The sequence below is a fragment of the Plectropomus leopardus genome, chromosome 20, assembly GCF_008729295.1.
Source record: "Plectropomus leopardus isolate mb chromosome 20, YSFRI_Pleo_2.0, whole genome shotgun sequence".
Classification (NCBI taxonomy): Eukaryota; Metazoa; Chordata; class Actinopteri; order Perciformes; family Serranidae; genus Plectropomus; species Plectropomus leopardus.
In genome coordinates, this window is record NC_056482.1 from 4,191,473 (window position 1) to 4,262,770 (window position 71,298).

General features: G+C 39.2%; 5 protein-coding genes across 6 annotated transcripts in view; all 5 read left to right on the forward strand.

Moving 5' to 3' along the window:
* The window catches only part of LOC121960229 (homer protein homolog 1-like), a 32,934-nt gene extending 27,710 nt beyond the window's left edge, over nucleotides 1-5,224 (forward strand). The window contains exons 6-9 of the mRNA XM_042509861.1: nucleotides 383-542; nucleotides 623-733; nucleotides 822-902; nucleotides 3,557-5,224. Coding sequence (XP_042365795.1) covers nucleotides 383-542; nucleotides 623-733; nucleotides 822-902; nucleotides 3,557-3,745 — 541 coding nt within the window. The 3' untranslated portion in view covers nucleotides 3,746-5,224. The remainder of the gene's footprint in view (nucleotides 1-382; nucleotides 543-622; nucleotides 734-821; nucleotides 903-3,556) is intronic.
* Nucleotides 5,225-7,019: 1,795 nt separating this feature from the next.
* Nucleotides 7,020-11,432, forward strand: si:ch1073-398f15.1 (cardiomyopathy-associated protein 5). The gene is made up of 2 exons (XM_042509796.1): nucleotides 7,020-7,324; nucleotides 8,618-11,432. Exons 1-2 carry the CDS (start codon nucleotides 7,200-7,202, stop codon nucleotides 10,821-10,823), a joined length of 2,331 nt encoding a protein of 776 aa, XP_042365730.1. The 5' UTR covers nucleotides 7,020-7,199; the 3' UTR covers nucleotides 10,824-11,432.
* A 2,675-nt stretch (nucleotides 11,433-14,107) lies between these two features.
* Nucleotides 14,108-21,369, forward strand: dtwd2 (DTW domain containing 2). Its single transcript, XM_042509409.1, has 6 exons — nucleotides 14,108-14,725; nucleotides 14,959-15,049; nucleotides 16,013-16,107; nucleotides 16,214-16,412; nucleotides 18,445-18,573; nucleotides 20,633-21,369. Exons 1-6 carry the CDS (start codon nucleotides 14,562-14,564, stop codon nucleotides 20,810-20,812), a joined length of 858 nt encoding a protein of 285 aa, XP_042365343.1. The 5' UTR covers nucleotides 14,108-14,561; the 3' UTR covers nucleotides 20,813-21,369.
* A 1,536-nt stretch (nucleotides 21,370-22,905) lies between these two features.
* On the forward strand, nucleotides 22,906-37,094 carry LOC121959546 (nucleolysin TIA-1-like). Of its 2 annotated transcripts, none has more exons than XM_042508912.1 (12): nucleotides 22,906-23,097; nucleotides 24,527-24,623; nucleotides 26,213-26,311; nucleotides 29,172-29,226; nucleotides 29,774-29,861; nucleotides 30,953-31,028; nucleotides 31,185-31,290; nucleotides 32,707-32,805; nucleotides 32,906-32,990; nucleotides 33,071-33,209; nucleotides 33,349-33,503; nucleotides 35,119-37,094. In XM_042508912.1, exons 1-12 carry the CDS (start codon nucleotides 23,072-23,074, stop codon nucleotides 35,255-35,257), a joined length of 1,164 nt encoding a protein of 387 aa, XP_042364846.1. In that variant the 5' UTR covers nucleotides 22,906-23,071; the 3' UTR covers nucleotides 35,258-37,094. The 2 variants fall into 2 exon arrangements, with proteins under 2 accessions (XP_042364846.1, XP_042364847.1); XM_042508913.1 differs by having other exon boundaries at nucleotides 33,352-33,503.
* Nucleotides 37,095-39,558: 2,464 nt separating this feature from the next.
* On the forward strand, nucleotides 39,559-50,551 carry c20h2orf42 (chromosome 20 C2orf42 homolog). Its single transcript, XM_042509550.1, has 8 exons — nucleotides 39,559-39,627; nucleotides 41,779-42,975; nucleotides 44,082-44,201; nucleotides 45,240-45,344; nucleotides 46,250-46,357; nucleotides 49,177-49,277; nucleotides 49,861-50,023; nucleotides 50,096-50,551. Exons 2-8 carry the CDS (start codon nucleotides 41,826-41,828, stop codon nucleotides 50,326-50,328), a joined length of 1,980 nt encoding a protein of 659 aa, XP_042365484.1. The 5' UTR covers nucleotides 39,559-39,627; nucleotides 41,779-41,825; the 3' UTR covers nucleotides 50,329-50,551.
* Nucleotides 50,552-71,298: the final 20,747 nt, after the last annotated feature.

Here is a 71,298-nt window from a genome sequence, read left to right on the forward strand (position 1 = left end):
TGTAAATTAAAGAGCTACTCGTCCGTTGGCGACTCTCTGGAGTGCTGATTTAAAATGAAATTGGCACAGTGCAGCAGAGAGCGCTGCAGCTCCTGTCGATTCATTCATTCATTATTAATCTGCTCCCCGGGCCTCTGGACAGCATTAAAGCATTACATTAAAACACTACGCATGCTTCCTATTAATTATAAACCACTAAATGAGTGGAGATAGTTTTGTCAGCGGTGCTTTAGGGGATATTAATGCAGCAGAAAAACTTTTAAAAAGTTACAACCATGTAGAAATGAAAGTTTTCTAAAATGCTTTTCACATTGTTCTGTGAGATGTTCTTAGACTACGGTTGGTTGCAGTCCTTCTAACAGTCTCCCCCCTCACATCCCAGTTCATCCAGCATCAATAAGCACTGGGAGGCAGAGCTGGCAGCGCTGAAGGGGAACAACGCCAAGCTGACGGCGGCTCTGCTGGAGTCCACGGCAAACGTCAAACAGTGGAAGCAACAGCTGGCAGCCTATCAGGAAGAAGCGGAGAGGCTACACAAACGGGTATCACTGCTCAAATAAAATGATTCGCCGAAAGGTTATTTTGACCACGCTGTGATTACATTTTTTTTGTCTAAATCCAGGTGACGGAGCTGGAGTGTGTGAGTGGCCAAACAACAGTGATCAAATCCCAAAAGACAGAACTCAACCAAACGATAGAAGAGCTGGAGGCTGCTCTGAAGGCCAAGGAGGAGGTACGAGAAGGAGCGCCTTCCATAGACGTGTTTGTGTACTTGTACATAAGTATTACGCATCTTCAAAATATACTCTCTTTACTTCCAGGAGTTGGAGAGACTTAAAGCAGAGGTGGAGAGTGCCAACGAGTTTCAGTCTCAGAAAGACTCCCTAACACAGAAACTGCAGGTGAGTGAAACGAGTGTATGTATGCTTTACTTGCAGCTGATTCAAGTCATATTCCACAGACTGCAAATATGAGCAGCTGACACTCAGACGCCATATATGGTGGATTTCTGACAGCTGCAGCATCTCCCACTTTATGAAAAACTCCCAGAAGTGTAAATAAAATCCTATGTTAACATTTCAGCAGTTATACAGCCTTTTAAAAGTATAGCATTCACAGGGGGGCATTTTACTGCAAAACGAGTTCATTTACTTTTGACACTTTACCTACGACATACTGTCAATACGTCTTACTTTAACTGAAGTAGGGTTTGGAATGCACATATTGTTTAACCCTTTAAAACCTGGAGAAACTTAATTTTTCTTTTGATGCTCTCAGATTGATTCCATAAGTATTTAAACCTTTGAATTCAAAAACATTGGAAAAGGCACACTGCAATTTTTTTAAAAAGTCAGGGAAAAACTATATTTCTAAATATCATAATTACATATTTAAAATTATGTTACAGAATTTTTGTAATTTTTCACACTATTTTGACTTTACTTAACTTTTCTTTTTTTAAGATGTCTTTTTTTGGCTAATTTCTTGCTAATTTTTGGGGTCATTTTTTCTTTTGTTGCTCATTGCCATCTTCTCAATTTTTTTAAAAGACATCAAGCCAATTTGCTCAGATTTTTATATGGTTAAAAAAGAAGCTGTGTATCCCAAGCAGTGCATTATATTTGGTTCGTCATGTTATAATGACTGTTTTAGGCTACATATCCCTTCATGTTGTGTACAGAGCTATGTCATGTCCTAAGTGGTAACAACAAAATGATTTCACCAAACCAACACTGATATGTTGAAGGTATTAGCTAATCGCAGATATATCAGGATGTGCATATGTGTGGCCCGAGTAACAAGACATGTCTGTACAGAAACGCTTCTTCTTTTCTTCGCAATCTTTTTTACAATTCTTTAAAGGAATACTTTACCATCCCATATTACCATTTGTGTTTAAATTTCTCATCCAGTGTTTCGTTGAGCTCTTGAAGAAAGCTTTGCATTTCTAGCATTCCTCCACGGTGAACGGAGAATTAAAAAACAGAGAAAATTCTTGATGAATTGAAGTCATAGGGCTCTGCGTTTAACAACAGCAAAACTGGATCAAAACATATTTTTACAAACTTGCTCTTTACAAACTCTCATACAACTTGTGCAGTGTAATCCAAGTCTCATTTATCAAGTCATATGTGAGTACTCCCCAGACAGACAGCCCTTTGTGACAGGGAGCTGAAGTGTGAGTAAGTGTGCACGGGAGCACACGAGGTGCCCGTGTGTTAATGTCTCTGACGTACTGCTATTACTGCTGAGTGCTGCTTGTTCCTGTCTGTCAGTTTGTGTTTGGTCTGGCTAGTTTCTAAAAATGAATTGTCTTCTGGGATTAATAAAGTTGTCTGAATCTGAATCTAAAAGTGAAACTTATCGATGCTCTCAGCAAAGACCGACTCCCATGATAAATATAGTAATTTCCCCTCTCTGAACACAGGAGCTGCTGATCTACAGCTGCTCTGAATATTCAAATAAAGTGTACACTTAAACTGATATTGAGTTTTTTAGGTGGCTAAAGTATGTTTTGCTGCGGCCCCATCCACAGCAGGACATCTCTTAGCTTCCGTGCCGGGGTTGTGGGACTGTACTTAATTTATCAGAGGAGGGGGGTGGCTGGGGTGTTACTTTTTTATAAATTAATTAAATTTTTCAAGTTGTGTGTTCCTCACCTAAGCCAAAATTAAAAACACAAGTCCCTTCTCAGTGCTAACATTTTTTTTTATAATGCCTCAACCATATTGTAGCACCTCTTCCCCCTCACAAGTAACGAACAGTCCCTATCCCCAAACACCAAGGTAGGCCGGCATGGCGTCTAGGAGCAAGCGCAGAACATCGAGTCCAGTTGATGTCTGACTGAGGTGTTTACCTGATGGAATTATTCGCTTTATCTGGGTGTGTTTGTCTGATTTCAAGAAATTCCATTTTGTCTGATTTCAGTCGCACTAACACATTACATGTGTTTTTAGATTAATATTTTATTTATTTATTTATTTTTTTCAAGATTATTTTTTGGGGCTTTTTTGCCTTTTACTGACAGAACAGCTTAAGTGTGAAAGGGGGAGAGAGAGAGCGGGCGACATGCAGCAAAGGGCGGAGGCTGGAATCGAAAACGTGATGAATCAATACAACCTCTGTACATGGGACGCCTGTTCTATCCGCTGAGCCATCAGGCACCCCGTTTACATTTGTTTAAAAAGTCCAGTTTTAGTCGCACTGACACAATAATTGAACTTTTTCCAACATCATGTAACATACTGAGTGTGACCCCATTCTTTAGGGGGAACCCACAGATATACGCCACTGCATATGTGAAAAGAGGGTGTACAAAGCTTAGGGCACTTTAAAGGGACAGTTCGGCCCAAAATTTAAAATCACATATTCTTCTTCTTATCTGTAGTGCCTTTTATCAGTGGAGATGTTTTGTGTGAGTTTCAGAGTGTTTGAGATATCACTGTAGAGTTGTCTTGTAAGAGTTAGAGAAGCACTATTTAAACTAGCCTGATACATAAAATTCTGATTCTTTAAAAAAATAAAATAAAATTCTATAAAATGTGTTTGTTTTCAGGACACGGAGTCCAAGAACCAGACTTTAGAGGCCCAGCTGAGCGATCTGGAGCAGCGTCTGGAGAGCAACCAGCAGGAGAGGGAAGCCTTCCGCAAGAGCCTGCGCTCGCTACTGGAGCTGCTGGACGGCAAGATCTTCGAGCTGACGGAGCTGCGGGACACGCTGGGTAAGCTGATCGAGGGCAGCTAGAGAGACAAACACACCGTCACCAATACCTACACCGCAGCCAGCGCTCAGAAAGGAAAGCACCTGCATGTTGGCACTCACATCCTCACTGACATGTAACTTGAATTTCTTTCTCCCACACGTGTAGAAGTTTACACACGACTTTATGCATTAGCGGTACACACATTTTTTTGCTACACGTTTACAAACAAGCCAAGTGAAAAGAGGCTTAGCTTGGACCATGCCTTCCCTCCGCTCCACTCTGGAATATTCTCTTAACAACACAAAAAACTCTGAAATGTTTTTGTTTTTGGAAAATCATTCCGTTTGCGGGGATTTTTATTTATTTATTTTTTTGCTCCTGCGATCGTGCAGACTTTAATTCATTAAAGACCAGCTTTCTCTTTTCGAGCTTTTTTGCTTTGGTGCATTCTGCAGTCACCTGGAGTCGGTGATTATTTCTCCCCTCTTCTTCTTTGATTCATCGTCAGCCAAATGAACACTTTGGAGTCACATGAGAAGGACTCGAGCTTTTCCTACACTCTGATTCATTTTTATTTGAACTCTTGGAGGGCGACGGGGCGCTTTCGAATGTCATGAAGAGACAAACGTTCCTCCTGTGACTGAAATCCACCGAGGGACTGCCAAAAGAATACAAAAAAAAAGGCCAGAGAGGACTTTGTCTTATATTCTTATACAATATATGAGCAATACAAAAAAAGGGAGCATCAGAGGGTAAATAAACACTTTCCACTCTCACTTTCAGGTAATTTTACTCCTCTCTCGAATACGTTTTAACCACAAGCGAGATTTTATTCACTTTCTTTCTATACACTTTTTTTAAAAGAATCTAACAAATTCATAGTGCACTTGTAAAAATGGAGTTTGTGTGTATGAGTGACTCTTTCTTTCTCCTCTTGTTTCTGTTGCGACTTGAAGTGCAATGACTGAATCCTTTCCGTTTGTTAATTTATTACGAAACCGTTCACTGAAGACGACGATGAACGTTGTACAAAAGCAAAGATCTTTATTTACATCTTGTTTTCACTTAATCTTTTTTTTATTGTCTGGTACGTGGCTGTCGAGTTAGTTTCCTCTCTTTTATTTTGAAAAACTGGCAATATTTTTGAACTATTTATGAAATGAGACTATAAAGAAGGCGATCGTGGGTTGGATTTGCAGAGAATCTTTTTCTTTTGCCAAATAACGTTTTCCTGTACAGATTTGAATTCTTGCTGATGTTGCCTTTGGTACAGAGATGCATCAATGGTAGCTGACTAGCGGTACTTTATTTTTTGTGGGATTTACTATTGCCAAAAATCCAGCGACATTAAGAGGAATAGTATATACACCTGAAGAACACTATTTAAGGGCTTGTTGTAGGTTCGGGTACATTCGGGAGACTTGAATTATTTTAGCGGTGACTTTATCACGTTGAGAATTACGAGTATTACAGCTTGAAAGGGAAAAAAAAACATTTGAATAAGACTTTTAAATGTTGATTATACCACATGCTTAAAAACACAAATTGTAATTTTGAGTTTATAGTAAAACAAAACCAAATGAAAATGATGCTGTTGTGTCGTTCTTTCAATATCTGGTTTTATCACTTCCATCATGTTAAACATTGGCTTCCTGTAGTGGAAGAAATATTCACATATTTTGAAGTAAAGTTGAGTAAAAGTTGCAATACCACAGTCCTGCATTTACAGTCTTAAGTAAAAGTACAAAAATATGTATGTATATATGTGTGTGTGTGTGTGTGTGTGTGTCTGTGTGTGTATATGTATGTATATATATATATATATACATGTATGTGTGTGCATATATATCTATATTCTACTGATGATTGCCATCTTGTGGACAGTTATTGTTATAGTACTGCAATGCACAGATCTTTTACTTTCATCACTGTGGCAAAAACTAACATTTTGGGATGGTCATTTTCTAATATTATTGTAAAAAAACCATGTATTAAACACCAAACAATCAATCAATTAGGAACTGTACTTAAGTACATTTTTTTTTTTGTACTTGAGTATTTCCATTTCATGGTACTTTCTACTAAACTACACAATTACATTTTGTAAGCAAACATTTTAATTTTCACTCCACTACATTTGTTTACTGACATAAGCTACTGTACAGACCCACATTAACTTTATTAATACATAATATAAAATATAAATCAACCAATGAATCACAGCATATTATTTATTTTAAGCTATCCAACGTAATGTATTTTGTTCTTTTACTTAAGTTAGATTTTGAATGCAGGACTTTTACTTGTAACTGTATTTTCACACTTTTGCAGCACTACTTTTACCAAAGTAAAACATAAAAATAATTATTTGCATTAATGAGTTATTATTTTGACTGATAGTTTAATTTAATGTGATGTGTGTGAAATAAAAATGTTATTGCCAAATACATTTACATGTACAAGGAATATGACTGGATGTTTTGCTGCCAAACAATTTTAGAGAGAAAAAAAAGTAATTTTAAATAGAGTAATATATAAGATAAAATATAGAAGCAATATAAAAATAATAAATGAAAAATAGAATATACAGAACACAAACTGTATAAGGTGCAATGGAGAACCAAGTCCAGTGTGTGTTAATGTAGTTCAGTTCACATTTGTCAGATCCATCAGGCAGGTTTATAATTTACAGAGGGAAGACTAGTTTACACAAGAGGACAGCGTTTGCCCAGATACAACCTGTTGACTAGAACTAAAACCCTCCCCAACTCCTCCAGTCTTTGATTTCTCATGTAGTATCTCTGTCAGGCCGCGAGACAGAAATAAACAGGTGTGAGGTTGACATTTTCAAAAAGGTGTGGATCAAGAGTAAAAAAAAAAAAGATGATTTTTAAATACAAAATGCAGAAGTTTTAGGATTGAAGCAGCACATAAACCCATTAATGTGTGTCATTAGGGGGAAGAATAATAATGCTACTTAAGAATAATCGTGCTACTTATGCAGTTTGTTTTCCACACTAGTTAATTGTCAACTGTTAAAGCTTAATATGGGATTTGTTCGATCCCGTATTGGTTATGCACAACTAAAAACCAAACTGAACGCTTAAGACACGCTTGACAGACGTGCAGACAGACTCATGACATTCGATATTGTCTAAAAATACATATGTTAAGAGCCTGGCAAGAACATAAAACAAGGGCATTTCCTTTTTTTTACAGTTCAAATTGGTCACAGGCTGCAACAAATTAACCCAGATGGTCCTTTTTGTTGTATATGCCAAATGCAAAGGTTCAGCCGGTGTGAACAGATGACAGATTAACCTCCCTGCGTGTTGCAAATACTTCAGATGAAACACTGGAAGACCCGTTTTCTATTTCAAGATTACTGCTGAGCATGAAGACTCGAGCAGAGGACGCCTGGCTTAAAGAGTGATAAACAGAGCAGTGCTGAGTTGTGGCGAGAGGCGAAAGCAAAGTCATCAGGATATTACAACAATGGATGCTTTGACAGAAGATGTGTTGCGGCCGGATGTGGATGCCGAGATGACGGCACTGACATCTGAAGATGTCACCGGACAAAACCCAGTGGTCAGCGATGAGGTGGAGGACCTTAGAAACAGGTAGAAATCAGTTATTCCTAATATTGTGTTCTGATTATAGCCTACTGTTGTAGCTCAAAGTTTTCTATTAGTTCCACTAACTGCGTGTTTGGCTTCGAGTTTGAGTACATTTACATACACTCAGTTGCCAGTTTATTAGGTACACCTTGTTATGACAAATGCACTTTTATACAACAATAACTCAGTTAGTGTAACTCATTCAAATCAGAGGTGAATTTTTACATATAGGTTTTATTTTGTACAGAAAACAAACATAATTATACAAAAGTTGTAACATAGTAAATAATAATAATAAAGAGTTTCGAATATAGCCTATTCTAGTATTTTCCAATCCATTTAATTTAAGTGCTATTACAAGCGTTTATTCAATGTTACTCTACCATAAGATTTGACTGGCTATAATGCCAAAGAATGTGTTACACAAGTATCCACTTTACCTGAAAAACATATTAACAGCATTAACAAAATTGGCTAAGGATGGCAAAAAAAAAGTTATACAGGTTGCGTCCAGGGTGTCGTGGAAGTAAGAGTGCAAAAATAAAATATTCTTGCATGAAGTCAAATGAAAAAAAAATGGCTTAACCCTCCTATTGTGCCACAAAGGGTCAGTTACCTTTTGTGTTTCAGGTCTTGGTTATGATTTGCTAAGCCAAGTTCTAAGCCGTTGTAAAATATTATATAAAACAACAGCTGTGACCGAATTACCTCCGTCTCACTCTCATAAAGATGATACCTCAGGAACAACTTTATGGGATTTCCTCAAATTTGGCACAAACGTCTTCTTGAACTCAAGGATGAACTGATTAGATTTTGCTTGTCAAAGGTTGAGCTCAAGTTGACCTCATGTCTGTCCATTTCTCATGAATATGATATCTCTGGAACGCTTAGAGGGAATTTCTTTAACTTTGGCCACAACATCTGTTTGGACTTAACAATAAACTGATTAGATTTTGGAAGTCAAAGGTCATCTTGACCTCGCAAAACAAATTTTTGGCCATAACTCAAGATTTCATATGCTAATTATGACAAAATTTGACACACGTTTAATAGGAAAAAACGTGGTGTGATGTGATTATGTTGTATATATTTCCAAAAACTATTTTCTGAACATTATTCAATGTCATAATTTAGGAACAGAAGGTGAGACATTTGATCAGAAGGTGAATTGGTGACACTAATTTTGAAACTGTGCCGACTGTATCGATTTTCTGTGCTACTGGGTTGAGAACGGGAAAAACAGCAGCATAGACTTTCTTTATTTATTTCACTGCTGTGTTGTTTTTCTGCCTTCAGTTTACGTGAGGCCGTCCATGATGACAACATCCGGCCTAAGATGCAGTGCCTGATGATGGACTCCTCCTTTTCCATGGTAACTATGCAAGGCGAAGACAGCGGGATTGCATGGGAGACGACCCCCAGTCGCTGCGCCACACCGTGGGCATCTGAGGCTGGAAACGCAGCTGTGGATCTCGGCTCTCCAGTTGCAACGCGACCCGCCACACCTGGGTCTGTTCCAGCGGGAAAGATTATCTTTGTCATGGATGAAGAGCTGATGTCGAGACGGAAGAAAACTAAAGAGAGGTTAACTCAGAAGAGCAGACAACCAGAAGTCCTCTCTGAAAGTTCTGAGAATGTCTCAGGAAGGCCGGAGCTGGTAGAAGTTTCACAACCAAACGTGAAACCCGAAGAAGGAGACGAAGAAGAAGCGAATAATCCTCTGGTGGATAAAAAGCTGTTCCGCTTAGTGTCTGAAGGCTCTGAAATCCTTAACATTGTTGTTCCTCCAGAGCTGGCAACTGTGGATGAGGAGGAGAGCAAAGAGATGGTGGACAACCTTTCTTATTTGGAGGAGAGCCTTGTTCCTAAAGCCAGTGGAGACACTCATGACATCGAGCTGGAGATCGCAGGATCAGATGCAGCAAGTGGTGATCAGATTCAGCCCTCACCTTCCGTAGCTATACATGTAATGGATCCGCCAGGGGCTCCAGTGGCCAGACCTCCAGTCCGAGGACCCGCTGGCAATGTAGACTACTTTGAGGCATTCAACTTGATTGATGCCCAAGCTCCAGGAAGTCCTGCTGTGGTTGCACAAGGACAGGTGGAGCAAGACCAGGTTGTGCCGGAGATCCAGGGCACCGAGAAATTTGTGCAGTCTAAAGACATCCCCACAACAACTGACAAGTCAGACACAATCAGCCTTGCAGAAATGACCAGTGAGCTTCTAGACGAGGTCTTCTATGGCGGAACAGACAACTACGCCATGGAAAGTCGAGACAAAGAGGCTGGACGTGGTGCACCCTTGAGGCTACCTTCAAAACAGAGTGGTTCAACTTTGTTTGGAAGCCAAGAGGACATCCTGACTCCAATCTTTCTACCTGCAGGACCTCCCAAAATTATCGACCAAATTTTGCTGGAGGAGCCAAAAGCCATGGCATTCCTTTACACAGACCTTTACGAGGAAGCACTCGGAAGTCGGAAAAAAGAAGAGGACACAGAAAGTCTGACGTCTGAGAAGTCCTTCCACAGCAGGCATTCAGACCGGGAGGCCAGGGGATATTTAGAGAAGTATGTCCTCATAGACGAGACTCCTGCACTGGAAGGGGAGCCATCTGATAAAGGGAAATGCCCAGAGGAAGGCCCTCGGGTATTGACCCAGGACTTGTTCGAACTGGGTGATATGCTGTCCAGCAATGAGAAAGGTGAGATGCCGAATTCAGAAGAAGAAATCACGGACTTCTTCAGGTCCAGTGCAAATTCTTCTCCGTGTGATGTAGAGCCGTTTCCCAAATCATTGGAAGAAGATGAAACCCAATCAAGTACAAAGAGGAGCGCAAAGGCAGACAAAAGCGTCAAGATTAAGGTAGAAAAAGTGGCTAAAATCCCAGCAGATCCTCTGAGCGTCTTAAGCTTTGAGACTCTCTCAGAGGAACCAGATTGGGGAGGTACAGATGATTATCCTGCAGCTCTGGACGATAAAGATGTCAGTGGAGATCAGGAATTGTTAAGAAAAGATTTGGAAATGGAAAAACCAGTTGTACCTCCAAGGAGAAAGGCAACCGCTCCTAAAACATGTCTGGAACTAACACCTCTGACTCCAGTTGAAGTTATTGTGGAGGAAAAAGAAGAAGCTGGTGGAAAGGAGCAGAGGGAGGAGGAGAAAGAGACGGCATCACCCGCAGAGACTGCCGATGAGGGAGATGGAGAGGAAATGATGCAACTCTCCAATGTCGCTTTATTGGAAAATGCCTTGGCTGCGGTTGAGTACCCACAAACTGAAAGTGTAGAAGATGCAATAGCTGTTGGAAACACAACACCAGCTGAAGCGAAAGACTTTAAAACAGAAGAAGAAACAAGTGAGACTGAAGCAGCTACAAAACAAACTGAGTCAGAAGAAGTAGACATTAAGTCGTCAGAACTGGCTGAAACAGAGGTTCATCCAGAGAAACAAGTTGATAGTTCCACCGAACCATCTAAACTCAGACAGTGTGTAATACTTTAACTGAGCTGCTGTGTTTTCAACAAGTTTATTGCCAAGTGGCTTGCTGATGTGTCCTTGTTCAAGGTCTTAAAATAACAGTAGAAATAGCCAAAAATCAACTGAGGTAAACTCGTAAAACATTGTACATAAAAAAAGCTAAATATACCAAACCAAAAAATGCAACACTTTTATTTGCTCCATTTTTCACAGGATCCATGACTTTTTAAAGTCCTTACTAGACATATTTCTCTCAAAGGGAATATTCATTTCGCAACCAGGAGCTGTCTCAAATTCCATGAATCTGGCATTACATCCAACCGGCCTCACAACAGCAGACCAATGCAAGATCACCACCTGAACGGCTGACACAACAAATGGTTTGCACAACCAAAGAATTTCTGCACAAACTGTCAGAAACCATCTCAGCATTCTCACCATGGTCTTGAGCTGACAGAAGTTTGTCATCATAACCAAGTTGTGTGGATGTTAGGCCATTTGGCTGTAATGCCAAATTCAGGAAAGCAACATTGGAGACGTTGTGAAGTTAATATATGTTCTTTGAAACCTGAGCAAACTGGTTTATTTCTTCCAAAATATGGAAATAAGGCTATTAGCAACTTAACAAGAAATGCCCCAAAAATAGCAAGAAATACAAAAAAAAAAAAAAAAAATTACAAGAAAAATTCCCTGAAAATTAGTACACACAAAAAAGAAAAAGAAAAAGTGTTATAACAAACAAAGAAATGGGCTGGGGGAAAATTGCTTAAAATTTGAACCAGATAAATAGTATAATAAAATAATATGTATATTCCCCCTGAAACATAATATAGTATTTATAGTTGTACAATTCTGAATATAGTTTTCTGGATATTTCCTTTGTTTTTTTTATTATTCTCTTTCTGTCTTTTTAAAGCTCCTTATCTTGTCATCTTATGGTATTTTTTTTATCCTTTTGTTTCATCCAGGGTTTTGATATAAATCAAACCACTTTGCTCTGGTTTCAAAAATTTGAATTACTTATAAGGGTATTTTAATCCAGCACAAGAAGACTGATGTCTGTGTTTCAAAGGGTGAAGTTCATGGGCAACATCTCTGGTGGACATTTCTGCAGTCAGCATGCCAATAGCACGCGCCCTCAAAACTTGCACCATCTATGGCATTGATCATGTGTTCAAACTGCATATTTTAGAGTGTCCTTTTATTGTGACCACCACAAAGCTGATCTCTGTAGTAATGATGGTATGTAATCAGCATATTTTATGCGTGGATGGATTATGTTGGAAAAGGAGAAGTACCCACCAACACAGATTTTAACAAAGTTGCAACCAAAATTTAAGAAAAAAAAAAAAATATATTGTGTGCATAAAAAAGCATTAGATCTTTAACTTAAACCTGTGAAAAATAAGAGCAAAAGGTGTTGTGTATAAAGTTTAGTTCAGTAATAGTTTTTAGAATTTGTGTCCAATTGTATCTGGCTGTCCTCTCATATGAAGTCTAAAATCTTTCCTTAAACAGTCTCACATTGATGAAATATCCAGAGGAGGATATTTTGCTGTCTTTCCCAGCAGTAACCCAGTCTCTGCAGTGTGGACGAGTGGCAGTAGTGCATGAATCACAGTGTGTTTGAAAGAGCGAGGTTTGGGTCACGAGTGTGAATAAAGCAGGGTGAGAGTGCATGTGTCGGTGTTGGTGTGACGTTAGTATGAATGTTCAGCTATAAATAAGCCTCTCTGGCTGTTAGCTGACACCTCGTCTTGGCTGGGAGTCCATGTGCCCTCTTGTAAACAGTCATGCAATATGTGCAAACATGCATGTTCTTTGTTTAGCTGTGTTTTCCAAAACTGAGAATTTATGCAAAATTAAAACACTCTGTGTGTATGTGCTTCTACATTATCTAAACCAAATATCATGCAAAGTGCTAGTTTTTGACAGTGCATGGATGCTTTTTAGTCAGTCAAAATGAGCTGTTTTTGGACAGGACGGAGCAGTATTTACCAGATAGTGTTGCCTCTAGGCCTGAATCCAATGAATTCCATCTGCAGCTCAGCAGTGATCCCTGTTGTGTCTGCTGACCTTGAAGAGGAAACTCCCAGATATACAAATGCACAAACAAATGTGTAACAGGTAAAAAATGGTATGAGAGGGGAAGGGGTGATGCAAAATGGGGGAAGGGAATTCAAATAGTTTTTTAAGTACTATGGAGGAAGTTTTTGATACTGATCTTTTTTTTTTTATTTGTCTTAGAGGAGGGACGCTGAATTTTAAATGGTCATATTTTGTATATATCTTAACTACTCGCAGACCCCCAAAAGCTGCAGGTGGGTCAGAAAGGCATGTTTTCTTTAAGAATATGCAAAATCACACTATTGTCCTAGCCATAAACTGTGCAATAAGTTTAATCATGGTGTGGAAAGGGTCATGCATTTTGCACGTTACTCAGGGAGGCTTAAGAAAAATATTTGTAGCTCTAGGGAGGGTCATTATATAAACAAACAAACAAAAACAAAGGCACACCACAGCCACCCCTCTACTCAGATAAATATACTACAGTCCTTAATTTGCTCTAATGGCAGGAGAGAATTTAAATGGAAGATTACAGTGAAATAATTTGAGACACTCCACATAACAAGGAAGAGTGTGTCATCATCTTTCGGCAAATGCTGGAGAAATTGCAGGGAAACAGATTCTAATTTTCTCCATACTTTCTGGTCATGTAACAAACTGACGTGATACTGGATCTCACTCCTTGGATTCTACCAGTGGCAGCCATTAAAAAAATCACTGTGAACTGGGTAAAACCCACTGTACCAACATTTCAGCCATGCTTAGAGCACTACATTAAATGTAACACATAATAACTTGAGGTTCCAGAGAAAAAACATAATTGAGAAGGTTCAGCCCTGCTATATCAGTCATTACCACCCTCCTGCACCTTTTTAGTTTTTTGTATCCTCCACTTTTCCCTTTTTTTGTTTGACCTTTGTGGCTGTGTATATTGAGATAATTTGACTATTTTTAGGTTGGTTATAATGTCTCAAGTGTTTTTAAACCAAAAAATAATTACTTTTAAAAAACAATTGAAAGGTGAAATATATGATTTGTGTTAATATCATATGGTTGATTTTAAGGTTTTTTTTCTTGACCTTGTATTTTTTTCAGTTTAAATGGCGACATCCAGCGTTAAAAATGAGCATTTTCATATTTTCTACCATTTTCAGTCTCGCTTTTCCCTCCACGTCGACAGGGGGCAGCTGTGAGTCAGCAGCTTGCCATTAAGGCCACAGAAGCAAAGTAGATAGAGTAGGTATGTAATTCACGTTGCTCATAAACATTACTTTTTGTCTGATTTCTCCCACTAAATGAAGCCAGCAATTACACGAATTAGAATGCCAACAAAATGTGCTGAACTTGGGAAACTAGGTTACTCCAGATTTTCTTTGTTTTTTATAAATGTGCCTGATTATAAAGCTAAAGCCAGTTAGCATTGCTATAACATCTTGTAGCTGTGAGGGTCTCGTTAGCTGCTACTTTAGCTTAGCAAACAATATTCAGCTGGGTATCATTAAAGCTAATGTCATATGACATAAAGAGCCTGCCAAAATAACTCAGTCAAGCCTCGAGTGATTAATAACTTTTTATCCAAAAAAATAGATGAGTAGACCAGTTCTCAGTTTTTCTAGTCGGTGTGTTTCTATGCTGGAAGTCCCTCCTCGGCGCTGTGTTTGATTACATGGGATAAGTTAGCCTTTTGCTAACGCAATGGACAATGTCCCCAGCGTTTGTTCATCAGTCTCTTCTGAAGGAAACGGACCAGAAACCGGCGACATCTCGTCGACGGAAGAAGGATTAATCGACGGTTTTGGAGACTTGGCTGCTCTTCCGGTCGAGGTTGGCGAGAGAAGACCGACGTGTTTACGGTGCCGGTGAGCTGAATTAAAGTGAAGCTAAAGCTAGATAGCTAACAAGTTAGACTTGTAGGACCAGACAGAGAAGATATCCTTCTCTTCCTGTCCTACTTCTTCTCAAGTATCTGGCATGTTGTAATGAGGGGACAGATTCATGTCTTTAAAGAAACAGCTGAAACAGACAGATGGTTTCTTTGGGGGTTTGAAGGTAACAACAAGGCAATCACAGTCTTCAACTTTCTCCCATGTAGTCGTCCTCAGAAGGTGTGTCTGTGTCCTTTTCTTCCACCACAACCCCTGGAGGTGTCCACGTGTCTCTACGTAGTGCAGCATCCTGCAGAGGTGAGACATGACATGTTCAACACTAGACAACAACATATCAGGCTGTCAGCCTGCCTTTAACTCTTTGAAGCCCGGAGCGACATCACTGTCAGTGTGCAGCTCTCAGACGCCTTTAACAAATATTTTAACGTGCTTTCAAAGGTGCCATTTATTTTAGAAACATGGGGTAAGAGGCAATGAGCGACTCGGTAAGAAATGTTACACAAACTGCAAGAAATATGTAGATTTAGAAAATGATTTTTAAAAAGTTCAGGTACAATGTTGAAGGTGAAAAGAAAAAAGCAAGGTTATTTTTTTCTGATTACATATTTCAGTTTGGGTTAGAGAATTATTGTAATTTCTTAAGCCCTCTTAAGTGCCCCCCCCCCCTTTTTAAATCATAATTTATAATTTATTAAGTTATTTATATCAACTTTCTAGAACAGTTTACTATTTTCTTTCTAATTTTTTGGTCATTTCTTCTTTTGGTGCTCATTTTACAATATGCACATAAATGTATATTTTTATATATGAACTGACATACTAGTTTTATACATTGCATTGTAGCATAAGGCACCGTTTTATATTTTACACACTCAGCAGCACATTATCCATACTATAATTTAAACATTCCCTTATCAGTGCTAATCATCTATTGCTGTGTTTCTTTACATTTATATTTTCACTCACTTGCACACTCAACATATCATACATAATTTATTTTTTAAAATTTAAATATTTACATACTAGTGCTAATTGTTAACTATTAATGTATTTCTATTTTTGTATTTATATATTTTTATATACCTGTGCCAGTACTTATTTCCACTTGCAATGATTCTCTGTGCTGGCACCAGAGCAACTATAATGAACCGTAATTTCCCCCCGGGGATCGATAAAGTATTAATGATTCTGATGCCAGCTAATGAAAATGATTTGGCTTATGGTGATGGTCAATTATTCTGACCTGTGGTGTGTTTTAAGGAGAGCAGAGTACTTCGCACAGTACCTCTACTTGCTGCTTGTTTGCCACAAGGAAAATGCAACGTCATAGTCGGAAGAAGATTCAATGAGGAAAAGTAAGCAGTATTAAATATTAACACTCTGATTTACAACAGTGCGACACCAACTGAACCGCATTCTCATATATATGTGGCCTTTGTCTCCCATCTTCTGTCCCCTCAGGCACCCGGAGCTGGCTGCGGTGTGTCGAGACAGCAGGACGCTGATCCTCTACCCAGGTCCCAAATCCCAGAACCTGGAGGAGCTGGTGCAGTACCAGGAGGTCGGCACCGTCAAACATAACGTGATCATCATAGACGGCACCTGGAGCCAGGCGAAAAACATGTTCCTCAAAAACAGCCTGTTCCACCTGCCTAAACAGGTTTGTTTAATCGTGCTGTCACATTACAGAGGTGGAGGTTACATTTAGAGAGAGATGGAAGTTGATTTTTTTCACAGTTTACAAACCTTCCAGTGTGTCTCTAAAGGCTCCTGCAGACTGTGAGATATTTGCAGTCTTATAAGTTTAGTGCGGGCTACGCTGTGCGACATGGATCTTGGGTACAACAGCAAGTTTGATGTATGCAGACTGTGGGATTCACCTACTGAATCACAGGCTACGACTTATGTCCATCGACGTCAATACGCAAGAACAAAAAGTCATCAGTGTGCGTCATCCATCTATGCCGCTGTAGTGGTGAGAGAGAGCCCTTGAGTCCTCCCTGTAGCAGCATTTATGTGTGTCAAAAAAAGTCTGAGGAAGAAGAGAATGTGGACGCGGTCATGACTGGGGAAAAGAGGCTGACTTGGCACGCCAATTTTCCATCAAGAGCTCAAAGTATTAGCATCTATTGGCATTTAGCAGTGTCACGCTGATCAGTGAGTAATTTCATGCTGCGTTTCTGTTGGTTGTTAATAGAAGTAGGTCGTAACAGCAGTCACACAGTGAGATGCTCATCCCAAATTTCTGACAGTGTCAGAATTTTATCCCAGACTGTCTTTGACAACCGTGACAGCAGCCATCCTTGAACCTCTCTCACTGCCACGTAGGACCACCGTTTTAGAGCCATGACGAAAGATATCGACATGTTTTCTTTCACGATCGTCGTCTTTTGTCTGAGACAGCCCAAAATGGCACAGTGTATACCCGGCTTCAGGCCGATTACAGCTTTACTGTCTAAGATTTATATGTTAAAATGATCTTTGTTTATCAGCTTTAGTCACAGAATCTTGGAGAAATAGAGACAAGTGCCCTGTCCACCTGAGACGGTATAAATTCTCCCATTACACCCACTGATGGGAGAGCTGCTGCACCCACATGAAATGACTAATTTGAACTCAAAGTTAAAAAAAACAAACTATTTTAAATGTAGGCAAGTGAACACTGTGAACTTTCTCAGCATTTCTTCTCTTTCCCCTTGTTTTCTCACTGCTGTTTTGTGTTCTGGCCAAATGCAGTCAAAAACCAACTGGGTGGTTTTACACTGAGTACGTTTACATGCACAAAATAATCCGTTTTCTGCTGCTGTTCCGAAAAAGACTATATTCCTACCAAGCTACTTACCTGGCTAATGAAAAATAAATATGAATTAAAAAGCTTTTATTTCCAGTGGGATTTTACTTTGCACAAATGAGCATAAAGACAAACAGCAATAAAATGCAACATAAAAACATACAAAAAATGATGAAAAAGTTTCCTACTGGACTTGTCGGATCATGCGAGCTCAGCCTTTCTCTTTCATTCCTTCAGCCACCTTCTTTAAAAGAGGTCGGTGCAGCGATATTTTCACATATCCAAAAACCCTTTGATGTCCAAGTCCTTCATAATCTTATCTCGTCTCACAACACGATATCGATATAATATCGATATTTTGCCCAGCCCTAGTTGGTAGTTTTCCGCAGGGCACAGTCACAGAAGTTGGTAACCAATCTGAGACGTCGGAGGTGTGCAGTGTTTAGCCTGCAGCTCTTACTCAAACCGTAGCTGCCTCTTTTTCCGTCACTCTTTGCAATATTTAATATTTCACAGCCGTCCTGTGTTTCGCCGCTTTAAGGCTTTCAGTGTGAAGCAGCAGTAAGACATGTTTAGTTTGCATTAGCAGTAATTTATTATGGCTCTGATTCGGTTGAACAGTTTGGCTGATGTCAGTTAGATCAAATGAAAAAACAGTTAAGCTGGATAAATTTGTATGTGATGAGGATTTGTATCCAGCACAATAATAGCCACTAACATTGAAAACTACTGTAAAGACGGGAAATGCTGACCCAAAATTGGATCAAAAACGGGTTTTAATTCGATGGAAATTGTAACAATTATTCCTTTTATTTCATAAAATCCTAATGTCAGTTTCATATGTCAGCAGAGAGAGGATACCAGATTTGCACTGCTGATCACCTGCGCTTTGGTTCTTCAGGTGCAGCTCAACAGGACCCTGTCCAGTCAGTATGTGATCCGGACACAACCCTCCAACATCTGTCTGTCCACGCTGGAGTGTGCTGCCGTCGCCCTGTCTATTCTGGAGCACAACGACGACATTCAAGAGGTGACGTAATGACATAGTTACTATTATTTCATGATTTGTGTCTGTTCTGTGCTTTTGTTCCACAAAAATGAACATTAACTTGCATTAACTGATTTTTTTGCCCACTTGGGGGCTTGGAGGGTTATGGTATTATGACCTTTTTAATAGGGATGTAAGATAATATCGACATGTCATCAGTATCTGCGGGTGTTGGCTTTAAAATGAAATATCAGAATTGGCCAATGCGCTGTTTTCTGCTGATGTCACAAACCATCGACGAAGTGAACATGCACAAAACATCAAAGTAGTTTCTTATTTTGCACAATGAATTAATTTTACATACACTTAGAAGCATTGTATATCATGTCTCTATTACAGTAACAGGATGCAAAATATGATGTCAGTTCCACTACAGAGGAGACTTGATGATCTCTAAAATTAGGTCGGCCTAAAAGTGGATATATTGATATCAGTAACGGCCAAATGAGACTTGTTACATATCAGCATATCAGATATCGCCAGAAAATCCAATATTGTGCATCCCTATTTTTCATTTGATGGTTAGTTGTTTCCACCTGATCTAATATAACTCCAATATTCACCCTCATTTCAGCTCTATTTTTGGTCCCTAAAAAATCTTGAGAAAAATATTTGACTAGCTGCTAAATGCTTCAATATATTCATCAGCTAGTCTCTAACTATGTGTGTCTGCGGTGCTAAATGGGTGTTGTACGTTGGCCTGTGACCTGTGTCTGGATGGGTAAGGAGAGCAGCTCTTTGCCTTCTCAAGTGAATCAATATTAGGTGTGCAAAGTCATCCAGTGGGTCACTTCTGTGCCCTGGGCCGTATGTTTGACACCCCTGAGTAAGACTGAAACAAAACAGGAAAGTCGCAGGCTGCAAAAACAAAACTATGAGCTGAAAGACATTAAAATGCTCAGTAGAGCTGAGAGGAACTGCAGTACACCTCTGTAGGTTCATTACTATTAGTAAATAATTTTGGTCACTAATATTACCATAATACAGTGGTGGAAAGTAACCAAGAGCTTTTCCTGAGGTACAATTTTGGGGCACAGTTTCTACTACTTAATCTTAATACTTGTTCCTCTCTACATTTCAGAGGGAAATATTGTACTTTTTACTTCACTACATTCCTTTTATTCCTTAGTCACTACTTACTAGATTAATAATACAAATATTCTTAATAAATTTGTATGTATTGTCATGGATTAAGATAAGACTTTATTGATTCGTTTGTGAAATTTACAAGCTACCCCCAGGCATTATAAATAGATAAATATAAATATAAATATAAATATAAATATAAATATAAATATATACAGGGAACCCTCGTTTATCGCGGGAGTTGCGTTCCAAAATAACCCGCGATAGGTGAAATCCGTGAAGTAGTCAGCTTTATTTTTTACTATTATTTTACAATGCAATACTGTACTGTAGAATGAAACCAAAAATCAAAACCTGTTTTCAGGCCCAAAATTTGTTTAAGAAATTAAAATATTAACGTTTTCTTACAAATAACTATGATAGTTTAAAGAACGGTATTGTAAAACAATAATTTGAATACAGTACAGTATAGTAATGAATACAAGGTTGGAAACATTATCACTCACGCGTATTTCACAGTCCCTCCAGCTGTGCCTCTCCGTCCTCACTCCGCTGCGCTGTAGCGTCTGTTTCAACTGCAGGCTGTGCAGGAGTCTATAGCGAGGGTTCACTATATATATATATATATGCCACTTCTTAACCAGCTGTAACATTAAAGTGGTGAACACATAAATGCATCAGTAATTATAATTCAAAAATATAATATATGTTATTCTGAAATGGGCCATTTTGCATAATGAGTACTTAATTTTGAAAGCAGGACTTTTGCTGTGTATTTCTACCTTGTGGTGTTACTATTTTTATCAAAATAAAAGACCCGAATACTTCTTTCACCACTACCAAAATACACACAGTACATACTGTAGATGTTCGCTGATTAAACAGAGATTGCAATATAAATACAAAGATCTCATGTGTTTTTCACCACTCGTCCCTTTTTCGTCTGTGTGTCCAGGTTCTGCTGAGGCCCCTGAAGGCCCTTTGCTCCTTCCAGCTGCAGCACGGCGCTCAGATTCACCACAGCAAGGAGCACCTACTGAAGAACGGCATGTACGACAAACCCATGCCCAAGAACAAACGCAAGATAAAGAGGATGGAGAAGCTTGTCACTGACCACAACATCTGCCCGAGATGAGGGCGTGACTGAGCAGAGAAGCTCGACTCGTCTCTGTTTACACTGCTGTCCTTTACGCTGCACAGGACTGTATCATCAGGGCAGCATGTGGCAGCATCAGGGTACACACGCAAACCACTGGACTTTTTGGGAGTTTGTTTTTCAGATAATTGCGGGTAAATATTATTTATGTATTTGTCACTAATTTAAAAAAAAGACAAATTGAAGTTGTAGTTTAAATGTCCTGGTGTGACAATAAATCAGGTTTCATTGTTTTTGGAAAAAAAAAAAAGACATTTTTTCTTCCATGAGTTCTATAAACACTGTGGTGGTGCTGTTGTGATTGACTTTACACATCCAAGGGCTGGTGAAGGAGCTGATGTTTTTTTAGCAAAATTTGCATTCAGATATGTTACAAATTAAAATAACCTCTCAAATGTGATATTTCATTAACTACCAGATGAACACACAATACAGCAGGAAAAAGGGACTAGTTGAGAACTGTATTGTTCGGTGTGTGAAGTCAGCATTGTTGATGATATGAGCCCGACATATGCACAAATATGCAGTATGGTACAATTTAGCTGCAATTCTTTTCAAGTACTTATTAATTGCAGGAATTGCAGATTCAGGCCTACGCAATTTCTATTATACAGAGAAGAAATTAAAGTAATCTGACTTCCTCAGTATTGCAACAGTAAAATTACAATAATAATATTCATGAATAATCACTCTTATTTTCTAATCTTATTTTAGGTCTATAGTAAGAATCAAATTTGAAAGTTGCAATTCCTGAGTCCTGAATCAAATGAGTTATATCTGCAAAAAAGTTTAATAATGTCATACTTGTTAGTTGGTCAAGTGTATTTTTTATAAGTAGGCTTGATGGTTTTATGGGGTCATTTAGTGCCACTTTTCAACTTGTCTTTTAGGATAAAATTACAGATTGATCTGATAAGATTTACACAGGTTACCTGCTATAATTAATAATTAGCCTCTCCGTCAATTATCAAGTCCCATCAAGGGAATTCCGGGACACTAACATTACAAATGGGCCCGTGTTGTGCAGCAAAGGGACATTTTAAACTCTAGATAGTCAAGTGAGATTTTTCCTCCAAATATTTTCAGAAATGTTTTAATAATGACGGATTATTTTTCACTGTGTAGGGAACAGCATACATACCTGTAGGCAACAGTAAACCCTCAAAGTGAGTCAAATTTGTACTTTTTGCTCTTTTAGTAATAAATATGTAATACTTTTTCACACTGTAGGGGTATGTAATACTGATACAGCTATAAAAAGGCATATTTTTGTAGGTCTCATATGGTTATCTGGCAGCTGATTAAATGGAATTTAAGGGTAAACTGAATCATAAATCCTAGGACTATTAAATATCACAAAAGATATTTATTCATTTTTTATCTTCAATAATATTGCATTCAAAATAAAATTCTGTACCATAAAGGGCTGCACAATAAACTGTTTTTTGTTATTGTCATAATGGTGTCAGCTTGTGCGATAAACACCACAGACGACTTTTTTTTTTTTTAGTTAACTGCACTTTAAAATATTACTGTAAATCTTTTTCATTGTTCCTTTTTGTGTTTAGTTCAATGTTAAGTTTGTTAAATAAAAGAATAATGGAAATAATTTTCTTTTTTTATGTATAGGTTCATTTTTTGTACCACTGTTCTACTGAAAGCAGCAGAGAGGCTAAACTAAGTAAACTTACAAATCTATATGTTGCAAGTAATATTGTTATGGCGATACTCATCATCGTTATCGCGTATTGCCTATTTTCCTCGTATCGTGCGGCCCTTCTGAGAACTAAAGAGCAGGGGGGATTTAAGGCCACAGTGAAGAGGAAATAGACTGCTAAAATAAAGTACATAAATAACAAAAATAACAGAAGACAATTAAGTAAAGACATTAAAAGCAGCACACTATGCCGACTCTGTAGCTTTTTATTGGTCTCGGATTTAATGGCCTGGAAATATTGCTTATATTGTTTGTGAAAAACAGAAACAGGTTGACAGTATTTTGTAACATGTCTTGATGTTGCCTCTGGCTGAACTGCTGCGCATGCGCGTTTGGCCTCAGCCCCGGTCGCTCCGCCATCTTTGTCGGCTGCCCATTGTTCACTCTGGAGCTAACAGCGGCGGTTTATCACTTCATACTGCGCAACAAAATAACCTGACGGTGTCACAGGCAGCTGCCCGCGACAGTCGTGGATTTGCTCTCAGGGTTGCGACTTGTTCTCGGCCAGCAAGTAAAACAGAATGGACGATGACCAACCCAAAACCCTGTAAGTGTGTGCGTGTGTGTCTGCGTTACCGTTAGCTAACCGGTTGTATTCGTCACGTAGCTAAGTTAGCACTCAGTGGCAGCGTATTATCCGGAGATAACTCCAGTCCCAAAAACGTAAAAGAAAGGAAACTAAAACTTACTGGGAAATAACAAATATGTATGTGGGTTTAACATAATAATAATTAATAATTTTTTAACTCATCGTCAGAATGTAACATGTTATAATTCCAGCTCAGTCGTTAACGCTAGCTAGCTAACCAGCCCTCCAGAAAAAGCTCAAATGAACACGTCGGTTCACAGTGCTCGCCAAAGAAAATCCAAGTTTTCTTAAAATAAGTGCAGTTTGGTGTGTATTGTATTTGCCGAATGAAGTGGTGACTTTCAAAGGTTAGTCACGTGTATTTCAAACTGTAGTACATTTTAAGGTAGTCTGACTATAAACCGGTGAACACTGAATTGCCAGCTTTTTCTATGGAGTTTGGTGTGCAATCACTTCCACAGCTTTTCTGGGGTTAGAGTCATTACAGCGCAGACACTGAGACGTATTTTTTGATACATTTGTTACCTCATAGGATGCTGTTAATTTGTTTTTTGGAAACGGGTTATTTAAATAACCTAGGTTAGATCAATTTAAATCTTGCTATTTTAAGACAGCAGGGTTGTGAGACAATGGCGGCAGCTGAGATTTCAATATGGTTAACGTTAGCTGTCCCTAGTTGAACTCTATGTTTGGATTATTAAATGCAGAGTACAGAATAATTTGCTGTAAACTGATTTTATTGTCTTAAAACAATTGTATTTACTTGAACCCTGAAGATGGACTTGAAATCCGATTGTTGCTGGTATTTTTGTGTGTGTGTGTGTGTATGTGTGTGTGTGTGTGTGTGTGAGAGAGAGAGAGAGATTGTAGCATTCACAGACACGTCAGTTTCTTCTAAGAATATGTATTCAAATTTTTTTGAGTTGTTCAATGGTACAACCCCAAAACACAACAGGATGTGGAAGCAGTTTCACACCATTGCAATCAGGCATTTACAGTCATTCATTGCTTAGGGTCAAATTCATGCAAATAGATACAGACACAAGACCATTTAACCAAATAAGGTGAGCTGTTGTGCTCTTACCTTTCCAAATAAAACACAAGAGAGGCAGCCACCCCGGTATCTATTGATCTCAGCATGTGTGTCAACAAAAACAATCTCCAAACCCTTCCAAGGTCCAGAGCTACTTAACCAGTGCCTCAGGAAAAAGTGAACCTGATGTTTATCTCCCAGGCTGGATTTACATATATTCATCAGTCATCACCATGTGATAGCTGGAGGAAAAGCTTGCCATTTCTTGAGCACCCACACAAGATGATAAGTCACCATCTAAAATCACATCATAGAACAGTAAAAGGTACTGTCTGTGTCTTGTGTCCGCTATAGGTATGTGGGGAATCTGTCCCGGGACGTGACAGAGGCCCTCATCTTGGAGTTGTTTGGCCAGATTGGACCTTGCAAGAGCTGCAAAATGATAGTAGATGTGAGTTCATGTCTTTTCCTTTTTTTTTCACACTATGTTGCTGTTTCCCCTCTTTCCCAAGAAGGCACTTGGATACAGCAGGCCCCTTTTGGCAGCACAATCCGAGGAAGACTGTCATCCAGCGTATGAGAATTCATACATCAACTCTTTGCTTCCCGGCCTTGTGATCTGATCTAATCACTTACTCATCTCTTCTGATGTTCATCCTGTTTATCTAGAACTACCTGTCTAGTGGCTAACAGTATTGCGGCCTCCCATTTTACAGAATGAATGCAGCGTAAGCTATGCAACGTTAAACTTTCTTATCATAGAACAACTAGTTTCATGATTAACCATTTACAAATTTAGCATAGGTAACAGGCAATCTCTTATCCCCTCATTTGTTAGCAGCGTTAGCATGTGTGGTTGTGAAGCATTGATGTGAGGCAGTGATGTCGGCTGGCGCGTTACCAAACGTTTTACGAAGAGGTTGCGCCATAGGGCCACTACGAAATCCCGTCTTTACGCTGCCTTTGCATTTTTGCACAGAACCAAACAACAGTGTATCATGCTGCACCAATCTGTAATTTTAGACAGCACATCCGACATTGCAGAGGCAAAAGAGGCGTGACGGGTGTGGCGTTTAACACAACAGCGTTGACCTTTAGTGAGTCATACAACATACACGTCTGCAGCGCTTCATGAACCATAACAATGGCAATAGCAATCATGTACCATCCCTGTTATGTGGAGGCTGATCTCGTCCTCTGCTCAGAGGTTAAGGAGCTCCTGAATCTCCTTGTTTTTCCAAAATGCTGACATTTACGACCGCTGCTTTTCTTCCTTGAGTTAGCTGCTAACTGCTATTGGCTGCTCTTATTCCCGCGGTGGGTCGCACACACAACACAACATCAAAATGTCGCACCCTCTCACCCATGGTACCGTCCTGCCAGCTGTCCTGTTTATACAGACATTGTTTTGGTGCTGTTACTACCTCCTGTGGTGGCTTTAAGGCGAGACAATTCTGTCACCTATTCTGTGATCGTCCCTTGCATACAGAACAGTGAGGCGGCATAATGGTGCGATATTCCTGCCCTGAACAGGCAGTGTAAAAGCTGCTGCTGAGCCAGACAGCAGCCTGCTACACAACGCAAGAGACACAGACTCTAAATAGCAACCCACATTAGCTGTCCTGCTGAGGTCTCCTCCTTATCTAACTTAGAAACATGAACACACATCTTGTTCGGCACCTCACTGACCCTAGCTTGAGTTTGGAGGCCAGACAGCAAATAAACTGCCCAGCTGCAGCACGTTAAGCAGCATGTAAACACACAAATGTCACCTCTGTCCGGTTAGATTCTGCTGTGGTCCTAAGTCTTTAAAACCTCAAACAACACACTGTCTGTCCATGACATCTAGGCTACAGAAAGTTTGTTTACTTTTCTACTTGTTCAGTGTGGTGGAACACAGACATCAACAAGCCCCTCCAGTCAGCTGAGACGAAAAGGAGCATTTCTGATATTTCCCCAAAGACAGTTCTCTTCCTTCTTTTAATAAGAAAAAGCTTAACATTGCATTGTATTAATGTCTGTGTTTCCTGTCCACTCCAGACAGCAGGTCATGATCCGTACTGCTTTGTGGAGTTCTATGAGCATAGACATGCCACTGCCACAATCGCAGCCATGAATGGTCGGAAAATACTGGGTAAGGTAAGCTATCATATCTCCTGGGTGAGTCAACTGTGGCGAGGCTGGGTGGGCAGGGTTGAAATGAAGCGGCTGGAAAAACTTGTTTCTTGTTATCTCACTGCCCTCTTCCTGCTCCACTTCAACTTAATTTGTTTTATTCCCCTGTGCACATTATTCTTCAGTGCACAGTCTGAAATGGCCGGGGTGGGAACACTAGACACTGATCTCTGATATATTACTGCTCTGAAGAATTCTAATTCCTTAGAAACAACAATATTAAACAATGTTAGCTTTTCGTTTGTGTGTAATTGCATCCTGGTTTCTTGCTTCCTCATGGTTTCATAACACAAGTCAGTAGATGCGCCATCAAGCGATCGCCATGGATTCAAAACACGAAATGAAGGAAACAAAATATTCAAGCAATGCTTGATGTTGTCTACCTCTGCTTTCCCCCCTTCAGTTGTAGGTTTAGAAGGCTAAAAATATTGTTATAATTTTGAAACAATTGACACCATATTGACAACATTTCTGATTTAATTTAGACCTGTGTTAATAATTGCACAAACACGAACACTGATGTCATTAATATTTCTATATTTATTTTAGTAATATCTGTTGTGTGCAACAATATAACTGAAGTTTGCACAGACAATTTTTTTGCATTGTAGGGCCCTTCTGGGCTGCAACTACTTATTGTTTTTATTGTTGATTACCTCTCGATTATTTTCTCTAAAGATTAATGGTTATGCACATAAAACAGTGAAAAAGCTCAAGTTGCCAATCTCGTCTTGTTAAGTATGATCAGCATGATGAATAATATTTTGTTTAATATTATATAAACCTATGAAAATCAGTAATTGGAGAAGCAGGAACCAGTGAATTTATTTAGACATTTTTTAAGGCATACCTGACTCCCAAAATAACTGTTACCTGTTCGTAAAGAAAACTTTGTTTTTCTAGCATGCCTTGGTGGAAAATGGCCATCATATAGATTTTTTTTGAGGACCGGGTTTAACAACAGCGAAGCTATCAAAACATTGGTGACAAACTCACACAATTTGTGCAGTATAATCCATATTATTTATCAAGTAGTATGCTTAGTGCTTCCAGAGCATGGGCATTTTTGCTTTAAAAAATCTTAGTTTCGTAATCTGGCTTTGAGAGTTTTATTTTCAGTTCAGTTTCAAATATTATGGTTTTATGTATGTATTTAAAAAGCACTGAGCATACAACTGGAGAAATGACACTTGCATAAATGTCTTGGTATAGTTTTGCTGTTGTTGAAACAAGGTCTCCAGATCATCAGTTAATGTTTGCCAGTTTCCAAGGAGGAAAAAATTGTAAAGAAAAAAATGTTCTTGTCAAACTCCAGTTACTATGACGTGACTAATTAATATACAAGTAGTCATTTTTCTGGTAAAGTATTTTTTTGCATTACATTTGAACAGTTAGGATATGAAAGCATTTTTTTACGATCCTTTTTTATTTGGCTTTCAACATGTGTGCTGTTGGCGTCATTTGTCACCACACTGTTCCAACAAATATTGAACATAAGTATTTGGAGCAGGTTGTAGCATTGTGCCTCATTTCCACCGCATGGTTCGGCTTGACTTGACTGACTTTTAACATGAGGTATTTTCTCTATTTTGTTTGGTTAAACTGATTGCCATAGTGACACTTTGTAAAACTGCTGTGACATCATCTTCAATGTGACACGTGCTGAAACCTTACAACCAAACAGAGGAGTTTCTGCACTTAATCAGTTCTCGTGTTTGGTGCAGTAGTGCGGGCTGAAATTCTTTAAAATCTGGGTTGAGTGAATAGTAAAGATTGCGGTCTCTACTGGCATGAGTTAGACTATTTAAAAATGTCATATTTTTATAGGATGTCTCTTGTAGCACAAGTGACAAGTTGCCTTTTTTTTTCTGACCTTCTACTACGCGGCTCAGCTCACCTGGAAACTTGGCCGTGGTGGGACCAAAAAAAGTACCACACATTAGCCACAACTTCTGCTAATGGAAAATCAAAAATAGCAAGTTCCAGTTGAGAAGACCATGGAGCATGCAGTGGAAATGGGTCAATAGATCACATTAAAGGCACTCCTTACAAACTGATAGCATACGTTGTGTATTTACACAGGTGTGAACAAGTGCTGCTTTGGTTTTTATTGTCACTTTATGCACCATGCTCTCTGTGTTCTAACTAAGGTTTAAAGTGAGTTTGCCGTCTGTTGATTGATTTGATTTAACATGGCCCTGCTGTGTAATCATGCTACATTTAACGTTCTTTGATCTCCTCTGATTGATTGCTCTTCTGTCCCCCTACATCTTTACTGCTATGTGTTCTTTTTGCAAAGTTATTTCCACATAGAATCCACATAAGATCAACTTCAAGAGAAATACATTCAGTTGAAAATATTTTATCCTCAACAGGTATTGAAGGACCATTTGAGGAGTATAACAAGTTCGTAAAAATCACTTGTTTGTAAGTCCCTTGTTATTTGGACCTTACTTCCTACCGTTTTGCTCCAAATTTTTTTACTAGACTGAGACTGAAATGTTCCTGATTATGCAGGTGAAATCTTGATATCCCTTTATATTCTCCACTGTATTTCACTGTTTTATTAATTAATGCAAAGGTATGTAAAATTAGATAACAAGAAATGAATAAATACATTTTTAGTGGTGGTTTAAGAACCCACGTGTGGCATACAGAGACCAGCTTCTTAAAATAAGTTCTCAATCACAAAATATAAAAGTAAAACTGGTGTGTGACAAAAACCTCTAATCAAAGAAAAAGCACCTTCCTCTCTACTGCACGTGTGCTTCACTTCTCACCTTTTCTCCTCTTCCCTTGCTCTCGACATCTGTCTCTCTTGCAGGAGGTCAAGGTCAACTGGGCCACGACACCAACCAGCCAAAAGAAAGACACAAGCAGTAAGCAGTTTATCAAAATTACATGTTTTCTTCCAGGGAAAAAAAGGTTTCTTCGTCAAAGTTCTGGGGGTTTAAATTTAGAAATTTTCATCATTCTCTGCATAAAAAATAATCACTACACAGAGAAACATTGTATTATTATTTCTCGAGTGGTAAAAAATGCTTAAATTTTGCACTAAATCTATATAACAAATGGCATAAATCCAAAAATTCCTGCAGCAATGTATGAGACATAAATGCACATGGTAATAGCCATTATATACTTTCATCATAATGTTCTAAAGCCTATACACTCTAAACTTTTACATTTGGAAGAGATACTAGACCAAAACACGTTATACTAGATTTTTGACTAGAAAAACATAACGCACAGTGCTGAGCTTCATCTCATTTTAGTAATTCCAAAAGTAAATAAAGGTCTTTGAGTCAGACTCACCAGTCAGGTTGGGAATGTTTCCACCATTGACACACCTATGCAGTCATACTCTCTGTTCTTGCTTTGTTTCATTATAGATGCTATAAACTACAATATGAATGTTTTTTTTAGGTCACTTCCATGTTTTTGTTGGAGATCTAAGTCCTGAAATCACCACAGATGACATAAAAGCAGCTTTTGCTCCATTTGGGAAAATATCGTAAGTCTGTTCTCATCATCGTCATTAGTCTGAGTAAAGCTGTATTTTATTTAGTTTATGCTGTTTTAGTTTACTCCATATTGCCAATGGAATCAGACAGGCAAAATCATGAGTGACTTAAGTTATTATTAATTTTTGTAATAAATTGTGTATGGATATTAAATATATTGCTTGGTTTTATTATCCCATTTAGCTGTTTTTACATTTTGGTCTTGTTTTGGGTTTTTAAAAAAAAAAATTTTTAAAGCCTTTTTTGATTTTGTCTGTTTTTTTTCTTAAAACACTTTGTTACCTTATTAAGAAAAGTGCTACATAAGTCATGTTTCTAATCATTATGATATGTTTTTATTTTTCTAAATGGCCATAAATCCAACAAAAAAACCCAGGTCAAAAATGTGTTTGTCTCCCCAGTATTTGGTTTGGCTCTCTGCCCCAAGCCCTTTGATTTTTTACTGAAGATGTAAACATGTCACAGATTTAATGAATTTAAAAGGCTCACTGATTTTCTTAAAATAGCTGAACACTGTTGTTTTTTAACTCAACTCAATAGTAAATAATACATTAGCTGGGAACTATTTCCAGCTGCGGATTAATCCACATTTGGTACTCCAGTGAGTATTTGGGGCAGCAAGGCAGTGATGAACTACAGTGTGTGTTCATGGTTAGGAAGGAACGTGTCCACAGTCCAACACTGATTTCTTGATGTATTTTTAATAATTTTTGGACAACAGTGGAGCTCTATAGCACAGAGGAGTAAGATCTGTCAATCTGCATCAACAATATTTGTTAGTAGATGCATTCATTGTTGGTTTTGGTCTTTTCATGAGATTTGTTGACAGAAGAAAACAGAATAAAAGGGCTGATTCTTGTATTAAATTTAATTAAAAGATTGAACTATGCAGTATATGAGTACACCTCTAACCCTTCCATATATACAACTTTTTGTTGTATATATGTATATATTGTTCAAGTTAGTCAATGAGTTAAATGAAACCTCATTACTGTGGGAGTTGGTTTATTATGTTGTGAATGTAATTACAATGTAAAACTGTAAGCTGAATTTGTTGATTGTGTGTTTTATTTGCCCACAGGGATTGTCGAGTGGTGAAAGACATGGCCACAGGTAAATCTAAAGGCTATGGCTTTGTCTCCTTCTTCAACAAATGGGTAAGTGTGCCAGGAAAGCCCACATGTTAGAGGACTGAGAAAACATTGGCAGGTTGTGATTGTTGACTCAGTGGAAGCTCGGGGTTTACATTCAGTGAGAGGTTTTGTGTTTGGTGTCAGTGACTCAGGAGTTTGCATGTTTCTCTGTATCATCAGGATGCAGAGAACGCCATCCAGCAGATGGGAGGACAGTGGTTGGGAGGAAGGCAGATCAGGACCAACTGGGCCACAAGGAAGCCTGCTCCCAAAACTACAAATGAATGTGAGTTCACTGACTAAATACATTGAATGTATCTTTGCTCTCCTACCTAACTACCCACTTACCTTTGCAAAGATTCCACTGAAATATTTCCTGGAGCATCTGAGAACATAAAATGACAGTTTTTCCCATTTTATTTTTATTTTATTCTGTAAATGAGAATCTCACTGGACAAATAAACACTTCCTTAGTCAAACCTTAGGTGCCCAAGGAATTAAATTTCTATTTTTAATGTTTTAATTCAGCACATACACCAACTGACCAAAACCACTGACAGGTGAAGTGAGTGACATCGAAGAGCTCATAATAATGCAGCGTTATGCTGGGAAACCATGGGTCCTGGCATTCATGAGGATGCCACTTGACACACACCAGAACACACCCAAGCACTGCTGCAGACCGATTACACCCCCTCATGGCAACAGCACTCCCTGATGACGGTGGAAAAACTGCTTAGAAATGGCCAGAATAACCAAAAAAGAGGTGAAGGTGTCGACTTGGCAATTGAATTTGAAATTCCCCAGATCCCAGTCTGATTTAGTATCTCTGGGACATGGCAGTAACCCTTTTCACAACCTACAAGATTTAAAGGATCCACCGCCAACACCCTGGTTCCAGACACCACAGGACACTCCCCAGATGTCCTGTGTCCACCTGTGTCCATGCTTTAACAGGTCAGAGGCCCCACCTCGAATCAGACTTGGCTCTGACCGGTTGATCCTGCAGCAAACTTTTTTTCCATGTTTTTTAAATGTGTGTGTGTGTGTGTGTGTGTGTGTGTGTGTGTGTGTGTGTGTGTGTGTCTCTCTCTCTCTCTCTCTTTCTCTCTCTCTCTCTCTCTCTCTCTCGCTCTCTCTCTGTCCCTCTTATCTCTCTGTGTCCCCACTCTTAATTCAGCAGTTTTTGTGGGTCTGTGAAGGCAGCACAGGCGGAGCTCTGCATGCGTTTGTTTTTTTTCCCGCTGCAGTAGTTTGTGACTTGCAGGTTGGATAATTGATCTGTTGATCTGTTCTGAGCTGATCTGATCTGATGGACAAGAGGAGCAGATGAATGAGTGACCTAGTTTCATTTTAAGTGCTGATGCTGTCCTGCTCCGTCCATGCTCAGAGTACGCTCTGCATTTAGACAGGGTCGTGCAGTGACCACAAAAACTTAACTTAACTAAACTTAACAGTTGCACTCCTAATGAACGGTCTAGCTCCAAAAATAGAAAAGCTGTTTGTGGCAGCAGATGGTTTGATTGTGACAGGTCACCACAAAGTAGATGAATGAGTGGGAAACCCTGAGAGGGTTGGTGTTATTCACTTCACCAGTCAGTGCTTTTGTCTGATCGGTGTACAGCAGATGCACACAGCTGTATTATTAAAGACACTTTCAGAAATAACAAAACAAATAAAACTGGCTCTAACTTTATTTCAGCAACCAATACCAAGCAGCTGTCCTTTGATGAGGTGGTCAACCAGTCCAGCCCGAGCAACTGCACCGTCTACTGCGGGGGAGTCACCACAGGTCTCACAGGTGAGCTGCAGTTTGTCCATGAAATTAAGCTGCAGGGTCAGAGGCACTACTCGCATATGGGATATCAACCTTTTTACCTTTATTTTAATTTTGTTTATAGAGCAAATTATGAGACAGACCTTCTCACCTTTCGGACAAATAATGGAAATCCGCGTTTTCCCGGACAAAGGCTACTCATTTGTGAGGTAAGCGGAGTTTCTGTTTGAGCTCTCAGACATTTATTCGATGGACTGAAAGTATAACTCTCACTCTTTTCTGTGTGCAGGTTCAACTCCCATGAAGCAGCAGCTCACGCCATTGTGTCTGTCAATGGCACCTCCATAGAGGGCTATGTTGTTAAGTGTTACTGGGGCAAAGAAACAACAGACATGGTCAGCCCCATACAGCAGGTACAGATGCCACAGGTAAGCACCACCGTGATCCCCAACACAACTTTATAATCACCACCCCGGACACTAAATAAAATCCCTGCCGGACAGCTCCAGTCTTAGACTGAGGTGCAACGTGATCCTCGGGCTCTTAAAATATGTTTGTGTGTGTCAGCAGAACACGGTGAGCTTCGCAGCGCAGCCCTACAGCCAGTGGGGTCAGTGGTACGGCAACACAGCTGCACAGCAGATTGGTCAGTACGTGCCCAATGGATGGCAGGTGCCGAGCTACGGAGTCTACGGACAGACCTGGGATCAGCAAGGCTACAAGTGAGTCTGACGAAGGATCAGAGCTTGAGAGCAAACGTTCATCATTGCAAACCTCATTTACTGGCAGCCGTCTTTGTTTCTTTCCCCTCACCGAACCCGTCCCCTTTTGCTCTGCCAGTTGCCATCACGACTGCAACAGTAAATGGGTGCTAAAGGGTCACATGGTGTTTACACTGTCTCATTGGCTTTGTGATACAGCAACAGCAGGAAGTTTAATATCTGAATCTGGGATTACTTTTTGCGTCCTTCGTTTTCCTGATATTTATTTAAGATGGTGAGCAGAGGGTTTTCATTGGAAATGACTGTTAGATGTAGGTTAGTAAAAAATAGAAAATATTCAGACTTTTTTGTTAATATGTTTTCTTTACTGTCAACAATCTTACCACTATTACAAAACAACTAAAGTGTAGCTTTGAAGACTGTAGATGTAGCTGAAGCACACATCTAGCTTTACTGGCCCTGTATACATTACTTATATACATATACTAAAATTCTCAGTTATCAGTCAAAGTCCTGCATTCAGAATTTTACTACATGGTAGCGATGCTGTGCACAAGCCTAATAATGAATGTAAATAACATGTGGTGAGCTAATTAGCTAAGCTTATTACCTTTCAAGACGAAATTGCACGTCATCCGTCTGCCTTTCCCCAATTGGCGTCAGATGTTCTTGTTTCCAAGTAAGCTTTCAATTGCTGATAAAAATGAAACTGACTCATTTTTACTTACCACATCCATGATCAAAACTTGGATCGTGACAGATAGCGGACGTTTTCGCGCATACACACCTCGTATCACGTCGGTACCATGTAGTTTGTTCACATTGATTATCATGCTTGTGCACAGCGTCAGTGCCATGTTGTTTGTCCAAGTGGTGTAGCCGTAGCTGGCTGTCAGAGATGGCGGACCATTGTGAGCATGCACACCTCACATCGCGTAGGGACTCACATCGTGCATTGATAAGCTCGCCCTTTTTTTTATACCCAAATGAGCTTTATTCTGTTAGAGTGTTGCTCTCAGTGTCATCCAGAACATCTTTCACCATTCATTAGGTATGTTTACATGGAGCCTACTAATCTGATTAGAACAGGTTTAAAATCCCAAACAGATTAAACATGATCCATATAAACACCTCAGTCAGCTTAAACAGGCCCAGAGCAATAAATATTTCAATCAGCAGCAGAGTAGTCATTTTCATAAAGCGACCAAAAGAAACTTTGTATCATGTAAACAATTAACCTGATTAATCTCTGAATGCGTTCTGTCTGTCACACGCTCGCCTTCTTCTCTTTATTGCCTTTCTGTTATCTCTTGCATAACACGCCTACATCGCCTCTATAGAAAACAATGACGGCTAGTGCGGTGGCTGCAATAGAAATAAAGCTGCTGATGTTTTGAATATCCATCGCCATGCTTCCTGGAATGTTATCACCAGACGAGAAGTCACATGACATCACTCAGTGGAAACACCGTCATGTCGCAGCTGTGTTTATCAACATTTCGAAACTATCGCTTACGTTTTGCACAAATCTTTAATGGAAACCCGCTTGATATCAGAGGAATGCTACAACATCCTTCATTAATTTGCTAACTATTGTTTCCGTCTGCTGTTGCAGTCATTTACATGCTGGTGCCGGATGGACAGGCGTGGGCGCCGTGAGCAACGGAGGCATGGTGGAGCCCGGGCAGGGCGTCAACGGGACAGTGCTAACCAACCAGGCCGGCATGAGCACTGCTGGCTACCACACCCACTGATCACCGATCACAGTAGCCCTCCGTCAAGTCTCCGAGGCCACAAGGATGATACTCTGCTGGGGAAAAGGAGCGCATTAGATGTGCTCTCTCTGTTACCACACAAAATTAATCTGTTAGCGAGGCTGGTCCGCCATTTTATCAACCTCTACCAGCCCATAACTTCACCCACTGCCCAAATCTGCAAGTGTAAAGAAAACAACCCACTCCAGAACACTTCAACACTGTTTAATAACAGCTAACTGCTAATGCACCTTAGCATTCCTGGGCCCATTTTATTGTTTGGCGTATTTTTGTAATGCCTGCAGATTACCGGCCAAAATGTAGATTATACGACCGTGTCAAGATATTTCTAGCACAGCCACATTTTAGTTTAAAAGGAAGATCGAGTCGTTCTAGCGAAACACAGTTTGTTTTTCGGCCCATCAGAGCCAAAGAGCAAGGGCCGAATTTTATACCAGTGTTTAACAATCAAATGGGGAGAAGAGGAACTTCGCCACAGAAAGCACTCAGTAGTCCAGAGTGATGCAGTGTGTTTATTTTGTCCTCTCACTCTCACTGCTGGTCTGTCCACCTGTTACCGACGTGAAAAACAAGTCCAAGCAAGTTCTCAGGGTGTTGTTGAGTCATTCTGTGAAATGTAGGAAATCACTGAGTAGAACAAAGTAGGCAGGTGGAGGGAAAGCGGAAAAACAACAAAACAAGTCAAAATTCAGCGCTCCCTCACTTTTTCATCCCCCGGGACGGACTGAAGACGAGGATCCAGTCTGCGGATGAGAAATGTCTGTGTGTGCTTGCGTGTGTGCATGAACTGATGCTTTTACACACAAGAACAATGTCCAGTTCATCTCCCCCCTGAAACAAAAAAAAGGACTACACCATCTTTTTTTTTTTTTTTCGTTGATGCAGAAAATAGTGTCATTTTCTTTCTTTTTTGTCCGGAGCAACTTTAAAATGCTGACATTGTATAAAGAGCTTTTTGCCTTTTTCGTGTTTCATTTGGGGACTGTCTTATAAAGAAACGTTGCAGTGACACCGTCGAAATCACACAAGACCGTTTATGTTTGTTTCTTAAACATCAAGTGGCTGTCAACTGTCAACTTTATTTTTTAAAATTAGATTTTCAATATCTCAAATAAACCAATTGCAGGGATTACTGCCACTCTTATCTTACTTATAGGCAGACAAATATTGCACAAATACTTAAGGTTATCTTTTCACAAAAATTTGAAATACTAGGGTTTTTTTTTTTTATGTTTTTGCATTCCACTTTCTTTTGTCTGTTTTTATGTAAATAACCAAACAGTCTGTTCAATTGTACTGAATCTGTATAAAGACATCATATTGATAAAGGAAGCGCGCTTGCTTCTGATTGGGATAAAGGACTCCAGAAACGGCTGTTTGACAGTAGCATCCCTGTCCAGTGCTGGTCCGTGTACAGTAGAGACAGTGCAACATTTGATTCTTCCAGAGGCTCCGACGACAAGCAGCGTTGCCATGCAACGCAAAAGCCTTTCGATTAACTAGTAATACATCGTTTAAGTTATTCTGTCTGGAACCTAAATGACAGTTGTTTTTATAGCTTCAGAAACAACATTATGAGGATCAGATTTTTTTTGCACTGTGGCCACCATCATTTTTAATAGAGTTGAGAAATCCATTGTGTTGCCTTATTATTATCAGTGAGTTACTTTTTAATTTAACCAAAAATCATCCAAGAGTAGGCGGTGCCTAAGAATGTTTTCAACCTATGTTTTGGCAAGGGAAGTTCTGTTGATGCTTCAGTAACATGGTTTGAGTTTTTGCTTTGTCCCATTAAAATGCTGATGCTTAAAACAGCTCCCAGTGACACTGTTTGCATCTTATGTTTCAAAACGGGGTTGAACCTGGAAGCACTGACAAAACAGAATATACTGTGGTTGACTTTTATTTACACAGCACTCCTGTGAGTGCAGAAAGGGCTCAAGCATGGGTTTATTTCAAAATGCCAGGACTTAATCTTCTGGTTATTTCCCAAAGTCTTAAAGGGACAGTTCACTCCAAAATCAAAAGAGCAGATTTTCCCTCTTTGCTGTGGTGCTGCTCATCAGTCTTATTTTGCCGTGAACTGTCTGATTAAAAAGTCACCTCGTGTCCCATTTACAGAATTGATTTATAGGACTAAGGCTCAGTATTTTTTTTATCATTGAATAATGTGCCAACTTTATTAGTCAGGTAATCAATGTAGTATATGAATGTTTGTTTTCAGCTGGCCCAAGTCTAAAACTTAAAGATACTCAGTTTCATGTTATATATATGACAAAGGAAAGCAGCAAATCTTCACATTTGAGAAGCTGAACCAAAAAGCTGTTACTTTTTTTTTTTTTTTGCCTGAAAAAATGACAAACTTTTTATTTTCAATAAAAAATGTGCCATTTAGTTTAATGCCAATAAACAATTAGATAAATCTGCAATTTTTTTAAAGCGCTAATGTAGTTGAATATACTAATATTTGCCGTTATTTTTATATATTTATTTTTTTGTTCGACACTTTGGATACTGATTGTGCTCATAAAAATTTGAAAATTAAAATATAAAACGTTGAGGATTCAGTACTCCACCTGAATGTGTGGAGTGGTCTTTGTAACAGCTTTTAGACTTTGATGTTGGGAAGAAATACAACTGTAACACTTCATATTATGGATCTGCAATTTTGTAATCATTTTCTAGTTACATTCCTAAACAGAAATATGTAATCTGGTACTTATTATGTGTAAAATTGGAGACAAACGTTATAGGGGACGGTTATTTTCGTTCACGTATGTTGGCTGTAGAGCAAACATGATCTAATGTGAGGACGAGCTGCTTTTTTCTGTTTTATTACTGAATATGTTCAGGTTTTAGACTGTTGGTCAGAAAATGGGCGTCACTTTGTGCGGGGCTATGCCGAGAACATTTTCTGACATTTTATAACCAAATCAATTAATAGAAAAAAAACGCCACTAAAATAACAAGAAATAATAATGATTATGTTATTATGATTATGGCCGGCGTACCAACGAGACAAAAGAGGTAACAACCCAAGGGCCCCCTATGGCTCCAAGTTCACCATGACACAAGCAGGTAATAGTAATTGAAGTATTTACAGTTGATCGTTAACCCTGTGAAAGCTGGAGCGACATCACTTTTCTTGTGCTGCTTTTAGACACCTTTCCCAAGTATTTAACCCTTTGAAAGCTAAGAAAATTGGCTTTGTATTTTTTTAAAAACATGCACAGAATGAGAAATGAGAAACAAAAGAAGAAAAAAAACCCAAAATTAGTACAAAAAAAAATACTTAAAAAAAAAAAAGTACAACAAAATGACCTGGAAATTAGACAAAACAAAGAAAAAGAAAGTAGAAAAAATAAGCAAGGTGATGACCTAGAATAGGGATTTTAAAATTATAATTCTGTAACATAATTTTAAATGTTTAATTATGGTAATTATATGTTTTTCTTTAATTGTTTTCACTAGCTTTTTGTTACAAATAATTTAGTTTATGTGCTTATTTCTTGCAATTTGTGACAAAAAAATCGCACAAGTTGTTCAATGCCATTATCCTTGAGGTTTTTAAAGAAACTGCACTGATTTATTTGACTTTCAAAAACCTACTTAAACAGCTGAAAAATCCACAAGTTGTGGTACAGATAATCAATTGCCAACTTTTTTGATAATAGTTTATTTTTGGGGGGGGGGGGGGGTTCTAACCTCATTTATCAATTTTATAATGCCGTAAACTTTTTGGAGTGTTGGATTGTTGGCTCAGACAAAACTGACTCCTGAAGACATTTAAGAAAGGTCAGTTTTTTTCTTGGTTTTCATACATTTTTAAAAATTAATCTATTATTCAATAGCATGTATCATCTGAAAGAATCATATGTTAGAGGGAAAATAGGAGTTTTAAGACATGTTAACAGCTCTGTTTATCTCAAAGCAATACCCACATGTACAGCCTCAATGTATTTTTAGAGACAGCTTCTCAGTTTAATGTGCTAGCACGCTCACATTTTACTGTAGACATAAAACACTAAAAACTCTTTAAATACAGTGAGAAGGTACGCATATAATATTCGTAGTGTGTTTATGAAGATTAAAATTGACATGGAAAGGTTTGAAAACTTCTCTGAACTCAAACATTCGCCCGCTCCTCTACATGAACTTCATCTCCCATGATTCAGCACTCCTAGACGGGCCGCCCCTCCTTCCCCCCCCCACGTGACGGTCTCCGACCAATGGTGAGTGTCGTTACAGGCGCAATGCGGTTGTCGGGATGTAAGGAGGAATGGCGACGGTCGAGACGGTTTTGGAGGCCAGAGCAGAGCTGATTTTGACCAAACAGAAGCCAAACACAGGTAGTTCAAACGTCTACTGCAAAAACACACACACACCGGGACCGTGAGACAGCTGGGTGGTGTGTTCACAGCGAGGCTAGCAGCATTTTAACAAATATATCATACATTTCAAGCGTAAAGCATTTTAAGTTATTGGGTAGTCAAGTTGTTAGCAAAACTTAAAAAGCAGTTTGATTTTAAAGTTTAATATTGCCATTTTAAAATTGTATTAAAAACAACAAGGTTTCTACATAGTCTTTTTACACACACACTATGATACATGGATGTCACTTTATACCACTGCCATACTGATTTTTTGCACATATATATTCTGCTGCACAGGTTTCACCTAGTTTTTTACTATATATAATCTGTGAAGGTCTACATGTCAGGATTTATATTTATGCTATTTTTTTTCTATTTCACCGCAGGTAGAACATTTTAAATCATTTTTTTGTTGTTTCTTCTTTCCTTCAATAAAGGCTTTTATAACAGACAAAAACAGTAAAATTTAGACACCAAATGTAGGCAATTATTCACATTTGTAGTTGTTAGGCTCCCCAAATGAAGATTTAAATGCTTCAAACTCACACAGGTGTGTGACATGGGTGAAGAAAAACCTGGAGAAAAAACCGTCAGGTGTTCCTCAAACTACCTGTGCCTGTGAAGGGGAATATTTAAAAAATAAAAATACAAAAATGTGGAGGAACTAAAAACTGAAAAAATCAAAAGCAAAAAACTATGGTGTAAAAGAACCAGGCCGAGGCACTCTGGATGGTTAGAAAAACATAAAAGGTCTTTTATTCATAAGGCAAGAATACACCAGTCACTAGTGTCACTACACCCTGAAGATGGTGCAAGCCGATACACATTGGTGTATTTCTAATGTTTCTAGCTCCATGAATTAAAGGCCTTTAATACTTTTCTTACCATCCTGAGTGCCCAGACTTGTTTCTTTTACACCACAGTTTTTAGTTTTGAGTTGAGTGGTAAAAAAAATAAGTGCATATATTGGCATCGGTGATCGGCCCAAATGAGTTGGAAAATGTCAGCATAGCGGATAACTGCAAAAATCCAGTGTCAGCAGTAAATCCCTGCTTATAATAAAAAAACTTTTATTTTGAAATTAGGGAACTGAAAGTGCTAAAATGCTAACTGATTTCTGGGTTTTAGGCAAGGAAACCATAAAGATCTTTTTATCTTTTATAGAGCAGGTTTCCCTTAACCTTCAAACTGAGCAAATTGAAGTTATGAATATATGATATGCCTAATGGAAACACGTCAATTTTGAAAAAAACTCCCATTTATTGCAAAAATGTTTTTACACTTACATGACATGGTATTTTAGGCAATACTTCACATAACTGCAATGGAAACACTTTTTTTTTTATCTTTGCTACATCACATGATGCTTGTCAGTAACTGGCTCCCTCAGGCATGATGCTGCAGGCGTGTCAGAGGTGTTATTACATCGCATAACTCTTCAGAAGTTGAGAAAGTTTAGGAAATCGTGGACTATCACCTCCCAGAAATCTCTTATATGTGGCCCCTTCCACATATAAGGGGCTTGCCTTTCCATTATTGCTCACATAACATGCCTTTGTCGCCTACATAATGACGGCTAGTGTGGTGGCTGCAGCAGAAATAAAGCTGCTGATGTTTTGAACATCCATCATCATGCTTCTTGGAATGTTGTCACCAGAGGAGAAATTGCAGAACATCACTCAGTGGAAACACAGTCATTATTGAAAATATGGCTAAAGTTTTGCGCAAATTGTTATTGGAAACCCGCCTGTAGTTTTCTTGGTTTTAAGACTCATTCTTGGAACAAGTTATTTCTTATTGAGCTGTTGCTCAGAGGGATCTTTGTCTCTGTCTGTGCTTTCAGCTGTCAGTCTGGCTGAACCTTTGTACAGCGTTTTGTTCTCTATGTACTAAACAAACCCTGGCTTCATACAAAATAGAGTCTATTTGTAAAGGGGACTCTTTACAGCCTAAAATTCAAAAATAAAGAAATGTCCTCTTGAGATATCTGACTAGACTCAATTGAGCTTTTGTGCCCACAGATACATTTTTCAGTGGGTACGGATCTCACTTTTTCCTCTAATCTATGATGTGGTAATTTATGAGGACAGATATGTGACATGTGTTTCTTTTTCACTCTTCATCCAGGCTTGAAACACTTCACCTCAGACTAAACTGTGATTCAGAATCACAAAATGGAAAGTGAGGTAACAGTGTCCTCCTCATCGAGCGCTGTCTCATCCTCCGCTCCACAGACGTCCACCGCTCAGACCATCCTGGCAGCCAAGCAGAGAGACAGCAGAAAGAACGCATCTACAACTCCCGCCTTCCTCTCCAACCTGGGGAGGGCCACCTTGCGAGGCATTCGCAAGTGTCCGCAGTGTGGCGTCTACAACGGCACCCGTGGGCTCAGCTGCAAGAACAAAGCGTGCGGGATTTCCCTCCGAAATGCTTCTTCGTCGACGGGCAGGAGCAGCAAGAAATGTGCGGTGGAGGTGGTGAAAGTGATTATAGACAGCGAGGAGAGGGTGGGGAAAGAGCGCGAGGGCGGAGGAGGAGGGGTCCTGGGTGGAGGCTCAGGTGGAGGAGTGCAGGTGTTTTCAGTGTGTCATAGAGGAAGAGGAGCCACAGCGACGCAGCTGGGCTTTGTTGAACTCGTCCCCACTGATACGGCGATAGCGACAGGAGACGGAGCCACCCTGCTGACACGTATCAACCTGGGACGCTGCTTTTTGCCTTCCTGCAGGCAGGGTCAAAGGTCAAATCAGGGTGAGACAGAATCATCGGCAGCCAAACAGTCGTCAGACAGCCTCTGCATCCACATCAAGCAAGCGATAGAGTGTCGGAGCCACGCCACGCCGCTGACCTTAAAGAGCTCCGTCCTGGAGGGTTTACAAGCCTCCATGCAAGCCAGGGAGGAGCTGTGGAGGCTGGCCACCGAGTCTCCGGGGCCCCTGGTGCAGCGCGTTGCAAAAGACACCCTTGTGGTGAAGTGCCACACGGATTCCCAGCATCCTTTAGGGCTGCTGCATCTCACTGTGGGTGCAGCTGGACTGTCTGAGGTGTCAAAGAGCGAGAGAAGAGGCAGAGAGCAGCAGAAAGATGGTGTCTTCCACTGTGCCTGTCAGGTGAGCAGCAGCAGCAGCAGCAGCAGCAGCAGCAGCAGCAGCAGGAGGAGTAAAGCTGGTGCTGATGGAGCAGGTGGATCCAGCAACTCTCACCCTCCACCTCCCAGCTCGCTCGCGTCACAGCCGTGCCTTCACTTCTACGCCTGCGTGTGCGCCTTTGCGAGCGACGAGAAGCTGGCGTCAGAATTTGCTGCTTTCATCAGCTACACCCCAAGTGGTACAATAACTCTTTTCTACTGTCAGTTTCAACAGATTTGAACCCTTAGGGCCTGCGTCAATATTACACACACTCGTATTGCTCTGCACACAAAATGTGCTTTTCAGAATCAGGCTATAAAAAGTATTATACATTGATATGATTATCTACTTTCATTGAGTTTATTTTACACCAACATCTGTCCTAATCATAACTATACAATACTTTATAATTTTTCCGAATTTTAACACTTTAAATGCCAGGTTTTTGCCATGGTGCCACTATGTTTTTAGATGAAATATACACCATTATTATTTTAAATATACTATATGCAAAGTGGATTTTTTATTATATCAGCCTGGGATATGTCAGTGATTTGCAGCAACACTGGTTGTGACAGTGCACCTGGAGGAAATAGCATGTATTTTCCTAGAATGACATCCAATCTGTTTGATGCATTTTAAAACCTTTTCCTTTTAATTTTTTTTTTGTGTTAATTTATGCATATGTTATATATTTTGCCAAGATTTTGTTTTGTTTTTTTAATATTGGAATTTCCAGCTCAGCTTCTACAATACGTCTAAAATACACTGGAAACTAAATTGTTACATTCAGACATTTTTGATCCCACAACCATCAAAGCATAAAAACATGCATTGTATTATTTCTGGGTGTCATTCTGGGATTTTGCCTTAAAATTAGTCATTTTTACTATTATCCACCTCATGTTATTTTTACCATATTTGGCATATGGAGAAAATACATGCTATTTCCACTAGGTGCACTATCACAATCAATGCTGACATATCCTACACTGTGAATCTACTTTGCATGTAGTAAATTGAAAAATATTTATTTATTTAAATTTCATCTAAAAACATAGTGGCATCATGACAAAAACCTGGAATTTAAATTCTGAAAATTAATGAATATTTGATATTTCTGATTAGGAATTAACTCAGTGAAAGTAGGCAATCACATTAATGTGTAATATTTTTGAAAACTTGATTTTGAAAAGCATGTTTTGTGCGCAAAGCAATACGAGTGTGCGGGCCCTGAGGGTTAATGCATCCTTTGATTTGATATAACCTGTTGCTTACAGTTTCTTTTCCATGTTTTCTTTTCAGGTGTGCAGCAGAACGTCTCCAGCAGAGTAATCAGTCCCAGTGAGAAGCCTCTGCAGCAGGCCGAACCCGTCAACTCTCCTCATAAAACAAAGAAACTTCGCCTGGATGAATCTCTCTCAGGTGCTTCCATCTAAATACCTCAAAAAATCTATATTATTACTTGTCATGAATGCAGGATGATTCTCTGGAGCATGTTTGTCTGAATCCTCCTCTGTCCTCCTTTCCTCTTTCTGTTTCTCTCTGACTCACTCTGTCGTTCTGTAATTTCCTGCCTGTGTGTCGCCCCCTCAGTGGCCTCTGTTTCTGGGGCGGGGAAGGAGGGCGTGTCAGCCCCTGACCTGAGGAGAGCTGGTCAGAGGAAAGCCCCCGGTGCTGGTGGGCTGAAGGCTCCAGGTGCTGTCTGCCTGTCTGCCTGTCTGCCCTCCCCTCCTTGCCTTTTCATCTTCCTGCTGCCTAAATCTGTCTGTTAAAGAGCCTTACATCGTCTTAGACATCTGTCTCTATCTTTATCATCCCTCTGTCTAATCCTGCAGCACTAATCCTCATCCACTGTTGAAAAGAACAGGGTCGCACTGTAGCGGACACAGATCGTATTTTAACATTCAGTTTGGAAACATTTTCAGGCTTTTTTTTTATTAACACCTTTTATTAACACCTTGAAACCTGAGCAACGTGGCTCAGTCACTTTCACAAACATGGGAGAAAAGCAGTGAGCAACTTCACAAGAAACCCAAAATTTGCAAGGAATTAGTAAAATGTTAGAAAATTAATTGAAAATTAGAAAAGATAAGAAAATGTAAAAAAAAAAACAAAAACCAAAAAACAAAAAAACGTACATATACATATTTTTCTAATAATTATTTTTAAAATATTTTTTAAGATGTATTATTCTATATTTTTGTTACTACTTTTCGTTTCATTTACTTGTCAGCTTTTCCTTAATTCTTGCAATTTGTGAGACATCTCTGACAGTTGCCTTTTTTGCCATGTTTCCGAAAAAAATCAAACCAATTTTCTCAAATTTCAGTGGTTTAAATGCTTGTGAAAGGCGTCCGAATGTAACACAAGAAACTGATGTTTCATTATAAATGAGTGTTTGCACATTATAAATGAGTGTTTGTTGCACTTGATCTTTTAATGGGAGTGTTCATGTCTCAGGGAGCACGCAGGCTGTGGATGAGCGCACCGTGATGATGGGCTTCCAGCAGTGGCTGGCCAGCGTTACAGAGAGGATCCACCAGACCATGCACTACCAGTTTGATGGTAAGGCTGAAGCTTGTTCAGCACACTGCATGCTCATAAATCATTTCATTGTTTATATGGTTTGCACTTCTGGTTTAATATTTTGCTGATATAGCTTCTTGCAGAGAATTAGACAAGAGGATCAACACCACTTTCTGATCTGAATCTTAAATATGAAGCTACAGCCAGTAGCTGCTTAGCTTAGCTTAGCTTAGCATAACAACTGGGAACAGGGGGGCACAACTAGTCTGGCTCTGTCCAGTAGAGACAAAATCCATCTACACCCCTGAAGCTGAAGCTAAATGTTACATCTCATTTGATTCATACAGAAACAAGAGTGTAAAAATAACACGTCGTAGTTTTATGAGGAATAAGGTGCCAAATTATTCCTGGGCTAGATGGCAGTCACTACTAAATGGAGGTAAGCTAAAAAGGCTAAATGTTGCTGTGCTCCCACATTAAAACTCTGTCTAACCAATAAAAATAAAGGCAAAGTTGTAACCAACCAAAAGATACAGGAAAAGTATATGGGATTCTTTGTGATGGCATAATTGTTGCCCAAAAATTATTATTGCATTTTTATGTATGACAAGAATACCAATGTAAGAATAATGATATAATTTTATTATTGACTGCAACAGACTATTTTACAAAAAAAAGAAAGAAAGACACAAAACCGTGGCAGAGGTGGCTTTTTAATGACAAATGGCAACTTTTTAAATTTAACTTAAGTTCATCTTTGAACACGGGCATTTTTGAGATGGCAAACTGAATCACTCAAAAACATCCCCTTTCCAGTCAAAACATTGTTGCCCCCCACCACCTTATGGGCCCCAGTGTAACTGCACTGCGTGCACTGTCTGTATTTACGCCCCTGCTTTTGTCGCTTGTTTTATAAGTTGTTGCTCTTGGTGTTTATCCATCAGGGAAACCACAGCCTCTGGTGTACCACATCCCCCAGGAGTTCTTCAATGCTCTACAGCACCGTCTGTCTCTGGGCTCCAAGAAGAGGAGGCTGCCCAACTTCACGACAGGTGAAACAACATGATTTACTCAATGATTTTAATGATGTAATTTAATCAGGTGATCTTATCACCATTATGTACCTGGAAATCTGGAGCTCCAAGTGTTTGTACTGCAACACACCCATACATGTCAGCTGAACATGTGGAAAGAATATGTACTCAATTACAATTTTGTGATACTTGTGCTTTGTGTGAGTATTTACATTTTATGCTACTTAACACTTGTAACACTTGACTTTTTACTCCACTACATTTCTACCACAACTGTGGTTACTTTGCAGATTCAATTTTTACATAAAAAAAGATAATCTTATGAAAAACAAGACATTGTTCAAGATTAAACCAGCAATTCCTCTTACAAATGAGCAGTGTCTAGATGGGGTCCCTTGTGGCGTTTAAGATGTCTATGAATTATGAGAGCAGAGGTGGATGAAGTACCTCAAAGTGACACTGAAGTAAAAGTACAGATATCTTACTAGAAAATGACTTTGGTAGAAGTTAAAGTTGTGTACTACAATATTACTTGAGTAAAAGTCAAGAGTATCTGATATTTACTGTACTTAATTATGAAAAGTAATTTTATTAACCCTTAGGGCTGTTTGGTGCATTTTATGTGCTTTTTGTTTTTCATTTTGTGATAATTTGGCTGTGCTCATGCATACAGCATAAATTTTAGCAAGTCTGTATATTTTTGTTCAATCTTGTAATTTCCAGCTCAGCTTTAACAATAAGTCTAAAATACACTGTGGAAACTAAATAGTTACATTCATACTGTTAAGTGCAAAAAATGCTCCACTGAAACTCATTCAAACTGACATTTCTGATCCCACAGCCATCAAAGCATAAAAACACGCATTGTATTATTTCCTGCTGTCATTCTGGTCTTTTGACTTGGAATTTGACATTTTTACTGTTTTCCACCTGATGACATCATTTTTGGAATATGGAGAAAATACACGCTATTTCCAATAGGTGCACTGTTACAGTCAATGTTTCTGCTCATTATTGACATATCCCAGGCTGTGATCATTTAAAAAAAATCTTCTTTGCATGCAGTATATTGAAAATAATTCATTTTTTGTGCTTTTTCAAAATCTTTTATCTATAAACATAGTGGCATCGTGACAAAAACCTGGTATTTAAAGGGTTAAAATTCAGACAATTAATGAATATCAATTTTTATTGATGATTAGGACTGATGTTGGTTAAAAAAATAAAAGTAGAAAATCCTAAAAATGTATAATATTTTTTGTAGCCTGATTTTGAAAAGTGCATTTTGTGTGCAGAGCTGTACGAGTGAGGGTATTTGACACTGCTCAAAAAATGTATAAAAATGTATAAAAATCAGTGTTGCCACTAATCACTGACATATCCTAGGCTGTATTAATCAAAAGATAATAATCTAATCATCATGTAGTATATTGAAAATAATACATTTTTTTGTTGGTTTTATTTTTTCATCTTAAAATATAGTGGTGCCATGAAAAAAATGGCATTTAAAGGGTTACAATTCTGAAAATGAATGAGTATTTGATATTTATGATTAGGACTGATTCTGGTTAAAAATTAATCAGTTAAAGTACAACATAATATTATTATTAGTAGTATAATATTCTTAAAGCCTGATTTTTAAAAAAAGCGCATTTTGTGTGCAGAGCTATACCAGTGTGTATAATAAAGCGGGCGCCAAGGGTTATATCAAATGTCAACCTACTTAAATACTGAAAGTAAAAGTAGTGAATACTGGTAATAAAAGAAACAAACGATCAGAATTATGAATTTGATTTCTTCTTAACATATACAGCAAGTTAAAAAAGGCATAGAAATAAAACCTTTGACTCTCCAGGAGCTGGTAGCTGCAGTGGAGCAGTCAGCGTGCAGTTACCTGCCTCAAATCTTCGCTCTCTGAAACGTTACTTTTCCTCTCTGCTGTGGGACTCTGCTCTCTGCTCCCATCATGACGTTGATCTCATTGTCAAGTGGAATGTAGTCGCTAGCACGTAGCATCTGATCTGACATGCAGCCTGAACTTCTCTGGAAATCAAAATTACCTGCAGCTTTGGGAGCACTTGTTTGCACTCGCCCTTATGTGATTAACCTGTGATGAACATTCAAACTAGAAACAGAACTGATTTTAAGGAAGTAGCAAAAAAGCTTGTGACATAGAAATACAAACATACTGGAGTAAAACTGGAGGACAATAACTTTTACTCTAATAAATAGCAATATAGTGGAGAAAAAGTAAAAACAAAGTTATTGTATTACACCACTACAAAAGAGACATTTCCTCCCATTTAAATTCCTCAGATGGTTTCAGGAAAATTAAATGTTTTAGACCTCAAGAGGTAGATTATCAAATATTTCACAAAAGAGCAAAGATAAGCTGTAAGGAAAATAAATAATACAAAATTAAGCAGAAGAACTTTATTTTTCTTCTTTCCAGCCATCATTAATTATGTCAGATTTATATTGTGACCCTTTGGAGGTATGGAAACACAAAACGTGAAACTGCTTTACTCAGTTTTTTTTTTTACTGGTTTAAATCACGCAGTCCGTTTGTGTTGGAGAGAAAACCTCTATTAGGCTTCCATTCAAAACCTGAACAAGGAATTATAGCCAGACTGTCTTTTCTTATTGTTCTGAATGATGCACTCTATTAAGTAGAGTTTGTGAATCAGGGACTTTTATTTGTAATTGATTACTTTTATTATAGTAGTCTTTTTTGTCTGAAGCATCTGAATAATTGCTCCATCACAGGCTAAACAAACCACAAACGTGTAGTACTTTCTCTTTCTCTCTCTCTCTCCGTGTGTTATTGTGGACGTCAGCGTTTGTGAGGAATGATGGACTTCCTCTTGGCTCTTTCTCCAAGTACACCTGGCACATCACCAATCTCATGCAGGTCAAACGCATCTTTGACACCTCAGAGGTAAAAAACACTTCTTCCTGCTTTTTTTCCCTGTCCGCCTCGCTTTTACGCTTTCAGGCTGATTTTCGCAGTAAAACATCTGTTGAGTTAAAACTATGGAACAGTTTCAATTCGGAGCTAAAAAAAACACAGTTTATAAAAATGTATGAAAACATCATTTTCACGAGGTACATTTGGTTACTTAATATTTATTTTTTCCTAGTTTATCCTCATCTTCTTCTGTAAATAATAATGTAAAATTGTTGTTATTTGATTTTGGGTATGTGGGTGTCTGCGTATATGCTTAGTTAATTAGAGGTTTAAATGAATCACGAAGCTGGTTATTTTAAACCAAGGCATCATGTGTTTAACCATTTCTTTTGCTTTATGTTTTTAATTGTCTGTAAATGTTACTCTGTTTTTTGTCTGTCTATTTGTATAATCTTTTCTCTATTTTCTTCCATATGTTTGAAATAAATAAATCAGAAAATCAAATCTAAACCTTGCTCTCTAACATTCCAGCTGCCCCCCAAAAAAGCAGAAAAGATATGGAGTCATAAAATTGCCAATAAATTCAAACGAACACTCTTCTTTTCTGTCTCAGCTGCCTCTGGAGCTCTCTCAGAGTTTCGTAAAGAACGCTGATGGCTCTTATTCACGTTTTCGCTGCCCTGAGCCTCCACCTGAACCAGAACTACCAGAGGGATATCGTACAGATCGGCCGCAGGCTATAAGACCGATGGAGCTCCGCACTTTCCTCAAAGTCGGTGAGTGTCTTGTTATCAGCTGTGGTAGCACCTAGAGGTCATCTGTGTGTTTACTGTGTCGTGTCTTTGTAGGACCAGCAGATCAGAAGGAGGCCAGTCCGTTTGTGATCGAGTGGATCCCGGACGTCCTCCCTCGCTGTCAGATGGGAGAGCTCAGGATCAACTTTGAATTTGGCCACCAGCAGAGCGGCCAGCCGGAGAACTGTGACAAAACGAGTGTGGCGGAGAAAGGAGGTCGTAACAAGTCAGACTCAACCCCATCCAAACACACAAAGACTGTTGACATCCTTCAGGTGGTTGTCTGATAGCCCTCTCATCATACACCGGCAATAATCAATTTTAACTGCCTCAATATGACTCATACAATATGTCACCCACCCATATATTTATTTTATATTATGCAAGGTATTGATTATGGATTGACATGTAAGTTACACAGTGTAATACTGATCCACAGTAGTTTTAGACAATCTAGTCTGTAGTGGAGCATTTATCATAATGTGTTTTCCTTAAAATATTTATAACAAACTCACAAAAAGCAACAGAAAAGAAGTATATTTTTGAAGAAAATATACATTTTTTTAGACATAGAACCTTCACATTTTTACTTTTTAAAGTTGAAACACAACTTTTCGAAACTTGTCAATTTCAACTTTAAAATCAGGCAAATTTGCTGGTTACTATGTGAAAAGACACATTCACTGTACTTTATTTCCTAACTTTTCCTAAAGGTGTAAAAAGCTGTAGGCCTATGTGTATTTAAAAAAACGCATTTTTGTTCAGATTCCTTTTCTATGTAAACATACAGAAAATAAAACACATTAAATGGACGGTGTTTCGTTTTTTTTTTTTTTTTTTTGTGGTATTTCTACATTACGATGTAGAGCTCATGAACGCACCAAAGTCTGAGAAAGGACCTCCTAACTGGGGAAACCAGGACCCTCTGAGCAGCACGTGAACGCAGCATGACCGGGGTCACATGAAGCTCGTGGAGGAGCATGAAATCAAAAGTTTGTCTTTTGAAGAAAAGCTTGAGATGAAACGCCTCGGTGCCCGGCAGCCGCGAGATATCGTCCTAAACCAAAGCGCTGGTAAAATAGCATGAAATAGTTTAATTAATTTAGTGAAAAAGGAGTTCATTAAACGCAGAGTGGTTCCCCTGGCACAAAATGCCACTTCCTAGCTTGTCAGAGGAGCCTGTTTGGCTTCATTTTTACTCGGAGTTGATGGTACCTGGTCGAGAAAAGACTTAAAAGGATATGAATCATCTTTCTGGAAAGATTACAAACATGGAAGTAGGAGGACAACGCTTTAAAACTGGACGTGACAGCACACAGGAGGAGGAACTGAGCAGGACAGGTATGAGTCCAGTCACATCATCACCTGTCCTAAACTGTGTGGGAAATGTGAAATATTGCATTATGTGAAATGTGACGTTGTTATATTTTCAGCTTTTGCTTCTGTCTAAAGTAGTCATCCATAATTTTTCTTCCAACCAAAAACGCCACTGTAACATTAGCTTCTTAACGTCAGTGTTAGCAATGAAAAGACACGTTAACTATGTGCTTGGTGTGCAGGGGCCTGCAGCAGCAGCAGCAGGGGCCTGCAGCAGCAGCAGCAGCAGGGGCCTGCCTGCAGCAGCAGCAGCAGCAGCAGGGGCCTGCCTGCAGCAGCAGCAGCAGCAGCAGGGGCCTGCCTGCAGCAGCAGCAGCAGCAGCAGGGGCCTGCCTGCAGCAGCAGCAGCAGCGGGAGGGGGCCGCCTGCAGCAGTAGGGTTGGGGGGGGGGGGCTGACTTACTTGATTTAAGCTTTTTTTCTAGATCTCCCCAGTTGAGCCCACTCCTCGACATTTCTGCCTGGACCCCTATTCTCCAGCTATTCTTTTTTTCTTGGTCCTTGTGGGTTCAATTTTAGGGCTTGTCGGGTGAAGTTTGTGAATGGTTTTTTGAGGGTGTGTCCAATCCAACACTTTCTCCTCAGAATTTGTAAACCAGTGGGATTCTGGTTTGTTCTTGTCCGCAAGTCTACATTGCTTATTTTGTCTCTTCACCAGATGTTCAGCATTCTCCTGAGGCAGTTGTTCATGAATGTTTGCAGCCTGTTGGTTGTGTGTTTGTGTGTTTTGTTGTTCTCCGTTCTCCGTACAGCACCCCTGCTTCACATTGGAGTTAAAAATGCATATCTTTGTGTTTGTTGAGATTTATTTTGAGCTCCAGATTTTCATGAGCATGTTAAACTTAGTTCCAGAGTGTAACCTTTTGAAAACGTTAATCCTTCTGTGTGTGGATCTGGTAGTAATGGTGAAGTCATGGCCGCATTTTAGCATGCGCATTACATTTCAGACAAATAGCCATGCACGAGTGGGAGGACAACAGTAACAACAATGGCAGGCTGTCGAGCTGTGTTTGTGCTGCTGACTCTACGAAGGTTATTAACGCTGTCGGTTCTCGTGCGTTCGCCTTCATCTACCTGTTTGTTTACACTCACCGCTCTGTTGAAGAACCATGGATGTATTAGAAGAAGAAGGCCTTTATGTGTAGGCGCGTGGTGTTCTTTTATGTTAAACTGCCAACTACTGGCCTGGCATGCATACTACAGTGTTTTCTTTTGTTTTGTGGATCCGTGCACACAAGGATTGTTTTCACAATGTTATCATATGAACATGGATTTAAAAAAAACAAACAAAGGAACGTAGGGTGTTCTCGTCTTAATGTGGTCTAGTCCAAAGGTGGACCAAACCATGATATGCCTTTAGGGGGTGAGAGAGACCGTAGAGAGCATTCACTATTTCTTTTATACGAAGTTCAGTGTTGGAGCTGATGTACTCAGCCAATTTTTTTATTTATTTACTGCACAGATTACTTATTAACAACTTGCAAACAAAAGTTTGAATGTTTTAGTGTTTCAGGATTAATATGACTGTTAACTATTCATCGGTGATTAACGGTGGGGAAACATGTTCTTGTGTCTGGCTGGTGATGTGCCTCCAGACAGGAGAAGTTGGAACAGGTAGTGTTCAGGGTGGGTCTGCACTGATGTTTCCTTCCTGATTACTCACTCTGGAAATGTAGGAGTCTTGAATGGAGGGCAGGTGGGTGCCATATGTGTTTTTTCTGCTGACCTGAGGTAAATTTATCATCAAACAAAAGTCATGCTGTTAGAAGATATCAAGTTCAGTTTTTCCACAAGGAGAGATGTGTATTATTGTTGCCGCTGAATGTTGGTGGCACTTTTTGTGGGAAGTAGTTGTAGTGGATGTTTAAATTTTGGCCAGCAGATGGAGACATGCGCCTGCTCTTTTCCCATCAGGGGACCGGATTAAAGCTTTTCAAGCCAACACAAGTAGAGAAGAGGTGGAATACATGAAGAGGTTATTCAGACTGCCTTACTTTGGGAAAATCAGTGTAACCAGTGCCTTGTACCCCGCTTCTATGTTAGAAAATCAGCAAATATAGATGCAAAATTCAGTCTAACTGCGTTTCATAATTTGGCTGGATGTGCCTTCCTCCCTTCTGGGCATCACAAAGCAGGAATTACACACTTGCTGTGAGATATATCACTGGAAACATCACACATGCTTCCAAAATGTGTCCAAATGTTCATGAATTAATTAAGATTACAAGTTAATACCATGAGAACATCACGCCAAATTATACGCACTCCTCAGAATAGCAGCTTGCACACTGTGTATCTACATCAGGGGTGTAGGCGTACAAGAACACTGCCAGCCCCCGGCCTCGTTCCTCCCTCACAGGCCCCCAGGACATGAGTGTTGAGTACAGCCTCTGCCTGCGCAGGGGGCCCGGCTGCCAGACAGCTCAGAGCCACGCATTTAGCTGTTTATGTAGTCTGTCAGTCACAGAGACGCATCAATCCTCTCCTGGAAGGAATAGCGAGCACATTGTGACAGAGAGACTTCCTCAGTGGCCTGAAAGATGTGTTACAGACACAGATAGAGAGGGCCTGAGAGGGGAGGGGGCTGTGAGCAACAGAGAGGGAAAATGGTGTTAAGAAAACAGAAAGTGGGATATTATATCGTTTTTTTAAATAGACTAAGAAAGTGTACTAGAAAGTGGTACAATGAGATGAGTTGGCATGTTTTTGCAAAGTATTTGGCTTTAGAAGCTTGTTGCCTACTTCTGTAGCTGATGACGTAACTGCTAACACTAGTGACGCTCTGTCTATATGTATGTGTATATATATACACACACACACACACATATATATGCGTGTGTGTTTGTGTATCAGTTCGGCTCAGTAACTTTGGTTCGGACAGGAATGTGCGGTCCGAGCTGTGCCCTAGTATCCAAATGTGCACACACCTGGTGCACAGTCTGTATTCAGGCACGTTTCGTAAAAACAAAATAATAGCCTAACTATTTTTGTGCATTTTTTTTGTCAGTATAAACTCTGCTTCTGGATGTTCCCTCAGATTTCCCTCTGTTGGTGCGAACGTGATCCCTCGACCCCTGTGGAGATTACGCACGTGGTTGAGGGCTGACACCAGAAAAATCAGGAGCATTGGCAAGTTAGTTTCTACCTCCTAAGAGGAAAAAAATGCACTGTACTTCGCCGTCTTGCGCAAACCTTGCTAATGTTTAGGCCTGGTGGGGGGGTCTTGTTGGCCCAGTGCACCGGCAGGCCTGTTCCATTATAGGTGAAACACTGTAGCACTCATATTGATTTAGGCTAAATGCCATTGTTGACGTTAACATTACCTTGTCGTGTCAGGTTTGCAAAGAATTTTGCCTTGATGATTGTTAATAATCGAATTATTCAAGAATGTAAACCTAACGGTGGCACTAGAGGAAAAGTCAGGGATCAAAAATGTCAGGGTTCATCATCTGGGGATCATGCATGTCTGTACAAAATTTCATGGCAATGCATTTTAATGTTTAATGAGAAATGTGAGTCTAAACCAAAGTAATGGACAGACAATGTCATCCCTAGAGGCATCATTGAATAGTGTTTGGCAAAATGTAGGTTTAAGCAATTTTCTCAACCACATGTTAGAGGAATGTGACAGAGTTCATGGCCAAGTCAACTCTGTCTGTCACTCTTGTTGTATGATTGAGTGAGTGAAGCAGCCAAGATACAGCCGACCATAACTGCACGTCTGTCAACACTGGCAAGAGACACGCACCGAGCCGACAGCTCTTTTCTACCTCTGTCACTCCACATTATCTACGCACAAAATGTTCTCCAAGATCATATAAACTGCGCTTACTGACACACAGGTTGTGATCTAACTGAACCTTTTTTCCTGTCTTTTGTAATAGCATATTTTGGGGTTGAGAGCAGGTTACATCATTTGGAAAGGACTCATCACAGATGTTTTATGTCAGCTATGACACACTTCTTCCTTTTAGGTTCACCTCACATTAATCGGAACTGGTCATCTACACATTGGCCATTGCTTTCATCAGCCTTTAATGTCTTTCTGGTTTTAGGATAATGCACATTAGTGTTGTTGTGCACATTAATGTTATTACACTGTGTCAGTCACTCAATTGGTAACTTAAGTTACTAAAGATTTTGGATGCATTGCACGATGAGCAGTAACCAAACAGCTAACCTTGTAGCATTGTAAGCTCAATGTTTTGGTTTTAGTGGCCCTATCTTTACTATTTTGATTAATTCTTATTTGTGGTGTTTTAGAACCAATTTTAGAATGAACTTTATCATCAAAAATGACATCAGCAGTAAAAAGTAAAATTCATTGGTAATTTGGTAACTTATAACTACCCTAAGCATCTTTTTCTGTAAAATGTTCTGTTGAACAATACCAAAACACTTTTAATATAGGTGCATATCAGACAGCAAATACACAGATACTGATATATCGGTGATAGGTCAATATCAGCTGATAAAATCAGTCGACTGACACATTGGTCAGCTGCTAGCTATAATGTATTCCATGTTTTAGGCTTGGGTGTATTTGACATCTTCACCTTCCTGAAATTTCACATGAGGTATATATAAAAAAAAGACTTTCTCTCAGTCACAGAAGACTGACAAATTTTTGCCTCATTAACTCATCATAGAACACACTTCATTCAAAACTGACAGAAACAAAATAATACTCACCCAGACCATCTTGGTTGCTCTTGCTAGTACTAGTAAGTTATTAGTAAATCCACTGTTACAACAATCACCAACTCCGTTTTGGTCAAAATAAATCCTTGATTCACTAAGTTAGATGTAAAAAATATGCCATTATTCCCCACGGTTTACCCCCCCCCCGCCTGCTGGCCGATGGCTGTTGACAGTCCTGTAACTTCTTCCTCCACCACTAGGTGTTGCTTTGTCTTTCCGCTCAGCTGCCCATTTCACCAGCAGAGACTGAGCTCTGGTGGTGCATGCTGTGCACTATATACACTGAGTTATAATACAAAGAGGAGTGCCTGTATAAATAATGATATTGGAAAACACACCATTGGGAATTCCAAATGCCCTATTTTTCCATAACACCGTGATACCGCCCAAGCCTACCATGTTTACCATCTTAGTTTGATGAGTTAGCATGCTAACATTTGCAAAATTAATGTGAAACACAAAGTACAGCCGAAGTTGATGGGAAATGTCAGGTATTCAGTCATAAACATATGGCTAGACGCGAGATTAAAAGTCAGGGGATCACCAAACTCATTAGGGTTCATCCTCCAGGGATCACAAATGCTTGTGCCAAATTTCATGGCAATACATTATACAGTATTTGATAAATTCTAGTTTGGACCAAAGTGGTGGCTTGACCAGCATTCTCATCTCTAGAGCCACCATGCTAGCATGGCCAAGGAATAATAAGTTTAAGAGCATAAAGTGCAAACATATCGATTGTAGCCTCTCTTGCATAAGTCATAATTTCTTTTTTGAAACACATTTGCGTTACAAATGTGAAGCATTCTCATTAAAAAAAAATTAAACATTTTGAAATGTTTTCCAGATTAATATATGTTCAATATATATATATATATATATATATATATATATATATATATATATATATATTTTTTTTTTTTTTTTTTTTTTTATTTTTTTTTAATAAACACATTTTTAAGTTCTTATGTAGTCTGAAACAAGGTAATTTAGATAAAAAAAAAATTCAAAAAGAAAATGCAGTGTGCCTGTGTGATGGATTTTGACTCAAACATTAAATAATGTAATTTTAGTACCATTTGGACATCTATGGCAACTTTCAATGATGTTTTACTGTAAATGTAGATGTACTCTTAAACCCTACACGGTACTAATCCATTGTTACTTTCACTTGGTAGTTTGTTGTTGCAGCTTCCTCAGAGATATTCCGTCATGTCCTGAGTCAACTATGTAATAATAATAAGGTCAGAAAGGTTACTACTACAATCTGCATGCAATAAGTCGATATAGTGCTTTGTGTCTTTCAGCAGAAAATAAAACATTAGAAGGGGAAAAACTTTGAGGAAACACCGATCATCAGTTACAGAGGTCAGCGTTTTCGGAGCCAAATGAACAAGGCAAAACACATTATCTGAGCGCAGGCTGGCAGAATCACACATATTAGATATGCATACTCAGAGCACCTGCACTCAGCAGCACACACACCAATCTAACGTGGTGCTCTTCGTGTAAGACAAGGGGGAAATAGACCTGCCAACAAGTTGTCTACCTGCCAACTGGAAGAGGTAGAGGCAGACTGACAGGACTTGTCAACACATCCGTGATGAGCGACGACAAACCGTAACACGCAACATTTCTACATCCTCGATACAAACTCCACTCAGCCAGCGTCAACAGAAAGTCATTAACTCGTGACTGAAGCAAGACCAGATGGAGAAAGTGATCAGGAGAGGAGGTCACAGTGAGCCGATAGACCCCTTACCCAACGACCTCTGAACCCTGCCTGTCAATCCTTGATTCAACCAACCTAATCCAACGTCAATCCCCTGACAATCCATATCTTAATTCCAGACTGTCTTTAAACGATTGCCACTGACCGCACAGCAACCCAATTGATAACCACATATTTGGAGGGTTAAATCAACCCTGAATGATGGATGACTTTGTGGAGTTTGTCGATTTTGCCTGGCATTGTGTCTGTGTTTACTGTATCAGTAAAGTAGGGCTTGGACAATATGCTTATCTCCTGCTACGTGATATTATCGTGATACTTGGGTTCCGATTCAATATGTATTGTGATTTTTATGTGTTGCATTTTAATATAACAATTAATTGCGATTCATGTTTACTTTTTGAACACTGGGCTGGAAAAAAACTTTAATCATTCTCTTCTAGAGAGGGTCTATTGTGAATTTCCAAAAACAATTCACACGCCAGTCTTTTATTTTATTTCAGAAGTATCAACTACTTTATAGAAAAGTGGTAAATAATTCGATAAAAATGTTTAATTGCAATTCATGTTTATTTTTTGAACACTGGACCATGGAAAAAAGCGAAATCGTACACTTCTAGAGGTGGTTATTCATCTGAAACACTGACCTTGCTCTGTGAAAGGTACTATTTTAAATAAACTTGGCTTATTTACTTACTTACTAAAATGTGTATTTCATACAGAATTATAAAATATCTTTTTTTTGATATACTTAACAAATGTATTCTTTTGCAAGTAAACAAACTGCTGCATTTAGCTGTCCCTGCACATCAAGGGTGTGCATTGTTGACCATACATTGTTGTGTGTAGATGTCACATTGTCAGCACTAATTGTTACTTATTGATCTCCTGTTTTTGGTAGTATTTAAAAGGAGTTAGCTCCTGTGGCTTACTAAGTAGAGGCTGTAACTTGAATTCAGCCGGTGCAAACCCCAGTGCTGGGTTTCACAGCAGGCTGGGTCTAATCTGTGTAAAGGCAGCAACAGAAAGTTTGATGATCTGGCAGGCTGAATTTGAGTTGCTGTTTGAGCAACAGAAAGTTGTTAATCCATGTGTTGTAAGTTGTAATCTGCCTGCCATTGTGTGCTTTCTTGCTTTGGATTTTTGGGATGCATGATATTGGATGTTGGATGTTGCAGATATCTGATATACTGATACATAACAGCTCATTTGGCCGATAACCAATACTGATATCAATATATACACTTTTTTTTCCCACCTAATTTTAGTGAACATCAAGTCTCCTCTGTAGTGGAGTTAACATGATATTATGCATACTCTTTTGGTGATGGCCCACCAGCAGTAGGAGAGACATGGAATGTTTTGCACCAACTTATTTACTTAACTCACTTATTTACTATTCACTCACTCACTGCAAATGCTTACTTACTCACTTACTCATATTTACTGCTCATGGTTGCTCACTCATTTACTGCAATCATTTGGTTATTTACTGCACACACTCATTTATTCACTGCACTCACCCACTTATTTGCTGCACTGCACCTCCTGGTGCAAAAAAAAATGGTCATTATCTGTTGCAATACATAATAAAGGTTATGTGACAGGTGGTATTTGTTCTGTATTGACAGTGTTACAGGGGACGTGTATGTGCCTGTCTTTGAGGACACCCCTGTGATCATGGTTGGACCTGGAACAGGACTGGCACTCAGGTCGGCTCTACAAGAGAGGATTGCTGAGGGAAAACACGGTGAGATCTCTACCTCTCTGACTTTGTCTCTCTTATATGACATTTACTGACCTTAAACACAACCTCCTGTGTTTCTGCTGTTTAGCCAACTTCATGTTCTTTGGCTGTCGCTCTGAGACCAAAGACTTCTACTTCAGGTCAGAGTGGGAGGAGATGATGAAGGCGGGACAGCTGAGCCTCTTCACTGCCTTCTCACGAGACCAGGTCAGACACACTCAGCACACACCAAAATCGTAACACAGGACAGGAAAATTAACTTAGTGGCAAAGCTAACCTATCGTTCATTTTGTAATGAAAGCACCAAATCTGGGACAAATATAGCTTAATTTATTTGGAAGAAATCTGTATATCGAGCCACTGCAGATTGGGAATCTCATGACCATGGCGGCCATTTTCCAAAATTGCTGCCTGCTGCTACTGGTAAATAGCACTTTAGCGACCCCCAAGCTGCTGTGTCCATGTTTCAAACACCACAAATATTAATTACATACAAATCAAAGTGAAAATATGTTTTATTACAGTGTAAGGAAATAATTAATGAAAGAAAATGCAACAAAGTGATGAAATTGCAGCAGTGGAGAGTACAGCTGCATATTATCATAGGCCATGTAACAATGCTCAGTAAATGTACTGCCACCCAATGTTGACATCAAGAAAATGTCAGCATTTTACATAATTATCTGTATGTTACTCATGTAATTTAAATGACAATAATAATAATAATAATAATAATAATAATAATAATAATAATAATAATAATAATAATAATAATAATACATTCAAAACAAGTTTAAGGATTTTTAAATGAATATTACATACCCGGCTGCTGATTCTAGTAACTGAGTTTTTTTTATAAGTGCTTTTCGCAAAACTCAAAGACGCTTAACAGAGACAAAAACAAGGTCAAAGTCAGTAAAACATGCAGAATAAATAAAAACAAACTCAGTAAATGCACTGCTTTTCAGGGTATGTAATATTCATTTAAAAATCCTTAAACTTGTTTTGAACATGTTCACTTTCAAAAAATGTTTGTGATATTGGCAGAAATTGGCATGTTGGCTGATTCCGATATTTAATTTAATTTAATTTTAAAGACAGTATCTGTCAATACCGATGACGTGTCAACATTTTGAAAACATTTGTTTTTCTTGAAACTGATATGACATGTAACTTCTGACTACCATAATAGAAGCTGCGACTCATATCAACCTCCACATTTGAATTATATCGATACAGGCATTAAAATCCTCTTAGTCATTAAACAAACCAGGAGATTTTAGCACCGTCAGCTTACTGGAAGACCATGAAAGCTGCAGAAACATTCACAGTGTGATAACTCTGAAGTAATTGGCTGCTGATCCATGAAACGGTGCTGCTTATGCCTAGTTTTGTACCTGAATGAATGTAACAGCTGGAAATGGCAAGTGCCTGAACTTATCACTGAACTGAATATATGTATATTCCTTTCTTTCCAATATTTGCTAAAAAGTTGTGGATGGAAACATGCATTCATTTGCATTTTCTTTTGAAGAAATTCTATTAAAAAACTGCACTGTATTTGATTTAAGTGACCATGAATTTTCAGACTGAAAAAAAACAAAACAATTAGAATAGCAAAGTGATTTATAATTTCTGCCTCTACAACCAGGCTCCATCAGTATTTGGATGGATAGTATTTTGCGCAGCTCAGCCGCTACATCACACTTTGTTTCGCCGTTTTGCATCATGGAAAAAGGCCTTCCTGCTTTACTCATACATGCGTGCACACAGCACATGTTAACTTCCCCTCTCTTCCTTCTTCCTGATTGTCGAGCTGAGCGGAGTCATCATCAGATCCATCAGTGCAGAGTCATTGCCTGAGGAAACACGGGCCAATTATGGCCATAAATAATAATGGGAGAGCGCATCTGGCATGATGACTGATGGGCCTCTCTCTCAGCTCATTTACATGGCTTTTGTGTGGCCATCAGCAGCTCCGCTCTAATGTAATGCTCAGCAAATGAGCCTTTCACTGAATATTGTACGATTGGAGGGTGGAACAGTGGCACCGGGACGACAATCATCACCACAAACGTGGATCTGAAACAGTGACGAAAAATAAGGAATAGAAATCCGGATACATTTGCAAAGAGATTGAGGTTTATTGTCCTTCTTCGTGTTGCCATACAGGCACCGACTTCCTGTCTTGTGCCTTGTCTGTGCACGTGTGTGTTAGAGAAGTCCATCCATCAGCATCAATTACCACAACGTGGAGGGAGATTGATTGTGTCTGTGTGGTCAGGTAACAAACCAACCACCTCCCACACTCGAACACACACTCTGCAGATACCTTACATGTACCTGTCAGACGCCTGCCCACTTATCCTGTCTCCCTTAATGCCACCCGTGTCATTTTATAATGAGCTAAGTGAAAAATGATCGAGTTAGTTCACAACAGAGATTTGGTGGTCAGTTTTTAATTTCTCGACATAGGTGTCAACCCCGTTCAGGGAATCCTTAATCTGTCCTTTAGGTCGGCGGCAGCCTCCAGCCAGAGAACAAAAGGCTGCAGCATGCTGACGTGTGTCCCGGGAGCTGATAAGCCTGGTTGTTAATGGTGTTAGGGTAGATTTCATTACCCCCTCCAGACTGCTCTCATTAAATAAACATCCTCCTGTCACATCCCTCACCCTGCGAGGAGAGGAGTAACAGAGGCAGGAGGGGTGACGAGGAGCGCAGCTATGAGTAAGATAGACAATAAAGTGGAATGTTAATGAAAAACGTGTCAGTCAAAATTTGGGATGACGTTGTGGCAGAATAGCTCAGATCGCTGTTTGCCAGCGGCATGGCCATAGGGGCGGCAGGGTTGGTCTGACTGTGTTCCCTTAGCTGTTCCCTATCATGGAAATAGTGCACTATGTAGTGTCTTTTTTTTTTGTAGTAGTGTTCAAATTCTCAGCGGATATTGATTTCATCCCCTGTATAGTTTGATGAAAACTACCTATAATGCACAGCAAATTTGAGTGTGCATATGATGTGTCCTACATTTAATTCCCATTTTCAACAATGCAGTGCAATGGTGTATTACCAGAGGACGAAAATTCCAATGTTGTTTCCGCAGTCTTGTTGGGTTACTCCCTATAGAGTTAACTATTTAATACACGCTACATAGAGATTAGTGAGTGAGTGAGTGAGCGAGTGACTGGCTTTGAACACAACTATAGACTGCATAATAAAGGTGGACAACATGACAGCTCCCTCAGAGTGAAGACGAAACATCTCGATCGCCCCCTGGTGGCTGACTGCAGTGTAGGTCATAAACCCTGCCCCCTCCATGTTAGCGGATGGGACAAACTAAAAAAAAAAATCTAAAAAAGTACAGTCAAATAATTTTTTAGTGGTTTCCGTCCGTTTAGCAGGGTTCCCACAGTCATGGAAAACCTGGAAAAGTCATGAAATTTCGCAATTACCTTTCCAATGCTGAAAGAGGCATAGAATTTGCAAAAGTCATTAGAAGTATTGAAAAAGTCATAGAATTTTGTTGTGTGTAATAAAATTGTTCATAATTTTCTGTTGAAAATCGTCCAAGTTGCGTAACATAGTAGCACATTTATTTTCTGAAGCTGTTGACGTACTGTAGCTCTAATATGCATCATTGTGTTTACCATCAAGTATGTTTTTTTCATTTTCTTCCCACGTCCTGTCTCTCCCTTCATCTGTGCTGGCTAGTTGGAATTATGTTTGGATAGAGTTTGTATCATATATTTTTGAAATACCATGGCCAAGTTTAGCAAGGAAAAAAAAAAGTTTGTTTTGGGTCTATAAAAAAGTCATGGAAAAGTTTTGATATTTTATCACTGAGAATGTATGGGGATAGGTAGTTCTGTCATGCTTATGTGTGTTCAAGTGTTTGTTTTTCTGGTAAGTTTGGTGTTAATTAGTTATTTGATTCTATAAAAAGAGAATTTGATGTCATGATTGAAAGCTGTGTGGGCCAATCGGTCTGCTTGCGATCAGTGGAGCTGTTTGTTTGGACAGGTGTATGGGTTGGAACTCTTTGAAGACTTTGGCCCCAAATTATGTCACCAGTGCAAGATATGGTTGGCCCATATCTGGGATATTTTGGCTAAATTTTTGTACTGTTGGAAGAAGTTCAGACGCATTGTCCATTATTAAATATGGTGTATGGTCCACCACTTTGATCCAGACTGAAATATCCCAACCAATTTCATTACCATGAAATTTGGTGCAGCCACTCAGTGCCTAAAGGAATCCTGACGACTTTGGTGATCACCTGTCTTTTTGCCACCATGAGTTTCATATTGGCATTTTTAGCAAAACATTTTTGACAACTGTTGAATTAATTACAATAAAATTTGCTTTCGATTTTCAGAGTCTCTAGAGGAGAAATTCCAAAGACTTTGATAATCCTTTGACTTCTTCTCTAGCGCCAACAATAGGTCAGACTTTTCAGAAACTATCTCAACATCTACTGGAGGGATTGGCACACAATTTTGTCCAAACATTCATGGTTCTGAAATGATATACTCCAACAACTTTGGTGATCTGCTGACTTTTCCTCTGCTATGATAATGACATAACTATCGCATGAATTGCTATGAAATTTGGTACAAATTTTCATGGTCTCCCCAGGATGAAGTGTAATCACTGATAACTGATATGCATTTACAATAGAAATGAAAATCTTTCTGTCAGTATTTAGAATTTGGAATATAACAAACTCTAACACAGAACTTTGTTTAAATGCCTTTGGCAAATATTAAAAACTGATACTATAAACATATACAGCAAGTTCCCAGCAACTTTTTTAATTAAGCCAACTGGAAATTTAAATAAAAAATGAATAAATAAAAATGGTTCCTTGAGGTTTTACAAAGTAAAAGTTCCTCCCATGCTGACACTTTTTTTTGCACTTTTTTAAGTAATTCATTTTAGTGGCGATCATTTAAAAAAACGCAGATACAGATAATCAAAATGCAAAATATCGGCCCCGATCATCGGCCAATAATCTGTCGACCTCTAGTTAGCACTGTCACTCTGAGCATGTTTGCATTTAGGCTGGCCTCTCAGAGCCACTGGGAGCTGTGGAGTTGCTTTATTACACACAGGAGACTGACTGTTATGATTATCTGTGACCACTTCATGACGATCTAAAAGAGACAGATTTTAATGTATAACCTCCGGAGGGAGAGTGCAGAAATGTGCAGGTGTTACTGTATCATCCAGTCATGTCTCTGCAGGCAAACCTGTTCAGCTTTTGTTCCGCTGTGTCCGCCGCGTCGCTCCCCGACCCTTAGTTACCCATCTGTCTCTTTCTCCTTCTTCCTTTAGTTTCCACTACAGTTTTCCTCACTGCCGACCCCTCCTTACCTCTCTTGACCTTGTGTGGACTATCTTTTTCCCCTCTCTTCTCCTCCCTCTCCGCTCTCCTCCGCTCTGCTCTGACTAATCTATGCCATCATCCTCTCTTCATCTATCAGGGTGCTCTCATTGTTTTGACGTCTAGTTAATTCTCGGCTCATGATTTATCAAATTCTTATTACCGCTTGCTGAAAGCCTCATTCATTGTCCTGATGTATGGTAATGATAGTCCCGGTGTGGCTGCCTGAATCGCAACAAACCCACTCATTTATTTTCCTCCTCTCCTCCCTCCTTCCCTTCACGGCTGCCTTTCTTTTGCAAACTGTTATCTTTTTACTTTGTCCTTGCAGTTGTCTTGGCTCATCTCCCAATCTTTGCACATACGCACACAAATACATAAAACTGTCTTCCTGGAAAACGCCATTACTGCAGCCTATAATAAAATTGACAAAGTCTTTGAAACAGTCATGTTTGCTACATGGCACGCTGTCAGAAAATTTAGGTAAATTAGAGCGCCTTTGGTGCATTTGTTGACAAGCAGTTATTATTTTGAAAAAGACATACAACGGGCTTCTTGTACAAAGCGTTTGTCAGTGCATACTTTATTGGCGGTCAATGTACTGGAAGTCCTCCTACGGACATGTCTGAAAGTATGTAAAAATACTTTGAGTCATATTTTGTTTAACACAGTTTAGCCACGTAAAATGTAAAAAAAAAAATCTGGACAAGAAGCAGATCCATTTTTTCTCATTCATTGAGAAATTCTGTATCGTCCACCTCTGCTGCTTGTGGCTGGTTTCACTTTCCACTGGCTTGCGCAGGGTTGAGCGTCGGCATAAAGATAGCTAGCTTAAGCGTGAGAGGAAACATTGTAGTGATTCAGCTGTACATGTTTGAGCCTCAGTCAGACAACAGGAGTCTGTTGGGCACCAAAACTGGCAAGGAAAAGCAAGCCCCTACCTGGGAGCTGCCACGTATGAGGGATACTGGGAGGTGATAGTCCACGATTTCAAAGAGGAAATGTTGATTTAAAACTTCCAGATGATCCACTCGACTTTTGAAGAGTTATGTGATGCTATAACAGCTCTTGTAGCTCCTGCTGCATCATGAGGGAGCCAGTTGCTACTGACAAGCACATAGCCATAGCATCATGTGACCTAGAAAAGACAAAAAAAAGGTCGGTTTTGCGAAATATGGCTTTTTTAAATCGCCTGAAATACTACCTCATGCAAGCGTAAAAACTTTTTTGCAATAAATGGGAGTTTTTTTTAAATTTACATGTTTCCATTAGGTGTATTTTGTGTCCTATTTTTGAATTTTCCAAGTTTGAGGGTTAATGGAAAACTGCTTTCGGATTTTAGTGAAGTGCACAGACATCGCTCCTCTCAGTAGACAAATATGAAAACACTGCTCTCGTGACAAACTTGGCACAGAAGTGAGAACAGAGGCCAAGGTCAGACATTTCATGGGATATAAACAGAAGACAAAATTTTTTTTGCACAGAGAGGATCTTTGAAGTTTTTTTTTTTTTACTGGCATCTTGTTGTGGCAAAAAATGTAAGCTGCTTCCTTATAAGGACACATCTCCAAACTGATGCGAGATCTTTCCTCTAACATGAAGACAAGTTTTGTTTATTGACTTTTAATTTCTGCTGCTGCATAACTTCTGATAACAAGACATAAATACAACAATGTTATGTTATACTGTCAGTCATTCATTAAATTTTAATAGTTACAACTGGTTCACCAGAGAAGTTGTTTTTGATATATTCTCATGTATATATAAAATAAAAAACAAACTATGTTCTTAAATCTGTTTACAAACTGTCTTGAGTTTATATGTTGCTTTTAATTGCTAAATGGGAAAGGGTTTAAGTGAAGTGTGCTGTGTTTGCTGAGCCTTAGTGTTGTTATAGTAATACATATAACCTGATTTTTTAGATATTCTACAGAAATTGGATGTTACTCCCAGCAGCTGCCTTCTTCACGCTGCCAACAGTGAGCCCGCTCCGCTTCTCTCTTAGCCAACGACAGTGGCACAGTGCCTGGTACATCTCTTCACACATTTTTTAGGCTGTCGTTTAGGTATACCTTACAGTATAATGCAACTCCGCAGAGTACTGCCTCAGAATTTACTACAGGCTCAGTGAACACCTCTGTGATCTCATCTTGACAAAAAATGCACATTATAAACTCGCAAAGGTGATATTAGTTGCAGGATATTGGATTACATTTTATTGTACAGGTGCTGCCTTAATACCAAACCCCACTTTTTTCAGTATAAATACAACATAAATTCAGTACTTTCATTTATGTTATTAGTTAGGTTTTTTAAATTTAGTATTTACTTTTTGTGGCTGTATATTTAATATTTATACTGTTACCCCAGTAGCACTGGGTAAGACTCAGTACATTAATTTGCTACCTTACAGTATTTTCAGGTTGTTGTTATGGATTAGGGCTGGGCGATATGAGCTTAAAATGACATTGCGATCTTGATACACTATATATATATATATATATATATCAGTAGTTTTAAATCTCCTCAAAAGCACTTAATTAATGCTAGAACTGGGAGATCATTACATTTTTTTTTCAGATTCCCTCTTTGATGCCTCAGTATTCTAGAAATGACTATTGGTACTTTGAAAAAAAAAAACACAATTCCACTTTTGATCAGTAATCATAGTAATGTAGATATAAAGACTAATTTGGTGAAGGCAAGTATTAAAACAAGTTGAACTGTCTGATGAGTAAAGTACATCACTTTACTGTAATGCAACCTTTAAAATCAGGGGGAAAAAAAGTCACTATTTATTCCATATCCCGATATAACAATATTCAATATCTAAGATGATATATAGTGACATCTCGATACAATATAATACCTTTATATTGCCGAGCCCTATTGCGGATCCATTGTGAAGGTGGTCAAACCAAACCTGTGAACATCTGCTCACACAGAATTCATGGCACCACTTTCTGATAAGTAACTCTTTATTAAGGGTTTATAGTCTGTAATCTCTTGCTTTATTAATGGTTAATAAATCACTTAGTGCTTTGTAGATCAGTTCAGGCTGTTCCCACGAACTGTTTGTACATATATGATATATATCATTGATGAAAATCAATTAAATGTTTTTATTGTGGCAGGCAACCACAAATAATTATATATATTAACGCCGACCTCCTTACGCAGACTTTGTCGCTCTATAATAATGTCACCTGACTTTCTTCTTTACTTCCATCATAATAGCTCCAGCCACTAGAGGGATTTGTCACTTGAATGTAAACATAATATAATATTGGGGCACGAGCTGTCGTTCCTCTTGGGAGAGCAGTCTCGGAAAAAATCCTTCTCCAGCAGTGAAACTGCTGCGGAAATTATTAATAAAACTCTTCGAGCACAAGAGGCATGAGACAGGAACTGATGTTGGATGATTTAGTCCAGATTTAAGGTGTGTCTGCCGTCACACTCACAAATCCCCAAAAACTTCATTTATTAAAGTTTTCACCGTGTGAACAATGTGCTGATGTAGTGCCAAGAACGCCAGCTATTCCCACTGTCTCAGCATTTCTCCTCACTATTATTTCACCACTCCATCCCCTCCCTCCTTCATTCTTCCTCTCTCTTTCTCCCCTCTTCCTCAGTGGAGATGAAGGACAGGCACTGGGGTAGAGGAGGTCAAGCATTAGCACAACTATCTAATCACTCCCTCTCCTTTTCTTCCTCCTCCTCCCCTCCTCTGACAAGTCATCTGTCAACAGGCTGCCGGCTCTGGCCTCTCCATTAGGGCCGTGGCACCTGAGTATTTCTCAGTCCACACACACATATACACACACTTTTCCATGCATCTCCCTGCCCAGACACCCCACCCCTCGTGGGGAGGGGGGGGAGATCAATGCCGCCAGCTCCATGCATCATTTGTCACACCGCTGCCCTCTCTTTAATGAGCTTGTCTGGCTTCAGCTCCTCCTTCTGTTTCCTCCTCACCTCTCATCCCTCGTTCAGCTGACTATTCCCATCTTTTCACTCCACTCTCTGGCATGCACGACCACTTTTTTCAACCACCTGTCCCGCTGTCAGGTCACTTCTTCTCTGTTTAGGAAATGATGTAGGTAGTGAGCTTTATAGTGGGAGGAGATTTCAACAATCACTCTGTGGGAAGTGGTGGAGGAAATATAAAGATAGTTTTACTAAAAGTACCAGTACCACCAGTGATGGAAAGTAACTAAGTACATTTACTCATGTAGTGTGTCAAACTCTGGAATGCACTTACTGTAGGGATACTATGCTTGCTTTCTTTGGGAACTAACTTTGCAAAATGACAGGGGGCCCGTCGCAGCAGTCCCATACATGTACACAGGGGCGTTTCTGCCCTCTGTCAGGGGTGTGGGGGATCCTCCACTGGCACTTTAAAAAAATAAAGAAATAAATAAGCTCTGTTTTCTACTTTTTTTATGCAATCTGGCATGTTTTGTAAACTAAAAGTACAAAAACAACTCCCATTGTGAATCACTTTCTTTTTATTGTGAAGAAAATGTATGGGGGGTTCATCCAGCACCCTGCACCCTGCGGCCATAAATTGAGTATCGCTGTTGCAGAGATTAGATCATCAACATCTGTATCAACTTTTAAAAAAACAGCTGAAAATGTATTTTTATAGGATAGCATTTTTACAATTTCCCAGGGTTATATGTGTCTGTATTTGCACATGGTAATGTTATGAGTAGTGAAGCATGTGTACAAAGTCCGGATATAAACTGTGATACTCAAACGATAATGATATTTCAGGGAGTGCAGATACCGATTTTAAGTACTAAATAAAATAAATAAAAAATATTTCTGTCAAAATTTTGGAAATTTTTGGAATATAACAAACTCCAACACAAACTTTGTTAAAATGCCTTTAGAAAATGTTTCATTAAAACTGAAACTTTCAACATCAAATACAGCAAGACCTCTGCAACGTTTTTAAAATAAAGTTCAGCGAAACATTACAAAAAAAAAAGAATGAATAAGAATAGCTCCTTGAGGTGTTTTACGGCGTAAAAGTTCCTCCCATGCTGACACTTTCTTTGCATAGATTGCTGACTGCCTTCCCTGGTGTTGGTTGAGTGTAATACGCACAGAATTTCAACATAACACAGGTTGAATAATGAATATGCAAACGTTCATTTGTGGGGTGAAGTGTTCTTTTAACTAGCAGCTGCTTACTTTTAATATCAATGTTATTGTTTTTGCTTTTGCATCATTTTTCTTGCTTTTGTTTCCTTCTAAAGCACGATGGAGTGCTATATAATTAAATTACACTGGTACTATTATAATGTACTGTATTTTCCTCTAAAACATAGTGAAGCAGAAGTATACAATGGTCTGGGAAGATGATTCTATACCTGAGCACAAGTACCTTAAATTTATACTTGAGTAAATGTACTTGGATGCACTACACTTGGATAGTCTGGTCGGTGTATTAGTGACGGCAGTAAAACTTGCTTAGGTGATGATGGCGGATGTGTTGTTGCCATGGAGCTTGAGCAGCTAATCTGTTTAAAGAAGAGCAGATGAATGAGCTGAGTGCGAGAGAAACAAAAGAGGGAGGGAGGACGCTCTATTAGAAGACGTATGTGCTGCCACTTGTGGTTGTGCTGCCAGGAGTCACCTTACTTGTCCCACAAGAGGTGATGCATGAGCCCCGGGATCCCAGACACAACATCTCATCTGTGCGCACGCCTCTGACAATGAGCACAACTTATTGTGTGTGCAATTGCTGCTGGTGCTTAGCATACATTTGTCGATCAGGATGATTTATTCTGAGACGCCCGTCCTCATTTTTGAAACGAACTTAGGACAGAAAACTGTCTGGTCATTTCCACACAAAGCTCTGCATTTATCAATGTGGACGTGAGAGAAGGCTAAGATCAAATCTCACATCAGGTCCCAGCTCATGTACGCAGGTTTGAGCCAGCATGGACTTACGGTGCAGCAGGAAATCTGACTGATTTGGAGTGTTACTATTCAATGGTATTCTGACTGACATCTACGTATTTGCAGCCACATATGAATCACTTAGATATGTATAGTAAATGTGAGAAAATATAATATTTTGTAATGGCCTGCATCGGTGCGCTCTCTATCCCAGCTCTGTTGGACTGGGTTCAGGCTGAACACTGCTACCCGGCTCCAATTTATCTGAAACTTTTATTTTTAACATTATTTTTTAAAGCTTTTTTTTATGCCTTTATTATAAAGGACAGAGGCCGCTTGAAAGGGGGAGAGAGAGGATGGCATGCAGCAAAGGGCCGAGGTTAAAACCGCTGAATAATTTTATCATTT

What these genes read in the sequence shown, in the direction of transcription:
- si:ch1073-398f15.1 (XM_042509796.1), top strand. Translation starts at nt 7,200, where the DNA reads ATGGATGCTTTGACAGAAGATGTGTTGCGGCCGGATGTGGATGCCGAG. An exon ending in GTGGAGGACCTTAGAAACAG is followed by an intron (nt 7,325 to 8,617) that starts GTAGAAATCAGT and finishes TTCTGCCTTCAG; the next exon opens with TTTACGTGAGGCCGTCCATG.
- dtwd2 (XM_042509409.1), top strand. Translation starts at nt 14,562, where the DNA reads ATGGACAATGTCCCCAGCGTTTGTTCATCAGTCTCTTCTGAAGGAAAC. An exon ending in TAGTGCAGCATCCTGCAGAG is followed by an intron (nt 15,050 to 16,012) that starts GTGAGACATGAC and finishes GTGTGTTTTAAG; the next exon opens with GAGAGCAGAGTACTTCGCAC. An exon ending in AGAAGATTCAATGAGGAAAA is followed by an intron (nt 16,108 to 16,213) that starts GTAAGCAGTATT and finishes CTGTCCCCTCAG; the next exon opens with GCACCCGGAGCTGGCTGCGG.
- LOC121959546 (XM_042508912.1), top strand. Translation starts at nt 23,072, where the DNA reads ATGGACGATGACCAACCCAAAACCCT. An exon ending in GCTGCAAAATGATAGTAGAT is followed by an intron (nt 24,624 to 26,212) that starts GTGAGTTCATGT and finishes TGTCCACTCCAG; the next exon opens with ACAGCAGGTCATGATCCGTA. An exon ending in CCAAAAGAAAGACACAAGCA is followed by an intron (nt 29,227 to 29,773) that starts GTAAGCAGTTTA and finishes TGTTTTTTTTAG; the next exon opens with GTCACTTCCATGTTTTTGTT.
- c20h2orf42 (XM_042509550.1), top strand. Translation starts at nt 41,826, where the DNA reads ATGGAAAGTGAGGTAACAGTGTCCTCCTCATCGAGCGCTGTCTCATCC. An exon ending in CATGCACTACCAGTTTGATG is followed by an intron (nt 45,345 to 46,249) that starts GTAAGGCTGAAG and finishes TTTATCCATCAG; the next exon opens with GGAAACCACAGCCTCTGGTG. An exon ending in GCATCTTTGACACCTCAGAG is followed by an intron (nt 49,278 to 49,860) that starts GTAAAAAACACT and finishes TTTCTGTCTCAG; the next exon opens with CTGCCTCTGGAGCTCTCTCA.